This window comes from Gordionus sp. m RMFG-2023, chromosome 1 (genome assembly GCF_954871325.1).
Source record: "Gordionus sp. m RMFG-2023 chromosome 1, tfGorSpeb1-WG-v2, whole genome shotgun sequence".
NCBI lineage: Eukaryota > Metazoa > Nematomorpha > Gordioida > Chordodea > Parachordodidae > Gordionus > Gordionus sp. m RMFG-2023.
In genome coordinates, this window is record NC_088775.1 from 74,689,232 (window position 1) to 74,761,320 (window position 72,089).

General features: G+C 25.9%; 4 protein-coding genes across 4 annotated transcripts in view; 2 read left to right on the plus strand and 2 right to left on the minus strand.

Annotated features, from left to right (window-relative positions):
• The first annotated feature begins 1,185 nt into the window (after positions 1-1,185).
• LOC135922118 (uncharacterized) lies at positions 1,186-33,264 on the plus strand. Its single transcript, XM_065456532.1, has 4 exons — positions 1,186-1,327; positions 21,516-21,560; positions 21,629-21,765; positions 32,996-33,264. Exons 1-4 carry the CDS (start codon positions 1,249-1,251, stop codon positions 33,071-33,073), a joined length of 339 nt encoding a protein of 112 aa, XP_065312604.1. The 5' UTR covers positions 1,186-1,248; the 3' UTR covers positions 33,074-33,264.
• Positions 33,265-39,393: 6,129 nt separating this feature from the next.
• LOC135922063 (uncharacterized) lies at positions 39,394-48,400 on the minus strand. The gene is made up of 5 exons (XM_065456473.1): positions 47,947-48,400; positions 47,738-47,907; positions 40,274-40,375; positions 39,799-39,858; positions 39,394-39,543 (listed from the first exon to the last, which is right to left on the minus strand). Exons 1-5 carry the CDS (start codon positions 48,395-48,397, stop codon positions 39,430-39,432), a joined length of 897 nt encoding a protein of 298 aa, XP_065312545.1. The 5' UTR covers positions 48,398-48,400; the 3' UTR covers positions 39,394-39,429.
• Positions 48,401-49,797: 1,397 nt separating this feature from the next.
• Positions 49,798-71,083, plus strand: LOC135922472 (E3 ubiquitin-protein ligase ARIH2-like). Its single transcript, XM_065456837.1, has 14 exons — positions 49,798-49,906; positions 49,951-49,997; positions 50,039-50,240; positions 50,284-50,386; positions 55,389-55,743; positions 58,889-59,007; positions 62,531-62,640; positions 62,817-62,934; positions 66,775-66,825; positions 66,928-66,973; positions 68,915-69,081; positions 69,243-69,389; positions 69,644-69,796; positions 70,871-71,083. Exons 1-14 carry the CDS (start codon positions 49,863-49,865, stop codon positions 70,949-70,951), a joined length of 1,743 nt encoding a protein of 580 aa, XP_065312909.1. The 5' UTR covers positions 49,798-49,862; the 3' UTR covers positions 70,952-71,083.
• Positions 71,084-71,153: 70 nt separating this feature from the next.
• The window catches only part of LOC135922473 (ras-related protein Rab-8B-like), a 9,830-nt gene continuing 8,894 nt past the window's right edge, over positions 71,154-72,089 (minus strand). The window contains exon 6 of the mRNA XM_065456838.1: positions 71,154-71,636. Coding sequence (XP_065312910.1) covers positions 71,505-71,636 — 132 coding nt within the window. The 3' untranslated portion in view covers positions 71,154-71,504. The remainder of the gene's footprint in view (positions 71,637-72,089) is intronic.

A 72,089-nucleotide genomic window follows, 5' to 3' on the forward strand; every position in this document is an offset into this window, starting at 1 on the left:
AGACTAAACATAAAATAAGGGGTCAAATTATCAATTTTATAAAGAATAGGTTTAAAAAAAATAGCAATTAATGCACAACTTTTTTTTTAAAAGAAAGTAAAACCATTAGATTAGTGAACACTTCGGCCCGAACATGCCCGTAAAAATTTTTATACTGAGCAGTCAAAAAATATTTTACATAATTTACCCGACCAGATGGAAATTTTTTTTAGCTCTGCTGTTCATAATTAACTTTTGTGGATAAAAAATATTTAATCAAGGTATTTTAAAAAAAATCTGGGAAATATTTTGCACAACTTATTCTGCTTAACAAATATTGTCCGTACATGAATCTATGAGGACCATCTTTAAAAAGAATGACAACCTATTTAGAATTAACTTTTAACAGAGCTGGGTTGGGGTTAAGATTAAATCTAGGCTCTAGGGTTAATTTAGGACCTGAATTCAACCCTAACTGTTAAACCAGTATTATACGTTATTATTTATTGAACCTAAACAAAACCTGAACCTTTAGAATATTTGGCATTTTAACCTCAACCGAACCTCAAAAGGTTGTTAACTGGTTTAAATTTTTTGATATTCTAAATCTTTTAAAGATGAATAATAATCATGTTCTGACTGATAAGTATGAGTATTTATTTTTAAATTTATAGCTATCTAAGTCAAGGGATAGAAGTGTTCTCAGCCATAAAATTTATTACTTTTTCTTATAGATAAAATTTGTCGAAAGATAATTTTGAAAATTTAATTGTTTAAGCTCAAATTTTATTTTTTAGAGAATCGAGATAAATTTAAAAAAATGTGCATTCCATTACATAATTCTATTATGTTTGTGTGTAAAAAGGTTTGAGCCGGTTTTTAAAAGTTCAAGCTGAGCCGATATTATTATTATTTGCGAACCGAACCTAAACCATAAACTGGTATATTAATCTGAATCTGAACCGAACCGATATTTATTACAGTTTGAATTCCTGATTAATTAAGATTCTTATCGTATTTTATTATTATTATCGATATTCTTTTTTTTGAAATAAATTCTTTTTCATGATGCGTCATATTTATTTTGTATTGATGACACCCATTTCAGAAAAATAACCATACTTTTTATAAAAATCCTAAAAATTTAATATTAATAATTTAGGTGTAAGAAGCTAAAAAATCTATAAATTTGGAATTTTTATTTTTTTTATATATGGCATATATAAAAAATATATAAATCATAATATTTTTTTTTTAAAATATATTTAAATGGGAAAAATTATTCAGAAAATGCAAATGTTAATTATTCTTCACTTGTGCTTCTTTGGATATTGGAGCTTAGTTACGGGTAAATATAATACACTATTAATGCATTAAACGTTATCATAAAATATATAGTGCAGTCTGAGAATTATACTATTCTATCTTACCATTTTAAGCACATAGTATATAATTCAATCTTAAGGATAGAAAATATATGCAAATCCTCAGCTGATGATATGGCATATTTTTTATACATAATACTATATATTAGTGCTAGAACTTATCCGGAGTTATCATCATTTAGTAAAATATTATTTTAAGATTAAAACTAATAGTGCTTTGCATAAATCAAATGTTTAAGGCCTGGGAACATAGGCGTATCCAGAATTTTGCCAGCGGGAGGGGCACTATTAAGCCGGGGTTTCGCCATATATTTAAGATTTTTAGGTCCACTTAATGTTGGCTGGCTTTATTAGATTAATATAAAAATGATTTTGGGTTTTCACTTTTTTATAAGCATTTTTTGTGGTAGAGGTGGGGACTTGTAGTGGGAAATTGTTTATTAGCTTAACATGATATTTACGAATGGTTGACGTGCCTATCTTGGAGAGAAAATTATATGTATAAATAAAACCTACCTGTTTTAACTAATTCAGGACAATAAAATATTTTATTATTAGATTGTCTAATAAAAAACCAATTAAAAGAATTCCGGAAGAATTATTTTAAGAAAAATATGGTAGTAATATAATATAAATTATATTATGATCTTTTCAAATACATGGTGTTCTAAGTGGGTTAAAAGATTAATGAATATTTGATTATGATGATATTTTTCGTTGATCAAACTTAAATTTTTTGACTTTATCTCTTACAAATGATTTTTTTTAAAATGCTAGTTCGCAACTTTTGTGTAAGCTATGTAAATACCCAAGGCGCGGAGACCGAATTTTAGGCCTGCCCGGATTAGAAAAATTTTTTATCTCCAAGCCCTGCATAGATATTTTTTCTTTTGGATTTTTTCCAGGGCCTGGATCTTTATTGAATAATTTACCTTAGTCTAAAATATTTAGAATTTCCTTCTTTTAGATAATTTTGGTTGTATTTTGTAAATTGTTTCAATGGGAAATTTAAAATAGCAGTGAATAAATATTAAATGTTTTTACAACATTCTCCCGCTGATTATTAATTTAACGTAATTATTTTTTTTAATAGTCTGGCTCGGATCCATTTTTAATAAAATTTTACTGTCAGAATTTGGTCCAGGCTTGCATATCTCTGTAATATGGGGCTATTCGGCGCATTTTTTGTCAAAATATCATAGGTCCGAAAATAATTGTTGTATTTGAATTTAAGAAATACCATGAGATAACCCAAACATCTACCTAATCTTATACAATGATAAATTTTTCAAATATTTTACACCTTTTTTCAAGGCTGATTCTAGTAAGAGTGAATTTTTGCCCTAACAAGCACCAAACCCGAGGCTTGTAGAATCAATCATTTTATTAATTCTACCATAGGATAAATTATATTATTATTCCATTATTTTTACGGGCAATGTTTTATTGATATTATTATACCATTTACATAAAAATAATTCATATAAAAATGACAAAATAGTACATTATTTGAATTATAAAAAATAAAATTTTTAATAATTTTTTTATATTTTTTCCTAATTCTATTGCATTATCATATAGAATTGATTTAAAGATATAATAGTAGCCAATGAATACTTATTTTAATTACTGTATAAATAGATAATAATATATCATCTTTATAAGTATAATTTGATTGATCCGACTAGCCCTGATTCTCCTTAGCCCCTAGTTACTAATATAATTAATAACTTTTAAAAATATATTTAAACATGATATATGATTAAGAAACTTTCTGAGAAACGAGGGTTTTAAATTTTATACAATGTCAATTTTACTAGTGTTTTAATAGATTAGTATAAGTATAATCATGGTTTTATTATTTCATCATCATTATCTGATTCTGAAAATTCAAAATCAGATGAATTAATATTATCATGGCCCAAATGTGATAAATATTTACAGTAACACCCTATATTGTAGAACCAATTCAATACTTACCAAATGTAAAATGTGCCCAAAAAGTATTATATCAGTTTCAAAATCTTCAAATTTCAATTTAAAACGAAATTTGATTGTAATATTTATTTTATTTTATACAATATAACTAAGTAAAATCATTAAATATGAAGAAAAAATGCATTTGGGATATTTGACTTCAACAAAAAAGATAGTTATTTAAAAATTAAAAAAATTAGTGGCTAAAATATGCTTAACTAATGATAGACGCAGTCTTAAATGGGATCAATAAGTATTAAACCACTATAATTAATTACATATATTTTATTTTTTTAAAGGAACATATATTTGAAGATCAATATGTTCTTTCTATAATTATACATCCAATATTTATGCTTCAATGGCCATAGATAAAACTTCCACCTATAAAAAATAAACTTTTAGCTTTATTGAAAAAATGCATTGAAAACCCTAGAAATGCTAATGCAAGAACTTTTAATTTCGAGATATCCTTTTTTTGACGAGTAAGTAAAGGATAGATTGGAGGAGGATAACTTATTTCAATTTTTTGACGCAAGGACAAAACAATAAATGTTTTTAATAAATTCCCCAGTTGTTTATTAAGTATAATACTGCAATTCCCTCATCCCCCCCTGTAGAGCGCGTTTTTAGTATCGCTAGTGCCGTAATAAATCCAAGTGTTTCAGATGAAAATATAAAAACAATTGTTATTAAAATTTAATTTTTTTTTTTTTATAAATAATTCTTTTTAATATTATTTTATATATGTAAATTAGAAATAATAAGCATATATAAAAATAGACGAAAAGAAAATAATAATACATATTTCAAAAAAAAATATAATATATATTATATTATAGTTGCGATGCAAAATATATATAAAATTAACAATGACTATATTTGATAAACTAGGAGGGAAATGGGAGTGTTTCGAAGAAACATTTGTAGTTCCCCTTTAGGATTTCAAATTGGACTTTTTGTTTAAGAGATAGGGACTCGTTTTTGACCCCTGTCCTTAACGAAATTCTTCTACCCAATTGATTTAAGAACTTTAGGGATTGGGGACCGGGGTTTCCAAGGACGCTAAAAATAAGGGGAATAAATAAAAAAGAGTTAGGGAGGAATCTATATTTATTAAACTTATTGGTTTCTTGTAGTTCCAAGGAGTCGGTATTTCCGTTAGCCGGAAAGGAGGTAACACAAGAGACGTCCCAGACAAGTCTTTTGCCGCCGTGCCAAGACGTTAAAGACATGCCGTCAGGGCGCTTACCGTCAGCATTTAGGAGACCCAATGGCTCCAAGCTATTGGGGAAACCGGCCGAAATCAAGGCTTTGCCGATTAACCTATTAAGGTTGTCGTGCCTCAGGAAACGGCCACTGACTTTGAGGCACGAGAAACAATGTCTAGAGAAAGGATCAACCTGTTTGTGACAGGCGGCACAGGTGTCCACAGAAGGGATAAGGCAACCAAGCCTATGGCCAATGGCAGTTTGAAACTCATCGTCTGTGAGTAACGTTTCCTTTTTACCACTCGGAATCGCGTCTAGCCATTCATGGCCGTTAGAGTTTTTTTTTGCGTTTCTGAGCAGTTGAAGGTTAGTTAGCTCAGGATACATACAAAGTTTTTCAAACGAGCATTGGAGCATAGGGACCAGGAAGCTCTTTAGATGGCAGGAAATTGGCTGCTCGGAGCCTTGGGTGATAAGAGTAAGCCACTCTTGTTTAGCTGAAGATAGAAGGGGATCGTCCAACTCGATAAGCGAGGAAATGGAATCGGCGAAGGATATTCGAGATGAAAGAAAACACGCAATTGCCATAAGGAAGGGGGGTAACAATCCCAGTCCACCCTGGTAAGCGGGCATAGAGGCGAGGGACCAATTGAAATCGGAAAAATTTAAGCCTAAAAGGGATTCGATAAAATGTTTAAATTTTAATTCGAAGACCTTAAGGAGAGTATTGTACTGGAAAACGGGGGAAGATTTAAATAAATGTAAGAATTTAGGTAGAAAAAGACATTTTTTGGTGAGAAAGAAGAACTGATGCTTGGGGAGATGAGGAAGATTCTTGAGTGAATTGGAAAGGGAATGGATCAAATCGTCAAAAGTTTTTTGACAAAAGGAGGTTGAAAAACCAATAGGGGAACCCAAAAGACAGAGTTCCTCGTGCGGAATGATTGTAAAATCTAAGGGAGGAATAAAATCCTTATTGTTGAGGGAGGAAATTTCACACTTTTTCCTATTTAGGGAAAGACCAATTTTCGAAGCTTCCATTTCAACGTACTCTATGGCCGACATAACATTGGATAAAGAACCGCCAAAAGAGCCATCGTCGAGATACCATAAATTAAGGTCTAATTGGAAATTAGTCTTTAAATTTTTGATCAAATCATGAATCCCTATAGTAAAGAGCAGGGGGCCTAGAGGATCACCTTGCTGTATCCCCTCTTCGGAGGATATGGAAAATTCCCCGAATTTGAGTAACGAAGGGAATCCATAACAGGAATTAAGGAAATTCCCATATTTTGGGAAATGGTGTAAAAAAGATGGTAAGAATGCCCTCCTATGGATGGTGTTGAAGGCATTTCTGAAGTCTAACTTGCAGAAAACCTTATCGGCCTCAGTATTTATAAAAATACGCGCAACATGTGAGGCCACTTCACACCCACCTCTCACTCCAAATCCTAACTGTGAAGGAAATAAGAAGGAACTAGCCTTAGGCCGAATCCTATTTACGATAGCCTTGGCGACTAAGCGACGAAAGAATGACCCTATGGCTATGGGTCTAACGCCGCCATCCGGTTTGGTCAGGGAGACAAGACGGGCGCCAAAAATAATAGGACGAATGCAAAGGGGAACTTCGCGTACGAGGATATTATTGCACAGTTCGGTTAATGCTTTCAACAAAGGGTCAATGAAGCCACTATCAGGGCATTGAATTAACTCCACAAAGAAACCAGGTCTGAAGCCGTCCAACCCCCCTGTCGTCCCTTTTTTAAAGGACTTTAAGCACTTAAGTACTTCGTCACAGGTAAAGGGAATAGGGGAGGAGGCATGCGGGTGGATGTTAAAAGGGGACGCTCGTGGATGTTTTTCAAGTAGTTGTTTAAATATGGTAACGTTGATAGGTGAAATAGAGTCATCGGAAGACAATATTCGGGCCGCACCGCTAATATCTCCAAGATCTAATTTTTCAGAGATCAATTTGTGACGGAAGGAGTTGGGGTTTAAAGCGTACGAAGGAGAAAATTCATCGATAATTGTATTTCCAAAATTGGAAACTTTTTCCTTAATTAAGGCAGATAAGTTATTTATTTTATTTTTGGGTTTAACTAGGACTCGAAAACAAAAACTAACCAGGTCTAACCATAATGGTAGTGAGGAGAAATCCGAATTCAAATTATTTATAAGAGACATGAGGAACCTAGAGATAGACTCTCGGGCGGCTATAGGGATCCTAGAAAGAACAGGGGGCTTATGCGAATTAAGGAATAAATCAACAGAGCTTGAGGAACATGGTGGAATGGGGTCATACGAGTGAGGAGCGTTAATTAAAGGATCTGGGCCGTAAGAGAGGGGAAATTTTCCAGAATTGTGGCACGCGGGTGAACCATGTTTCCTAAACACGCCATTTAAATTAAGCGAAACTATTTTTAAGCATACTTGACAACAAGAGTTAACCATGAGATGGCTTTGAAAGGGAGAAAACACAAAAAAAAAAATATATATATTAACGGATATAATTTTGATTGGAAGAAAAAAAAAAAGATGAAATGGGGAAAAAAAAAATCAAAATTTGGATGAGAGGAAAACCTGATCTATCCTTTCAGAAGTATTATCGAGATTAGAGGGGTTGGTAAATTTGAAAAAAAAAATAATAATAAATAAACAATAATATTTATAAAATAAGACTAGGTACATAAAGTATAAAAAGTATTATTACAAACAAAAAAAAAAAGGGTGGGGGGGTATAAACAAGAAAAAAGGGGGAAAGAAAAAATCAAAAATTGAAAGAAAAAAGAAAGATTATGAACAATCGAAATTAGGAGGGTTGGTAAATTTAAAATAATAATAAATTAGATGCATTGGCAAATAAAAAAAAAATAATCGAAAATACTGGTAAACCAAGAAATGCAAAAAAAAAAATTAAACTTTGTCGGGGAAATCTTTAGGGTGTGGAGATGTAAAACGAATTCAAACTTAAGGAAATTTTTCTACGGCCGCAAAATAGGGAAATCTTAAGGTTGTCTTAGAACTATTCGTTACACCAAAAGAAGTTAAGCGCTTCTACTATTTGAAAAAGAAAGTTTTGATAGGACAAGCCTCCCTCAATAGTGCTTTAAGCGAATGTTGATATGTAGTTGGAAGAGCGATAATTGATTATTTAGAATATGTCGGCATAATATTATATCATCTTTGAAGAGTGTAGATTATTATATTTTAGAAATCGACATTTTAATTGGACAAGATGTCTTTTTTTTGGGAGAATTGAAAAGGGACGATATTTTCCGTGAATGGAGAGAACATTATCTACGACCTTATATAAGAAATTGTTGGAGAAAATCATCGTAGGAAAGAATAGTCAATTTCGATAACTATGACCGGGCATTAGTAGAGGCTCAGGGAATAAGAAAATCCAGAAAATATAAAAACCGGAAGATGAGATATGCTCAAAAATAAATAAAATATTGTTTTTTATTTTTTTTTTATTGCTCGAAAATTGTGCTTTCCGCGAATGTTGATAAGTAGTTGGAAGAGCAATAATTGATTATTTCGAATATGTTGGTATAATATTATGTAATCTTTGAAGAGTGTAGATTATTATATTTTAGAAATCGACATTTTAATTGGACAAGATGTCTTCTTTTTTCTTTTTTTTGGAGAATTGAAAAGGGACGAAAATAAAATTTAATAAGAAAAATTTTTTTATAATTAAAAATATTTTTTTATTCGCCATATTATATTGTATTTATAAATATCAGAATAAAACGATATTATTTTTTAACATGGCTAATATATTGTGTTAAAATATATAAGACATTTATTTATATTAAATTAAATTAAAAAAAAAATTTATCATAAAATTTTGAACGAACGCGAACGTGAACGCGTTCGATTTTTTTAGAAATGTTTACAGCACTACAATTTTATTATTTTTAAACTTTTCATATTAAAATGCCACCTAATATCTTGATGTAAAAACATTTTGATTTTACCCTATAAAACACATTTTGTCATAAAAAAATTTAAATAGCTGATGTGTATAAAATATTTTTTGCCTCAAATATATTATATAATGCTATTACATAATTAAATTTAAAAATCAGCTAAACCGACAAGCCCCTTGCGCCTATTAACCATAGTCTCCCCAACTAAGATAAATAGACAATCAATTTTACATACCGCTATTTATATTATCTTATAAATTTAGTCTTCTATATTATTTTTTAAGAAAAAGGACTTTTTTTAAAGAAAGATTATATGTTTATTTTCAACAAAGATTGGGATTGAAAGGGGGAAAAAACTAAGCTCTCAAGTTTTATTTTCCTACATCATGATTGATTTAAAATTAAGGGAATTGAACGCTTAAATGTAGCAAATTTGGATTTTTCGCAAATTTTTAAAATCTTAAATTATTTATAGAGAATATTTTATTTTAATTTATAAAGACATCTAGAATCATATTTCAGTATGTATTATGGCATATACTAATCGGCAGCTCCGTATTAAAGGTCTTTGGTCTTTTAAAGTTAAATAGCAGGCGCCATAAATTATTTAAATTTCAAAAAGCTAAAATTCCTAGATAGTTTTGAATTTGGTAAAAACCCTTACGACAGATATGCAACAGTTAACAAATCAAGCATCGCTTATCGAGTAGTCCCTCGATAAGATTATGATAATAGGGCTGATATCGGTTAGGGTTGGCATATACGTCTAAGGGTATGCTATGGAGGAATCTTTAATTTAAATTGTTAAGGCATGTTTTTTAATTTTGAAAAACTTAATTTTGCCTTGTATTTCACCATTTTTGTCTTACGTTATAAATTTTATACAATTTTTTGGTATGGTAAAATTTTGGGTAACTTAAATAAATAATTAAAATTTATATGTAAAGATCGAGTTAAATTAATTGATTTAAAATTTTCTAAAATTTGTAGAATCCTAGCAAAATCAAGTCTTTACAAATAGAACAAACTCTATAAATGTTTTAAATTTTAAGAATTGCAAAATCTTTTTTGCCATCAATTGACATATTCTTTTCTAAAAACTTTATGACCCAACAAGATGGAGCTTAATTTCACCTATTCAAACCAAAAAATGGTTATAAAAGACATTAATCAGAGTATCAAACCTTTTAATAAAGGAAATGATTTATATATCATTATACTTTCAACATCAATTGCCTCAAACTACATGCTAAATTTGTATAATAAGTTTTCTAGTCCTGTAATTTTCTTCATCTGACAAAAAAATATAAAAGGCGTAATATTTTAGATTTCCTCCCCTGGTTTTATGGCATTAATATTAAGTTTCTATATTTCAATCGTGCGTTTTAAGAGTGATGAATAATTACCATGCGTTTTTTTTTAATTGCTATGCACTTTTTATTTTCAAAATTTGAAAAATAACTCCCAGAGGTCAAAGAAAATTAACTTTATATCTGCATTTAAATTTCGTTAGATTATTGTAATAATTTTTTCTGTTTAAAATTGGATGCAATAAAAAAAATTAAAAAAATTTTGTAATATATTTTCTCACGAATTATTTTATGATATTTAAAAAAAAAAATTAATCGAATAATTCGTATCGAATGTAAATATTTGTTTTTGAATATATAGTATATTTAAAATATTTTATAATTCTCAATTTTTATGCTAAAAATATAATCAAATTTCAACATAACGTTATCAACAATGTCCTTAATCAAGCAATATGTGTAATTACCTGATTAATATCTTAGTCAGTTGATTGTATTGCAAGCATAATAACTCAAAAATCTTAGTATACCTAAATTTTCTGAAATTATAAGAAGGATTCTAACTCACTGGAAAAACATTTCCCACCAAATCGTATTTTACCTTTTTAAAAAACGCTCTCAATAAATGCGTTATTTTTGAATTTTAAATCTATAATTGAAAACGTTTTTTTTACAAATTTAAAAAATCGAATCTACAAAATGTATTCCAAGTGAGAATAACCCAGTATATTAAGCACTTATTGCCTGAACCTGATTGATAGCTTACATTGCCTGTAAAATATGAATTATTATATTTTTAGTATAGTAATGGTCACAATCGGATTTTTTTTTAGAAATTTTTGGATTTGACAATTTTTAAAATAAATAAAAAAAATATATTTCTATGTCGGTAATTAAAAAGTATAAAGCGACGGTAATTGCCTCATATGTTTTTTTTTAAATTTTCGGATATATCTAAATTTAATATAATATATTAATTTATGTGGAATATGTAATTTTTATAATTATACAAGAACGAACCTCATAAATAGGCTCAAAAAATGCGATTTATTTATGTATACATTTGTTATTGTTCAAATTGTGATTATTAACATTGAAATCTAGGAAATGATCAGCTAATTTTCTATACATTCGTAGCTTCACCATTTGAAATTAGCGGCCCTAAATTATATATTTTTTAAGATCGTATGAAGATTTAGATTTTCTAAATAAGTGAAGTGCTCGAAATGAATAATACTGTAACAATATTACAATTATTTGATTTAGTAGCATAGCTAGGAATTTTACTTAGGAGAGGTTCAATTATAAAAGTTTGGGGCTTCACTCACCTGTTTTTCTTATATTTTAAATGGTAACCTGTTGATAATTCTTCTGGAAAACCCGCAATTTATTTTTTCCTGAGGGGGGGGGGAGGTTATTTTTTAGAAAATATTGGAGGATTTTTTTCCCGGAAAATTATCTTACATTGATTCATTTTAAATGTAAAGCAATTTCATCTTGTTAATTCTAATTAAAATTAAACAAAACTTTAATTTTTATGCTGATATAAAATTTGAAATTATTATACCTTTTTTACAATTTCATAAGATAAACATATACTTATATTTCATGAATGTTGAAAAAAAAGAGGTGAAGGGATTTTCCTTTGATGACATTAAAATAATGAATTCTCTACTAAAGCAAGTATATTTTAGTAAGGATGGGTAGAGTCAAAATCAAGGATAATTTAAAATGTGCCGTACCCTCCCCTTTTGTCGCTATTGCATTAGAAACTTAATCATGTTATTTGTATTAGAACACCTATACTTTTATATTATTACCCTGAAGCCAGTATTATTTAGGCATCTCTTTATTGTTTACAATTCCATTCAAGCCCATCAACAAATCTAAATTTTTCAAGTAATCCTAGATATGCATTTTGTCTTCATATTAGAGATCTCCAAAGCCCAGCCTGGTCGGTTTCGACTTGTTAAGATTTTTTGCATAAGTCGCAGGCACATTATTTAAAGGTCATGCTCGTCTAGGATATATTTTTCAATTTCCGGCCGTGGAACGAAAATTTTACGAAAGTCAGTTAAATCTATTGTGTTTTGATATTTGTAAATTTGTAATAACTTATTTAATTTTTTGTGAATTTACTATTTTATTTATAGATTTAGTATTTTAGTTAGACAGCTCTTATAATATAAAGAAATAAACATATTGTAATTTATTTTCAAATGGTATCAAAATATCAGATTGAAATTCAAAATATATATCAAAATTTAATTCCCGATTTGACCCATTAAACGAAAAATCAGTGATTTTTGAAGTCTAACCCAATTTTTATGTATAAATTTTTGGACCCGATAAATCTTTTACCCGGCCTATTTCACTTTTTTTAATGCTAGCTTTTCGACGGGCTGAGCCGGGCTTTGCCGATGTCTACTTTATATGGCACCAAGACCTATACCTTTTCGCAAATATAATAATTTATATCAAATATTTGAAAATAATATTAATGCTATCGTATTCGCCACTTTGCTATTTTGAAAGACACATTTATTTCAATTCAAAAAATATATATTTAAAGGTGTTCCACAAATATAATGTATATATTGCAATATATTAAAGATTGACATATTGATAAAATACAAATAATATAACAGAAAATCCATTAATACGTCATATTTTTAATTTGCTTCACTCATTTTGCAGGCAGATACTAAGGGGTATGATATATAGATGATCAGAAACGAGCGCATGATTTAGGTTAGTTCATTTATTAAAAATGAGTCTTAGTACATTTTCATATAATTTAATCTTTGTTTAGCTAATTACTATATGATGACCTACGGCATATATTATCACCTATAATAATTTTGAAATGAACGATTAGATGATTCCGGCGTTTATATTTTATATATTTCAATACAATATTAAAAATTACCCTTTTCACATTTACAATCATAATGGACAATATTATAAATCGCTATTATAATAAAGATATGTATTAGTGTGATTGATATTACATTTGATTTAAAATGATCGATTGTTTAGGTATCCAAAATATTTTATATAAATGAATCAATAACATATTACCTTGTTACACAATTGAAAATACACAACACAACAATATTATAAAAGAAAGGATGCCATGAAAGATTTTCATTTCTAATTTATCCTTCGTAAAATTTCATGTTTATTGATAAAAATTATAAAAATTTTAGAAAAAAAGAAAAAATTACTTTAATTTATTCGTATTCGAAAACGTCTAACTTCGTTTTGAGGCATTAGTAATTGATTACTTAAATAAACTAAGAAGAAAAGGTGTCAATATTTTAATCCAAAAATGGGCTAAATTGGGATAAAAACAAGTTAGAGGGGGGGGGGGTTAGGTAAAAATTATTAACCTATAGTTGTTGTTTCTAATTACAAATCAAACTCAATTTTTATGGAGAGAGAGAGAGGCGCGGGGGGGGGGGGGGAGGGGGGTTGGAAAGTGATAATTTATATCAGCTTATTTACGATACTGGCAAATGTGTTACACCCCTCCTCCACGTCAATGCATTGAACCAATATGATATCACATTATATTATTATACCTGCAGTAAATTAATATACTTTCTGTTAAATTTTTAATTTGATTTCCTTAAATGATATGCTCAACAAAAGTTTCATCATAAAAACCTCTTCGCCATTTTTTTCTTGCTAAGCTTTTATGGCCAAGATAATATCGCGAACTCATTATGACAAAAAATTTTACGTTAACACTTTGGATTGAAATTCTATTGTGAATTTGATATCGCGAAACTTGTGATTATTTCTTAGCAAAATATTTATCGCTAATTTATTATTGCAAATGCTTTATCGCGAACCCATTTAGCGGTACCTAAGAAACCTGACTGTAAAGAGAGAATATATTAGTGCGAAACTTTTATCGCGAATGCCTTATATCAAATACATGTTAGCAAAGAAATTTCCCACGACTGTATTTGTCGAAATCATTATCAGGAGAGCATTAAATAATTTAATATATTGAGATGTATTTATTAATACATAAAAATATATATTTCATAATAATTCATCCTTATAAGTTCAATTATAAGTGCGAAATGTTTTTAATAGTATCTATATTTATACGAAATAAGTGCAATATAAAATATAATATTCTATACATTTTTTAAACAATTCTAAGTTCGAGAATCGTAATATAAATATATTAAGGTTAATAATTAAACATTCATTAAATTCAACCTATTTTTTTTTATCTGATTTAATTAGTCTTGTCTTAATTCCCAATCAGAAACAGTTGTGATAAAAGTTTCGCATTTCGCGGTAAAAGTATCGCCATATTGACATAAAACCGCTATGTATTATGTACAATTTTTTCTTATTTTTTTTAACTTTTACTTTTGTAAAGTGAATATAGAGATTAATATATTATATGATTTACACAAAATTTAAAAAGCAGCTTTGCATATAGGATTAAAGAAAAAGGACGTGAATTTTAAAATATAATTCGAATTCAAAATATTAATATAAGTAAAGTCTAAACATGCATTTAGATTTAACCTGCTTATAATTTTTTTTAAGGAACCAGAAATTTAAAAGGTTAACAGAAACATTAAAACCGAAAAGCATCGTAAAATTGGTAAGATTTTTAAGTCCAGATTAAATCAAAACATGCAGGAATACCTTCCTTATAATGTAATTATAATAATTATATTAATATATGAAATATTGATGATTTTAAGTTTGATTTTGATATAATTGCTTCAAATAATTATATCACTTAAAAAAATAAATACATTTTATTTGAGTGTTTCCGTATTTAATTTCATAATTTCGAAGGCTATGATAGCATTGTATCTCCTCTCATTCATTTGAAATTAAAATATAATTACCCTTTAAAAAAATCAATAACCTTTTTAAAAAAATATTCAAGACTTGCAAGATCAGACTTGTACACAATCTGTGAAAATCCAAATTATATAAATTTAAATAATGGAGCACTTAATATTCATTTGCTGCTCATATCTTTAATTTCCCTTTAAAACAATTACAAAATACAGTCAATCAATATTATTTAAAAAAAATAAAGAATTTGAATAATTTTCGGACCAGGCCATGAAATAATCAAAAATAAAGAAATCTATAGCAAATCGAGTCTAAAATTTTGACCTCTACCAGTCTCCAATTAAATATATTTTTTTGCTTAATGGGATAATTTTTTATAAATCAAAATATATTTAATATTTTTCTACATATTTCTAAGCCGATGTTCTGGGTGGAAATAAAAATAATCTTTACTGGAGAGATCTTTTTCCTAATTTATTTAGGAAATATAGGGCATAGCATGGTTCTCTAACCAGGGAGAATCTTTTAATTTTCTTTTTAGAATTAAAATTTTTTTTAAGATTAATATCCTACTATAAAATATTTACATTACATTCATTCTACCTCTATCTTTCTAATTCAAAATTTCAAACAATAAATTGATTAGAATAGAATAGAATAATAGAAATTTATATACCTCGTTATGTTATTTCATCCTCGTTATATGTCATTTTATGCCGAGCAAGTTCACAGCGAAAAAAAAAATGTATGGTTAAGAATAGTATTGTTAAAAAGATTTTTTTAAAAAAAACAATAAGTTACAAACCTAAAAAGAATTATATTTTAAGAGTAACTAGTTACAATGCAGTTACTTTATAAATGTTATAAAACTCAACATTTTCCATATAACTTCATTTTTTTATTATACTAAAATAATTTTATGATAGAGTATAATCTATAAATATAATATTTTGCAATTCACAATTCATGAAGTCTTTTATTTTTATATATTTCTTCAAAAAGAACTTATAATCTGCATTCTTTGCTATCATGGGTGGGAGGGGGTAATTTGCCCCTCTGCATCCTCCCTTCACTAGCTAAGCGCATGCCTTGAAGAAGTAGTATAAAGAATCGCATTATATAAGTACCATAATATTTAATAAAGAGTAATTTTATATTTTAAAAACATCATATAAGAGTTTTTAGTTATTCAAAAAAGGTAATAATTATTATATTAAAAGTAATTAAATTTATTTAAAATTATTTATATTGAAATATATATTGAGATTATGTATATATTTAAATATAATTGTAAAAATCAACTTATTGTTGTTACGTACTTTACAAAAACTGTAACTAGTCAAATATTTTTTCGCAAAATTGTTATATGTATTGCTTAACTTTAACAACACATCTATAATGGGAATTATTCAGAAAATAATAGTTTATGTTTTGAATAATTTTTTTTAAATTAAACTTTCTTAAGTATAATATGTAATATTCATTATATTGGTAGACAAGGGTTCGGGATTTTTTACCAGACCCGAACCGAAGCGAAAACCGATTATATTTCGGGTTATAAACTCAAAAACTATATTGGATTACCCCTAAACTTGATTTTTTTTACTTCCATTACATCACAAGATACAACTATAATTTGATCTTCAAATTTTTATCAGTAAAATTTTTAAAGACTTCCTTTAATCTTAATCACATAGTATTTTTACTAGTAAATTAAAGTATCAATTTAATAGAATGAGGTATTTTTATATCTAAAATTTGTGCTGGTAAAAATTTTAAATTTGGTATTCAAGTAAGGACAGTTGTATCTTAATGCACTAGAAGTAGAATCAAAAAATTAAATTTAGACTAATAAAAATAGTCAATGACAGCGTTTTAATTCTCATTTTTAAAAAATAAACTTACATATACCTTATTTTATACGATCGCTAGTTTTGATAATTTACTAATAATCTCAATTTACTGTACTTGGTCTAGAACTGTAGTAACTGTACCCGAGCATAATTTTTTTAAATTTCTGCCTGGAGTGCCCTGCCTCAAATCATAACGGGAGGATTTTATAAATTTCCAAATTTTAACAGCAGTTGTGAATGGAAAGAAGGTATTCTCAGCTAAAACCCACCTCCACCTCTCTCCATAACAATTTTGAATTTTTTTTTTGGGTTTACATGTTGCAACATAGTTTTTACCAGTGCTGTTCCCTTTGCAACCCTCCGGTGTTGGAAAATAGATGCCAACCCTTTCATTTTAAATATTATAATGGCTGACACCCTAAACATAACGCGATTAACAATATAATTTTAAGGGTCATATAAAAAGATAATATATATGTACTCCTTACTTTCTGTTTAACACAATCAATGTCAAAAGTCTGTGGGTTGGGCTTATAATTCCTTGGAAGAATGATTTATCGCTAACATGGGATTAATATATGAAATCAAACAGATGAAAATATCCTCACATCAGTAGAAAACACAAGAAAAAAATATTATTAATTATTTTGTTCAGGAGAGCACTTCGACATTTTTTACTAGACCCCATGGCTCTCTAAACACTATTAAATATGACTTAGAAACCTTGAGGCTACTTACGAGCCACAATGACGTCAACTACTCCCTACTTGATAATATTTTTATTTTAATCTTAATCGGATAGCATAATAAAAATCAATAAATTTCATATGAAATAGATTTATTTATGGTTATCGCCATGACATCATTACTACTGGAAAACTAAAAATCCTTCCATAATAAATTTAAATTACATCCAGTAAGTCATTCACTTTCTCCTGAACAACGATAATGTAATTATATCCCTGGATTTGATTTTTTGGTAGATATGGCGGTTTTATACCTATAAGAATTTCTATCGAATTTTGTTAAAATGAGAAAAGACCTTGAATGTATTCTTAAGTTTCATGTAAACCTTTTGGTGCAAAAAAAATCTATTTGCTTTAGTAACTTAACTATTTGCTAAAACTTTCAGTAAGTTGCATGAAAGAAGGCATATCTCTTTTAAAGCTCATATTTAGTTAATATATATAATATCATAAAATTATAAATCTTTCTTTTATTACATCATAAAATTGAAAATCTTGCGAAGACCTCTTGAAAAATTATTTAGATTTTTTTATTATTTCAATATATATATAAGTTTTATTTTATTAACAAATTAAATTATTAAGGAAATATTTATAAAATCAAAATATTTTTGATAAACCTCAATTCAATGAGGCGTTCTCTTGCCTGAATTTGCATTTATACTATACAAGAATATTTTGTCTGCTATTTTGCACATGCTAATCTTATGATTAATAAAAATTTGTAAAATTGTAAGAGATAAAGATGTCATTGAGAAAGTTGCTGATCTTCCTCATTCCTCAAAATATCTATTCAAGTCTTAGAGCATCATAAAGGCTAAATATTCGGAATTAGACTTTCAAAATATAATTTTATTTATCCTATTTTACAAAACAAGAGTATAAAATTTATTTAAAACCCGTTTATTTAGTGTGTAAATTATAGGTTGATTTTTAAAGGTAGGAAACATTTTTCCTGTTTCAAATTAAAAACTAAATTTATTATTTCAGGAAATGCAAGGCAAGTAAAAAAGAATATATGTAACATTCCTTCCATAAATATATATTATTTTATACATATATACCTTTTTGTCCTTTTAAGAGCATATATTTTATTTTGAACATTATTAAGTAAAGAAATTTAAATAATTTTGAAATAACTATTATAAAGTAAATCATTAATTCATTTCAATATTTCATATTTTAAAGATAAAAAACACTTAGATAGTACTTTACCACAAATTTATAGCTTTAAAGTTATTAAAACATTTTTCTTTTACATTTTCCGAAAATTAATTTTTATCAACGATAAATAAAAAACTCATAAAATTGGAAAAACTAACATACTTATTGGTAAAAATTAATTGTAAAAAAAAACCTATTGGTTTTTAAAAGAAATAATAAAATAGAAATAAAATAAAAGATGAGAAAAAAAGAATGGCGAAAATTCAAAAATTTATTAATCCATGTCATACATTTATAATATTTGTCAAATAAAATTCACTAAGACTTCACGTCTTAATCTTTAATAAAAGAAAATAATTTTTTATTACTGATTCATTCCTATAAGGAATCAGCAAAAAAAAATAGCAAGATATTAGTTGTATAAAGGTTTGTTGGTTTTTTTGACATAAAAAAGTCGGAGGAGGAGATTAAAACTATATAAATAGAAATGTAAAAGATTTCGAGTTATTTTCAATTCTTATGTCCATCCTAAAATGCATGGTCAAAAGAATTATTTTATTTAAATATAAAAAAAATTCAACTCATAATTTTTAAATGAATTAAACGTATATATGCATTGCAAAATAATATTAGTTCTTATGAATATTTATAAGATAAAGTAAGTATATCTATGATACTAATTCATGGTTCGATTGAAATTTTTACATTATTATATGAAAACTTTTTTTCCCATAATATTTTGTTTGTCACCGAATAATTGTCACACAAATTTTATAAATATGTTTTATATTTTATTTTTGAAAAATGGTATAATATTTATACTGTTAGTGTATAAAATAAATACCAATAAATTAAATGCTTAAGTAATTTATTAATTACGCCAAAAATGCAAAAAAATGTTGAATTAATGTAATCATATTTCTCTGATTATTTTTGATGGATGTTTAAAAATAACTCGAAAGATAAAATTTTCAAATTATAAGCAAAATTAATCATAATACAAAAGTTGGTTGATATAATAAATAAAAAAACATATTATGCATTCAATATATCTCTTATGTTTTTGTGCATGTTTTTTAACTATGTATATGTAATTATGTTGTTTTTATTCATGAAGAATTCTTTAAAAGTTCTCAAAATATATATAATTAAATAAATATATTCTGTGGTATAGTGACAGTGAGTATGACAAGCAAAGAGCCCTCTGTGCCATCTGCCCCAGCTTAGGCCCCTATTATATAGGTTATGGTAGGGAAGGAAATTATAATGGTTATAATTCTGGGACAAAATATTATAAAGATTAAGGTCTGTTTGCGGCTTTAAAATATTAAAAAGGTTCATTTAGATTATGAAAGATTCTCCAACATTTTTAGAGAATTATCATTGTATTATAAAATTGAGTAAAAGGCATATTAGTCGATTAATTGCTTAAAATATAATAAAATAGATCTTAGTAAAAAAAGTTAGAGTATAAATTTTTAATTGAACTTTTAAAGTTTCGATTCCTTTTAGGAATGTGGATTCTATCACAATTCAATAAATTAAAAATTAAATTTTTATCAAAAGTTAAAAACTATCAAAATGTATTAGTTAATATTAGGTATGCAATACCGATTAGAGATAATTCCATGACAAATCGACTGAAATAAGATGATTTTCAAACGACCATTTTTAAAATAGATGAAACTTAGCATGAGGGTTATTATATTTTATATAAAAAAAATTTAATGCTCTAACTCAAATATATCCCGAATAATAGACCTTCAAAGTTCAATGAGGGCTTTTCATTTTTTAACAAATCTCAAATTACTTGAAATATATTTGGTCTAAAGTAAGAAATTATATATCATTTTGTAGCCCTCAAAATTCTCCTTAAGAAATTGTTAAAATATTTTCAAAAATATCTCAGTGTCATTGTATTTCTTGTAAAGAAAAAAAAATATTATTTTGAAAAGTGCCCTATTTAAAATGATGAAGCATATAAAACATGTTTATTACCAATATATGTAAATATTCAAGTAAAGATATTGATGGAGAAAATAAGAATTTAATTTTATTTAGTTTTTTATAAATTTTGTAAAAGGACGTTTGAAACGAAAAAAATTAATCATCAAAAGTATTTATTACCAGCATATTTAAATATTTAAGTACAAATTTTATTTCGCTTATAATGGCGCTATTTTTAAAGATAATTATAATGTATTTTATAAATAAACATATGCATTTTATATTTATTAATAACCATTAATATTTTTATAAAATTATTATAAACAGTAGAAATTTATTTATTATAATTATCTTAATCGAAAGCGCCAACCCCCCAATTATAAAACTAAATATAATTTAAATTATTTTTTCCTTCGTTAATATTTTTCCTTAAATATTTAAATATCTTAGTAATAAACATATTTGATAAGTTTCATGATTCCAAACGCCCTTTATAATTGATTTTCTTATTCCTAAAATTATAAAAAACTTTAATAAAATTTAAATTCTTATTTTTTCCATTAATACTTTTACTTGATTATTTAAATATACTGATAATAAACACATATCATGAGCTTCATGGTTTTAAATGGGACACTTTTCAAAATAATTTTTTTTTGTATTACCGGAAATACGAAACTGAAGATATTTTTTTAAAATAATTTTTGCATTTTCTTAAGGAGAATTTTAAGGACAACATGTTATATAATTTGTTACCAAAAACATTTTGTGTATTGTGAAATTCATTAAAAGAGGAAAAGGTTTTCATTGAAGTTTGAAGGCCCATAACTCGGGATACATTTGAGCTAGGGCATTAAAATTTGAATTAGTATAAAATATAGAATCTATTTAATCTTCATAACAAGTTTCAACCTCTTTTAAAATTCTCGTCCGAATCACTGGGTGATTTGTAATGGAAATAGAATACTATAAACAAATTTTTATTTTTACTCTGGAAGGCGTATTTCTAAACTACAAAATACTTGCAAGCATTATGCTTTGCTGGAATAATAAATATACAAACTTATCTAATTTGAGTTCTTAATCATTTTAGAGCCTTGCAAACCTAGAACAATTTATTATTTCAAATTGTTGTCATGAATATAATATTATATTTTCTATATTTTTAGGTAAGAATTTATGCCAGTCAAAATTCGGTCATTCATGCTTAGGAGGTATAATTTTTAAATTTTTTTGACTTTTTCATAGGATGATATGTTTTATAATACATCGTAACTTTTAGGTTTTGGAAAAAGAATCTATGTAGATGAATCCTATTTACCGGAAAGTTCCCGACAGGTTGAAGAAGAGCCATCTTTGCAGGATTATTTAAATAATGGGGCTGATCTAGTATCTCCTCATAATCTAGATGACATATCAGTAAACAAAAATGAGGAATAATTATTATTAAATTTAAGTTCGGGTCCCTCCAAAGGCAGATAGGGCTGAACCAATTTTAAAAAAAAAAAACTAAGACTAACTTGGATCTGAATTTAAAATAATTTGCTTATTAGTTTGTTGAACTTTTAAATTTTAAACATTTTTACATGAGCATTCCTTAATATATTATTTATCTAATGATAGAATTAATATATACGCTTTTAATAATATTGTTCTTTTTTAATGGCCATAACATTCCTTTTTTCTAGATTCTGCTGTTATCTATTTAAAAATAGCCATTTCCCCTGTCTCATCCTTGGGCTGCCTTAAAATCTTTATATTCTTTCACTAAATATTTTTATTTTTTCACTAGCACCCTTTCATTCTTTTCCTGTCTATTCCCCGCTTTTTTTAAACAATTTATCAGTGCGGAAATCGAACCTGATCCCGGAGTAGTGACTCCGGTTAAATTTTTTCTAAACCCCAATCTAATCTAACCTTGTTTAGAAAATTTCTGCAAACTGGTTTTATTTTTTGAACCCGCGTTCAAAAGAGGTTAGTTCAATTTATAGAAAAAAAAATCATATATTTGGATACTTTGAAATGAAATTTAAATTTTAATTATTTGAGTGGCATTTAAGGATTTATAATATTTATCAATTTTTCGGCTTCCATCTTGTAGAAGTTAGTTAATGGATTTATATATGGGGCTAGTTCTTAAAGTTCATTTTTTCTCTACAAACATCTAAGATAAAGGAACTTCTAGAAAATATTATGTTGATATGATTACTTAAAAAATATAAATTGTTATGTATTTTATTAATATATTTAATATTCAATAAAATAAAACTAATAAAAATTTTAAACCCAAAATTTCATCAAATAATTTTTCAAAAATTACAAAGTAGATTTTCTAATCATAGTAGGGTACATTTCTGGTATCAGATTTTGAAATTAAAAAAAAAACGCCTAAAAAAAACACATTGACTGAAAAAACCATAGACGCTAACATATATATATACTATACTGTCAAAAAAGGCATCAATGTTTCAAGCTTGGAACTTGACCACTATTCATTACATATATTTACTTTGTAAAACAGACATCTATGATATTTGTGTAAATTCTCTAATTTAACTATATTGTCTGATTTTTTTTCAAAATATTAAAATTTTGTGCAAACTTAAATAGAACCCACCATTTTTTTTGTCTTGAATCTAATTTCTTTCACTCTTTCATTCATCCTTCATCCTCCCATCTCTTCTTCCCCTCCCCTCCCCTCCCCTCCCCTCTCCCTCCCTCCCTCCCTCCCTCCCTCTCTCCTTTTTTCCTTTCCTTTCCTTTCCTTTCCTTTCCTTTCCTTTCCTTTCCTTTCCTTTCCTTTCCTTTCCTTTCCTTTCCTTTCCTTTCCTTTCCTTTCCTTTCCTTTCCTTTCCTTTCCTTTCCTTTCCTTTCCTTTCCTTTCCTTTCCTTTCCTTTCCTTTCCTTTCCTTTCCTTTCCTTTCCTTTCCTTTCCTTTCCTTTCCTTTCCTTTCCTTTCCTTTCCTTTCCTTTCCTTTCCTTTCCTTTCCTTTCCTTATTGTCTTCGCTTATTTAGTTTGGCATTTCTATTAATCATTTAAATAACTTTATATCATCATACAAAATTTTTATTTCATTCATTTATTTATTTGCATTGTGATCTACGACCTGTTCAAGAAGAACTACATAAATTATGCAAGGCTCTTCGCATAATCCACCAGGTTTTTTTAACAAAACCTTGTCAATTAAAATTGTATCTGATCGAGATATCATTTTGTAATCTATTTAATTAAGACTTTTACACTTTTAATTTGAAGGGGCTATTTCGGACTTTTTTTAAACTATATGAGTGGGAACCCTCAACATTAGGCTATAATTTCATTATGCTAATTAATTTTTGTCTCAAATTTTTCTTTGAATGAATTTAACGAGAATCATCTTTTGTCCGGATTTGCCCCAAGCCCTGTGTATTCCCGGATACAACTGGGATATTTACGATTAGCTTTATTTTTATAGAAAATGATTTTAAAATCAACAAATTATATAACTAAACTTTATTAATGAATTTAATAATCCTCGAGGCCCATCATTGACCTAATGTTTGATATGGTTTTAATAGATACTTTATCCTCGCATATTTTTTGTTTAAATCTTAATTAGCATTTAACAATACATTTTATGATTATTTTTCCTTAAAATTTTATATAATTTTAAAAAAATTATAAAAAATATATGAATGATAAACATTTATAGTGTCCTGCAATTATCCCGTCCGGCATATCCCCCGATGTAGTATCTACATAAATGCGATCAGTAATAAATAAATCCTTTTTTAAAATCTTTTTTATTTTATATTTGTTCAAAGATCACAGTATCAATTTTAATGTGTAGAACTTAAATAAATTAATTTTAACAAAAAAAAATCTAACAAACCTTTTTTTACTTTTAGTAATTAAAAGAGGTTTTTTTTCCATAAAATTTTTCCAAAGTGTCCGAAGCTGAATCTTTTTTCAAGAATTGGTTTTTTTATATAAACATATTTTCTTTATAAATTTTTAGTCATCAAATATCGGAATTTTAAAAAATATTAATTTAAAAAATTTTTTAACTTTATCTTAAAAGATTTTTCATGCATGAAAATTACAAACTATTTTGTCATCTTTAGGTTCAAGAATTTCTCTTCTTCAAAAAAAATCTTCAAAATTTTGAATTTTTTTTTCAAACTCTACAAAAAATAGAGTTTTACTTATTTATGAATAAAACAAAAATATTCGTTATCTTTATTTCAATTTTTTCGCAATGATATAAAATTGTTTAAAAGCAAATAAGTAAGAATTTAATTTTCTTAATACAGAGCCCCATACCATACCTATATTTATTAGTTATAATTATTTGTTCTTGCAAAATATTGCATTTATCATTTTTAAAAAAATTTAAATTTTAAAATAGCAATTTTTGAAAAACGTAGTTTCCAAAAGTGAATAAACATGTCATAGTTGTATCTAGGATTTTGTTTTTTTTGGGGGGGGGGGGCACTATTAGATGGTTTCCCCCAATAAATTTTACTATATTAAATTTTTATAAAATTTTTGGTTTTTACTTTTTTTTTTTATTAAAATGCTATTTTCTAAAAAATTTCGATTATAGCCGTTTAAAAAATTATTAACTTTTAATAATTTTTCTCAAATTCTATATAGTGATATATCGTAAATTTTTAGGGAAAGGCGGAGAGAGGTTTAAGGAATAAATTTTTATTACCTTAAAATAATATTTACGAGAACAAGCAATTTGTGGGAAGGGTGAATTTTCTCTCCCCCTCCCCTCCCCTCCCCTCCCCTCTTGGATATGCGCCTGAAACATTTAGAGGTTAATCATGGGTATATTAACTCACATTTACATTATTTTATTTTATAATATAGTGTTTGCTCTAATATAAATTATAACTTTAAATATTTATATACAAATTTCTGAGTTTTTAATAGTATGTTAAATTATAATTAATAGGTAATTAAAAAATATTACAAAATTTTGATTATTCAAACGAATTTTTTTAAAGAAGCAGAAACCTGCAAGCACTTACCAAAGCCAGGACTTGTAAAAATATTATTTTAAAAAAAGGAAAAATAAAATATAACACAGGGTCTCAAATATATTAATTTTTTTATTAATTAACTAACAATTGAATCACAACTGAAACATTTATTCTCTTCTCATATTTTAAATTTTAGACCTCACTCTGAAACCATTTATAAAAAATAAAACCAAAATCATCTCTAATAAACAAATTTTAAAGGTATAGGCAAAAAAATGAATAAAAATAGGGAATAGTCTTGGGAATTTCTTTTTTTAAAATGGGACTTGAAAATGGTACAGCTGTTACCCAATAAAAAAAATCTTTAAAAAAGATTAGCATTTTGTTGTATATATTTTATATAGTATGATTTATTTAATTAACAACAAAAAAAGTTAGTATACCAATTTAAAAAGATATATATTAGCTTTGTTATATAAATGTTTATTTTACAACTCTGCTGCTATATACGATATACATAATTATTTTTCTTGTTATATTATATTTGTTCACATAATTATATATTATAATTATTCTCATTTTACTTATAATTTAACCAAAATAAAATACTACTAATATTCTTAATTCTGAGTTAAAATCCCTACATATTTAAAAAAAATTTGATTTTCCGAAATAACATAAATATTACCAAATTATTAGTTATAAATATTATTTTTAAATATTAATTAAAAATAATTTCGCTTAATTTATCATAAAAAAATTTAAAAAATTAATGTTTGAAAACTGAAATGGTATAATTTCCTTCATATTGACATTATAAAATAATGATTTTATTTTTATAGATTAATATAGAAATAAATCCATTTTTGAATAATTTTTTTTTAAAAATAACAGTCCTTCCTTGAGATTAGTTCATTCAATTTATTTTAATTCAGCAAAACTTTTATTGCAAATGTCATTTATCACGAAAGTATTTTAGAGCGAACAGCGAAGGTTATATCGCCAAACCAATTACGCTAATTTTTTCCACCAAATATGTATAGCGGAGAATATAACGAACCCATTCTGGTGAATTTATTTCCCCGAACCCTTAACCGCGAATACTTTATTGCGAATACATTTTAAAGAAACTTTTATCGCGAGCCTTTTATGGCGATTTTTTTACCGCGAATGTATTTGCGTGTTGTCACTATCGCCAGCACATTACCCCGAAACTATAAATATATTGCGAATGTATTTATTAAAGAGAAACACAACATATTATAATAATTTACTTACCTAAGTTCTTTAAATCATAAATGCAAAGAATTATAAGGATATTTTGTGACTTTTAATCTAAGTAAACATGCAATATATCTGATGTTATAAAAGAAATTAGCAATTTCTTTCAGTTCTCACTCATGGTTTTAAGTACAGAGGGCGAATTTGGGATCAGTTTTAATACCAATACCCCACATACATTTTAAAATTCGCTTTAATGCACTCAAAAGCAAATTTTAACAAATATTTTGAATATTTTTCAGTACTTAATTAAGATTAAAAATGATGAAAACTCTTTACTGCTTTTCTCAAATTATTTTAAAAATTCATACACTTTTTTCGAGTTATTCTTTTAAAAGATTTTTCGTGTAAATAATAAAAGGAATTCTCATTTTTTTTAAAAATCTTATATTTCTCTAAAAAAAATTGTTATTTTATCTGAATCCCTAAGTGTTTCTGAAGAAAGAGATAAATAAGAAATTAGTAAATAAATCATTTGATTTTCCAATTTATATTTTCCCTCAAATATCAACATCAATCCGTTAACCCAAGCAGAACAAAAAAGGATCAATAAATACATAAATATCAACATCTTCCTTTATTTCTATACTTACACAAACCGCTATTATCTGCCATTAACCTATAAGTTTTTGGGAAAAACTTGGCAGTAAAATTTGACATTTTACAAGCCAGAGATTTTTTATGTACGTCAAAAATTCAAATAGTATGATGATGGTTCTTTTTGGAACAAAATTATGAAATTGTATTATTAATGTTTTCATTAGTGATCTGCATCGGACCTAATTTTTCAAGCCCGGCCCGGCCCAAATTTTTTTTAAAAAAGTTTTGCCCGGCCCGAACCCGAAATTATTTTTGAAAAAATTTACCGGCCCGGCCCAGCCTTATAAATATAGAAATTAATTTTTATAAATAATTCAAAATAAACGATATATGTTATATGGCGTCTAGTTTCTATAAATAAAATCAAATATTTTTATTTTACATAAAAAATTCAACATAAAATTGATAAATTTAGATATATTTATTTAAGGCCCGACCCGGCCCGGGTTGAATTTTTTAAAAAATATTAGGCCCAACCCAGCCCGAGCCCGATTTTTTTAAAAAAATAGGCCCGAACCCCTTTCGAGCCGGGCCGGGTACGGGCCGCTACTTTTGCAGATCTGTAGTTTTCATATTTATAATGTTTTAAATATTATAATAGAAATTTTTAATAAATAAAAATTTTAATAAAAAAAAATTAATATTTGGTTTAGTATTTTGTTTTGAATGATTTCATTTATAATGCCAGTTCAATTTTAATAACTTTTTTAGAAAAAAAACTAGACACTTTTGCTCATTTGTAAGCACTTTTACTCATTTTTCTTCTAATAAAATAATACATATCAGGATTTTCTTGGAAATGAATATACAAATAAGATGACCAGATATAAATATATTAAAAAGAACATCTGTTAACAAGAACAAAAATTAAATTAAAATATTAAATAGAAAATGTCAAATGTAAATTTTTTTTAAAAAGAGAAATCGGGTCGGGCACCGGGCTGGGCATGGAAAGTCTTGCATAAATTTTATTAAGGCCGGGTAATTAGATAAAACAAAAATTCGAGCTTGGCCTGACTCGACAATTTATATATATATCAGGCAGAGTATCTCAAATCTCTGAGTTTTCTTAAATTTATAAATGGCCAGTACGGGAATTAAAATTTTGATTTTAAACTGAAACTAATATTTTAATTTACTATTTGAAAATAAATTATATTATGTTAATTTTTTTTGTATTTTAAGAGCTTTCTAACTAAAATAATCAATAAATCATATAGTATAAAATTAAACAAGTTATTTAATGAATAACCATAGAGGAGAGATATAAACGCCTTAATTGGCATTGGGGAAAAGTTAGATACAGATATTAAAAATGTGCAGGGAAAATTCGTACAAAAAAAATTCGGGTTGTAGCGCACCTTTAATAAAATTTTAACGGGCCGTGCCGGAACTAATTTTTTGTAAATTTTATTTTTTAATGGCCTAGGGTGGGCCACTGGTGCAAAAATTTTTGCCGGGCGAGGTTTTGCGGACCTCTAATTTCTATATCCGAAAACCGGGCAAAACTGGTTTAATGTTTATTTTTTATACATGTTTAAACATTTTTAAACTGAGGAAATTTATACCGTAGTAGACCTGTAAATTTTTTTAACATAAGAGTTCCTAAGTCCTCGGTAGCTCACGAGGAAAGCATAGGCAGGGTAGCTTAATTTTACTAATTTTAAAAGAAAATTAAAAATTTTAAAATTGAATCGATTAATCAAACTATTTTTTTAATTATTAGTTAATTTATATGGTCTAAAAATAAATGTTTCAAAATGAAAATACTCACGATCGCAATAAAATAAATTATAGACCTTTTTGACACGAATTAAATATTTTCTTCCTCTAAGAAGATTGGCATAATTTTTTAAATAAATGATCCATCATATGTGTAAATTTACTAAGAAATAATTCATTTTTTAAAAAATTATCTCCATTCAAAATGAATAGTATTTTAAAATTCAGCGGCGTCGCCTGGGTTGGGGCAAAAGGCATGCTCGGAGAGTCTAAATTAAATGTTTATCAAGCTAAATATTTGTAAAAATCAACAGCCAGGTCTTTGCCTGGCAGGGAGCGAACCAACTGGCAGGGTTTTCCCGTGGACCGCGGTTTCGGATCGATCTTTTTTCATTAATATTTAAATTTGCTTTACTATTCAATTCATATAATTTTTTACCAAATATTTATGTATATTTTTTTTATAATACTTTTCTAGAGTATAGTGGAGATTTAGTTTTTGTGATTGTTTATCATTTCTAGTTTATTTTTATCTTCCAGACTGAAAAGTTTATCAATAAATTTACTTTTGGACTCGGAAATATTTTCGGCCTGTGCAAATCTTTATTTTATTTATTAAAATTTAAAAACTTATTTTTTATCATCTAGTAACACCCATGGGCGTATCCAGAATTTTCGTAGGGCGGGGGGAGGGCACACCCTTAGGTGGAATTTTCCGCCATAAATTTTAGTTGTGGTCTTTAGTAGTGGTGTTAAACAGTTCGATTTGAGCCGATTTTTAAAAATTTACGGCTAAAATAATGAGTTAGCAGTTTTTAAAAAATCGCGAAAATCGAGCTGTTTAACAACACTAGTTTTTAAGTTCACTTATTGTAGACCTTTTGCTATATTATATTTTTCTACAAATAATCTTGGTTTTCCTCTTTTTTTATAATAATGCTTTTTTCTAAAATTTTCAATTATAGTCGTTATTAAAAATGATTATTTTTTTGAAATTATTGTTTATATTTAGATAAATTAAGGGGAGGAAGGGGGGTGGGGTGTTATTAGTTTAAAATAATATTTATAAAAATAGGCAAATTTCCTAATTGGAAATTTCCCATTTCCCACTTTCTATCTCTTGGTTACACTTCTGGCAATGCCACTGATAAAAATATGTCTACTTTATTCCCTGTTATGTTATATATTAATCATTATAGTAATATTTTTTAATTTGCATATTAGTGTATTTTTCTTTAATAATAATAAAAATGGGATTTATTTTTAACACTTTTTAAAATCAATAATTTTTTTAAATAAATTTGCAAAAATAAATTTATTCAAATATATTTGCAAAAATAAATTTATTCTAAATCTCTTAGCATTTAATTCTTCCCATTTTAAAGTTCACTCCAATTCTTATAAAACAAATTTTTTTTTGGTGATACTTAGAAAATAATATTTATGTTTTAAATATATATAAATGGTTGTATAATATCAGTGTAACCCAGGGGTTTTCTAGCAGCATAAAAAATTTTATCCCCCCCCCCCCTTCCAACCCTTTCCTACCAAATCCAAATTGCCAAAAAAAGAAATCCAAAACTACTCTACCCTCTTCCTATTTCATTCGAATTACAATGGTGTGGTCATATACATGCTCTCTCCAATTTCAATCACAATCTTACGTCACCCCCCCCCCCCCCCCACCACGGCCTCTCTAAGGGGAAGTCTCTTATTATATTTTTAAAATTTTTATTAAGTTTAAATGAGGCATGGTTGGTTATCAGCACACCTAAATATAATTTGAGAATGTCAAGTAAATTTTTTGGAACTCATTTTAGCAAGCCTAAGGGGGAATTTAAGTAAACACGATGCGGCGCGATTTAGACGATGAATCGAATTTATAAAATCTTTTAATGACCCCATTTTTTCCTTATAAATATTATAATATAATATCTTTAATTTCAAGATTATTTTCATATATTCTAGCTAAAAGCTAGCGACGCAGCTGACTAAAATTAAAAGTTTATCAATCGTTTCTACTCTAAATTTTTTTTTTTACCTATCGACCATAATTTTGTAAATAATTAAGAAAAAAATATTTTTTTAATAAATTGCAAACATTTTGGTCAGTTAATAATTTGGTAAAATATATTTAATTACATTTTTAATTGAGTAAAAATTTTAAATTTTCTAAAAGTGCTTAAATCTTGATTTAATATTTGCGTATCATTTAGAAGATTTGTAGAACAGGAATGCATAGATATCTTTCTGACCATTACTAACACATGGTTTTGGTGGCTGTTAAAACCGATATAAAAATATAATTAATATATACATTTTTTTTAAATTTATAACTACATGAAATTCCTAAAAGTAAAACTAAATTGAAAGTAAAAAAAGATAGAAAAAAAAATTAACAGTACCCTCTTTTTTTCTTACTAGTTTAGAAATTCATATACATTTTTATAAATTCATAGGTTAATTCTGGTTAAAAACTTTTTTAAAAAATTTAAGAAGGTTAATTATCTTTTTTGAGTGTCGACTACTTGTATCAAAGTTAAAAGTATCAACTGATACAGTGACTATCAGTTCGCCATCTATGATATAATATGAAAATCGTATTTTATTTTAAAGATGAATGCCACCAGTCTCTTGTTTTAAAGTAAAATTTAATAAAATGTACTATGCTCCTACCTTGTTAAAAAAAACCTTGTGAATATTAATTGGTATATAATATTATATTAAAATTAATTCAAGATATATTACATAAAATTTGGAAAAAATAATATATAAGCTAATTAAATCAAGTTATAAATATAATCTATGTTAATCTTAATTGACTATCGCTAATAATAATAAAATTTATTTCATTAAAATTAATGTAATATTTTTTTTATTTTATTTTTATAAAAGAAAAATCTTGAATTTAAAAAAAAATTGAAATAATGACTGCAATTATTTTTTATGGATTGGATAGTAGTGAATTTTGGCATTTGATTGGAGTTTGTTTTATAATTTTTTAAACACTAAATTATTAAGTGTTGATATAATTATAAAAAAATCTCATTAACAAGGATTTAACGTATATCTTTTAAAATCCTTCTAGATTATATTTTATTTGAACTCCCTTATCTTAAAACCCTATATGAACATCTTTTCTTGCAGGTCCAACTCGGGAAATATTTTGTCTAACCTATCTGAAGAAAAAAATAAAAATGTTTATGCTCTGATCCGAAATTTTTATTTTTAAGAATACGATTTACTTATTTTTTATACAAATGAGGAAAATTAAAGAGCATTGGAAGAGTAGAAAATTTGATTTTTTTTTACTGGAAAAGAAAATTAAATGTTTTAGGAAAAGAAAATAATTTATATTTTTGTAGAAGTCCTGAAACCCACCCAATGGCATTAATACTAACATAGAATGATGATTCATTTATTATAAGTGTACATACAGTGAGGTCAGCTAAAGTCAATGCAATTAGCTTTATCAGATATCATTGAATTCCAAATAAATGTCTTTCAATGGCAGACTATAATATATTTACACTTTTTAATGCATTTTAATGAATAAATCGTTAATCTGTGTTTGTATTAATGTCAACGATCCCACCAGAATAAAAATTTCTTAATAAATGCCAGATCCAAGTAAGATTGGGCAGGTCTATTTAGGGTTTATATCAAATAATAGAAAACTCATTAATTTAACTTCTCCCCTCCAATTTAACCATCAATAAAATTATAAACGAATTTCTAAAATCCATTTCTAAATGAAATATTTTATTGAGTTCGGTTTTAGCTTGGAATGGTAAACTATTGATATGAAGAAATTATATATCCATCCTACATTCTTTTCTATTTTGTATCACTTGATTAACTAGAGAATTGAAGAGGAGGGGATTTGTTAGATAATTGGAATAAGGGGTCCTTGGACGTCCCCTGCATTTAAAACCATGTTGGGTATCGTAGAAGATCAGGTCATCATGAAATTAGCTCGAGTTTGGTGCCCGAAGATAGGAATTGTTGGACATTGTGTAGAATTCTGAATATAATTGAATTAAAACTTATATAAATATTTAATATTTTTAAAAGAACAATGATGGATATAACAGGTTATTGGTTTATTATCTGAAGAACATAGACAAGCTTGATAAGCATAGAAGGAATTGATGTTTGAAAAAGACCAGAGAGGCTTCGAATTATTTTATTCTTAATTCAAATTGTTTTTAAATTATGCATAAACTTTTAAAAATATATATATCTTATTTCCTATAAAAATCTCTATATAATAATATTTACATTCGTTATTTATCTTACAACGTTATCTACTATATGTTTAATAAATCGTGTAAAAAAATCGTATCTGTTTATAATCAAAAAAATTGTAAAGATTACAAATTTCGGTTTGTGCAATTTGAATATATATTCTATAATAAATGTTGTATATCTAAAGATTCCTGTTATCTTTAAGTTGAAAAAATAAAATTGATAATTATTTTAAAAAATATTACAAAAATACTAATCTATATTTGATGAAATGGAGCACTGAAAGAAATTCCGTAGTTATCTTAAGTCTTACTATTGCCTTATTTTTAAGATAGAATACGTTTCAAGGATGCTATAAGTTGTACGAAAAAACCTTTCATAAGCATTTTTGTCTAGTTTTTTAGTAATAAAATTGGACAAATTTTTATAGAATATTGTATTTAAACGATCAACTTTCCGTAAGCCTAATGTCATCTAGGCCATTTTATAAGAAAGTCGATTATGATTTTTGTTGAGTATAAAAGGTGAATTATCTAGATGCGATTCTCATTAATGATAATTTGTTTTATAGTTTTATATTAATAGTAAAATAATGAAACAGCACGCTATGAATTTTCAATTGGGATAGCCAACTGCTTGTTTGGGATGGCTAATATTTATTTGAATTAAAACAAAAAGTTAAATAGGTAGAAATAATTTTATTATTTTTATTGAAAATTTGTTAATGCAACTAATTATGAACATTCCATTCAAATATTATAATTTAATATGACAATTTTTCTTTTTAAATTTTAACTTAAGTTTGGGTTATATTTTTTCTTAAACCTATTGGCACTAAATATTTTATTTTTGTTCATCTTTCATTGATTCTATAGTGCGCGATAAAACACCCTTGAATGTAGAGAATGAAGCCCCACAAGAAGCTGTTTATTATCCCAAATAAGCGCTTCTGAATAGCATTTGCTATTTGATTATTTAGGCATTTAATTTCATACTAATACTTTCAACATGTGATTTGACCGATTTCCCACTCTAACCGACCACTTTTTAAAAATTTGAAGGGCCCACATTTATGGCGTTATCCATTGAAAAATCTTTGTTTTTGTTTTATATCGTTCACTACGTGTATAAAAAATATTAATATTGAGATTTAACCAATTACCGATTCATAACTTTGAATCGATTTATATAATATTTTTTTAAGAAGTAAATTCTAAAGATACAATTTTAAGGAGTGGTTGTTCAGACAGTAAGTCCTGATGCATAGACATTATTACCCTTGCCATAATGCCAAAAATGATGGCCATTAGAATTTTCAATGAATAGCGAGCAATGTGGGCCCTTCAGATTTTTAGTAAGCTGTAGTTTAAGAGTCACGGTCAAACCACAATTTTTAAATATATTTTGAGATGATTTACACGTAATGATTGGCATTGAAAATAGGAACGAAATATTTTTGATAATAGCGCCAGCAATGTATGCCTTACAAGGTTGCGGTTATTTTTAGATTCTAAGCTAAGTCAGAGGTTAAATGAGAGAACCCTACTTTTTTCAATTTTTATGCTTCCCGCATGTATCTGCACTAACTTATAAATAAAGATGCTAAAAATTATTCGGGTTCCCTAATATATTTTAATATTTATGCTTTTAACGCCCCCTTATTTACATATATTTATTAAATTTCAAAGTAGAAAATTAAACTTTGTAACATAATATGTATGGTATAACATACTTTCCTTTAATATAAAATAAAAATAGATTTGTATATTAGTAATTAATCTAGTTTTTATTAATAAAAATTGATTAAGAAGTGTAAAAACATGTTTCTGAAGATTATTTAAAAAAAAAATTATATAATATAATTTTAATTAATTCCTTTTTAGGCAATATTTATAAGATACGTAAAAACGCCTAAAAAAATGTGCAATTGAATTAAAAAAATTATAAGAATATTTTTATACCAATTATCAACCTGCAATTTGTGATTGAAGCGATGTTACAAGGCATCCTTATACTAATTTTATTTTAAGTAGAGTCTGAACCCCACCATTTCTACCAGACGACATTTGTGAGATCATACGCTTGTCTTATTATAGTATGATTCAATTTTTAATCATCAAGTCGTTTTAAAAAATAATTTATAATACTTTCAAAACAATTTTTCCACATACCGAATAAATAAACTAGAATTTTTACATCGTGGTGCATCCTTTGTCTCGTTAGCCTTAAGAAAATCCCGCTTTGTTATAATTTGCTTGAGGTAGATTCTAACATCATTTTAGCCATAATAGATGTTATTTCATTTTGAATTTGAGGTGATGTGTATTGTAGAGATCTGCAAAAGTAGGCCCGGCCCGAACCCGGCCCGGCCCGAACGGGCTTCGGGCCGGGTTTGGGCCTACTTTAAAAAAAAATTAGGGTTCGGGTTGGGTCGGGCCTAATATTTTTTAAAAAAATTCGGGCCGGGTCGGGCCGGGCCTTAAAATATTTTTAATATTGGCACTAATATTTTTTGTAAAATAAAAATATTTAATTTTATTTGAAGAAGCTAGACGCCATATGATGGCATGTATCTTTTATTCTTGGTATAAATATATAATTAAACTTTTTTTTAAGAAACAAGGCGGCAACATTTTTTATTTGTAAAATATAAATATTTAATTTTATTTATTTAGAAAGTAGACGCCATATGTCATATATATTTTATTATGGGTAAAATAATTTAAATGTTTTTTTATAAAACTTAAATTTTAAATATAATTTAAAAATGAATTTAATTTTTTTAAAAAAACAAATACAAAATGGAACATATATTTGTTTGCCCCATTTAGGTAAAAGCAATATATGGGAATATTTTGAAGACATATTTGATGATAAAAACAAAAAACTTGATTACGTCCAATGTAAAAAATGTAATAGTATATTACAATATAAAAGCACATCTGGAAATTCTCATTTAAGACGTCACAAGTGCGTTAAGAATGACGATTCCTCTATTCCTAAAATAACTAGATATATTCAAAAGAAAATAGATCTAAATTCTTCCTTAACTATTAAAAAGAAACTATGTGATACCTTGATCTATTATTGCGCCAAGGACATGCGTGCCTTTGATTCGATAACTGGAGATGGCTTTATAAAAATGGCTCAAAATTTTATTCAAATTGGCTCCATTTACGGTAATATTGACTGTAGCGAAATTATTCCCCATCCAACTACTTTATCGAGAAATGCTATAGTTATGACGGATCAAATTAGAACAAATTTGGTTAATAAAATAAATGTTCAATTATTTGATAAAAAATGCTCTGCTACAACAGACATGTGGACAGATTCTTTTAAAAAGTTTTCCTATTTAACTGTTTCAATTCATTATATCGAAGGTGAAACCTTATATAAACATGTTTTATTTACGAATAAGTTTAAAGAAGAGAAAAAACCGCCGCGAACATACATAAGGAAATGCTACAAAATTTTGCTGCAATTGGAATAATTCCCGATCAAGTGAAAAATATAATATTTATATCTGATCAAGGAGCTAATATAATTAAAGCCCTAGAAAAATACACCAGATTAAATTGCAGCGCACATCTATTAAATACTGTTCTTCGAAATACCTTTAAGGAACAATCTTTGAAAATTATCGCTCCTAATATATATCAAACCCTTATTTCTGCTAAAAAATTAACCATGTATTTTAAACAAACCGGCATGAATCAATATTTAGACAAAACATTACAAGATATCGAAACTAGATGGAATTCAAAATTAAATATGTTGAAATCTATTTATAACCAATATGATGACATCGTCAATTTTTTATCATCCAAGGGAGATATTAATAAAATGGAAAACTTGGAGAAATCTATTTTGAAAAATTTGATTGATATTTTATATCCTTTTGATAAAGCTACTAAAGAACTAGAAGGAGATATTAATCCTACTTTACATAAAGTACTGCTATGCTTTAATAATATTCTTCACGAGGATTTAAATGATTCATTTTATCAAAACAATGAAATAAAAGAAATAAAAACCAATTTAAAAAATTTTTTATTATCTAAATTTAAAATCAATATTTTGCATAAAATAGCGACATTTTTATGCCCCAAATATAGTAAATTAAGAATGTTATCATCAATGGAAATATTAGAAGTAGAGAATTCAGTCAAAAATATAATTAATTCTGAAGAATATTGTCCTTCAATTGATATTATAGATTTGGATATTCAAGGCGTTTCTCAAATTGTGGAATCGCCTAAAAGATCTAAAGGTACATTTAAAATTGTTCTATTTATATTATTTTTATATATCAGGCAATGAATATGAAAGATGGGAGGACAATGAGGAAGAATATGAAAAAAAAGAAACAGATGAGCTTGAAATTTATAAGAATTTAAACATAAAAGAGAATAATGAAAATATAGATCCAGAAAAAGATATATTAAAATGGTGGAATAAAAATGAAATTAGATTACCAAAGATGACAAAATTGGCTAGAAAAATTCTAGCAATTCCTGCAACGTCCACAACTTCTTAGAGAACTTTTTCAAAGACTGGAAGGTTATTAGACGAAAGAAGAAATAGACTGTCACCAGAAAATGTTGATGCTTTGATATTTTTAAATGATAATTATAAATATGAATCTAATATATAGTTGTGTAATTTAACATTATAATTATTTTTGGTTTATAGGTATTTTTGATAGTATTTTAAATAAATAATTAAATACTAAATAAATTTTCTGTTTACTAAGATATTTTTTGCAAAAACAAAATCTTAAATATAAAAAATAAACTAAAAGCTAAAAAAAATATAATTATTACTTTAGGATGAATTAAAAAAAATTCGGGTTCGGGCCGGGCCGGCAAAAATTTCGGGTTCGGGCCGGGCCGGCAAAAGTTTCTAAAAAAAATTCGTGTTCGGGCCGGGCCGGGAAAAATTTTTTAAAAAAAATTTCGGGCCGGGTCGGGCCTAAAAAATTAGGCCCGTGCAGATCACTAGTGTATTGGGCATTTTTTTGGTATTTGTTTTTATAATTTTATTTTTCAACTTCAAGTATATGAAAATGTTATAATAAAAAATCCTGAGTGTAGTGGCAAGGCCTCTCTTAATGCCTCTCCGACGGCTCTGTAGAGAAGCTATTTTGTATTTGATATATCCGCCTAGCTCTTATTCCCTACATTTATTAATTGAATATCATTATTTTCCAATAATAAGATATTTTATAATTGCACTATCAAATATTTTGATATAATATTTAATTTTCGAAAATGGAATCTAATAAAGAAGCCGACACCTAGATAATGTAAGAAATTAAAATACAATATTACAGCATATTACTAAAAGGAAATCTTAAAAATATTTTTCTAACATATTTTAAGCAGGGTTTAACATTTCTCAAATTTAAAAATAAGATCCTTGCTCTTTTGAAGATCAAGAAATATTAAGATTTTTTTGTAAAAAAAAATTTAGAGCATGCTTCAAAGAAGATTTTTGAGAAAAATAAAAAATATTTTTAATTTTCCCTTTGAGGTATTTTTTTTAAAAAAGAATAAAAAAAAATTTCCCTGATGCTTTTTTAAGGCTGTGTCCAAAGTATCAAAAAAATTTAATCGCGCAATTTGCGCAAATCTAGCGAAAAAAAAATATAAGCCATTTTTAATGGAAAATTAAAATTTTGGCCTAAATCATTTTTTGGTTTTGAAAAAATCATTTAGGTCAACATTTTAATTTTCCATTAAAAATGGCTTATATTTTTTTTTTCGCTAGATTTGCGCAAATTGCGCGATTAAATTTTTTTGATACTTTGGACACAGCCTAAATAAAATAGCATAAAAATTAGCAGCTCAAAGAAGATTTTTTTACAAAAATATTTTTCATTTTGCTCAAAATTTTTTTACGACAATTTTTTTTGATCTTAAAAGATTTTTTATCCAAAATTTTGGGCGAAAAAATCTTCAAATGCTCATTTGGACATCAACCCATTTAGATGGCTTTGAACCACGTTAAGGAGACGGTGATAATATTCTAAACCTAGGTCACAGGGAATCAACATGTTTTAAAAGTGCCATTAGCGTGATTTAAATAATTGGTGTAGAAATGTCGGCAACTGGCCGCCGGCCAACACACAGATCTGGACTACCTTTTTTTATTACACATAAAATCAATTCATTACTATTTAGCCAAATAATATAATAATGATACAATTATATATATATAAATTAAAATATAAATGAAAAATAAATAAATTCATTATATCATCTTTCTAGCTTAATATCTTCATCTTTCATGATTGTTCTATTGTGAAAATTGCAGTCAGCGTAATGCCTATAATCCATTTTATACTGTAACGCACCTGTTCTATCTGAAACCTTTTTTTAAAATAATTATAGAATTGGCATATTAAATTTTGATCAAAAACAATTTCTAGAAATTTTTTTTAATAAATATAAAGATTAAATCTTTCTCATATGATTTTTATGAATGTTATTTTTTGGTTAATGTTTTAAAGTGATTTGGCTTCAATGGGAAAGCACATATTAATTTAATTAAAGAAAGTAAGAAAACTTTTAAAAAGATAAACAAAGAATGAAAAAAGAAAGAAATAAATTTTTAAATTTTTATACTTGATATACAGGTATCTGCGACGTCCATACAGTTTTTCCAGAAAAACCTCTTTCCCAAGTCTTATCATATATTTTTTTTATCGATATAAAAATTAACCATGAAGAGGTCATAATTAAATTATATATTAAATCATTTATTATATATGAAATGCAACATGTAAAAATTCAGGATCCTAATAATCTCCTTGCTTTGCTTTATAAATTTATATATAAAAAAATCAAAAATTTTTCAAACAAAATATCTTTTTTAAATGAAGAAAGATTTTTGATCAAATTTTACCTAAATATTTTTTTGAAAAAATCTTTTTATGTAAATATTGTGTAATTTACATCATAAAAAATTATTGAAAATGAAATCCAAATATTTTTGGAGATTTATTTTCAAACTCTACTCCTGATCATAAAAATCAAATAAAAATGGATTATATCACAAAAATAAAAATTGTAATCGATGAATATTTTTGAGGAAATTTACTCGTTCATTGAAACAAAGGTGATAGGCTGTGAGAATGCAGAGAACATAGTATAATATGATTCTGGGAATTATATTTCTTCCCCAATAAGCTGTCTTTTCGCCCTGTTAAAATAAAATACATAAAAATGATTATCATTTTCATAAAAAAATCTAATGTATAAATTTGATTTAATTTCATAGATTTATCTCAATTAATTTTAAACCATGATAATTTGATTTATTTTTAAATCAATTTTTTTTAAAGTAATATTTTATTCAAATATTAAGAAAAATAACTATTCAAGACATTTTTAAATAAAAAAATTAAATGTAAAAAGCAATCAAGTTAAGTTTTAGATCCTAATAAAGATGGTTGCAGACCCGTAGCCAGGAATTACTGATGGGTGAGTGGGGGGCAACTGTTTATTTAGGAAGGCCAATATTTTGCTATTTTTAATTGAAAATTTGTAAAAATAAACAAAAAAATACTATAATACAATACGAATATTTTGATTTTCAAATTGTAACATAAATCAATTAAAAGATAAATCTTGGGTTATTCGTTTCATATGCCATAATAATTAAATTTTGTTTTTGTCTATCATTCAGCCTCAAAAAGTAAAATATTAAATAACTTTCGTTACCCTCAATTATTACGAGTGAAAATATGTTCATTACACTCCACTAAGCATATTGGTATTTTAAAAAAAATATTTTCTCTTCAGGGTAAAATATTCGTCCTCTTTAATTTTTTTAATATTTGATATGTATTGACCTATAATTATATTTAACAGTAAAGCTGCCAGCCCAATCCTGAGGCAACATCACCAATAAACATAGGCCCACTGGTGGCCCGAAAAAAAAATACTGATGATTTATTTCCTTCCTATTCTTTCTTTTATGCCTAACAGAATATCATAATCAGAGTTTGGAACCTGTACAAAAAAGAGTTTTAACCTCAGTTGTAAAATTTATAAAAAAAGGGAGTTGTTTCCAGTTTCTAAATATTAGACGTTTCCGAGGTTCTCGTTATACTCTCACTCTGCTAAAACAATTTTTAAAAAATTGAAAACAATTAAACACTAAATAAACTTTCTAAAATTAATCATGCGACATTTTAAACAATATATATATGCAAATTAGTTGAAGTTTTTTTTAGAACTGGCTTCTGAAAATTTCTAAATAATATAAAGCGCCAAGGTAATTATAAAAACATTTGCCATTCTGTTATATTTTTGGTTTAGAAAAAGTTGAGATTATGTTCAACCATTTTCAAATAATTTTTTAATTTTTATTAATTCATAAAAATCTTGAGTAAAATTTATTTGCATGGCGTTTGATATTCACAATATTTATAAATGTGAATATTTCCTTTAGAATTCTAGCACATTCTCTTGAATTCAATGATATAGAAATTTATAACCTCAATATTTTTTATCAACAATAACTCGTTATATTTGTTTTCTTTATTGATTTTGTTATTTGGCATGAATAGTTTTAAAAAGATAATAAAATCTTATAATATAAAGAAAGAATGAACCCAACAAAATCACTTTACAGAGGTCTTATGCAACTAGACAAAAAATGAAAAATCTGCCCACTATTCAAACTAGACCATTGCCCTTAATCAAGGAATTTTCTAATGATATTAATAGGAATTTGATTAGTCTATAAATTTTTGTCAAATTAGGGAATTTCCCAAATTATCATGAATCCAGATAAACAAGTTCGATTGTATAAATCTCCATTGATTGAGCTAATTTTTTAAAAATGATTTTATCAATGTTTGGTATGTTGTTAAAAAACCTTAATTTAGGTGATTTGTAAAAAAATGATTAAACTAGGATTATAGTTAAATCTAGCCTTCACGATTGTGTCAAAACAAGGCAGAAAGATTTAGTTATCTTTTGACAAAATTTCAAGGTGTAGGCAGTATTTGGTTGGTTAAAATTTTAATTTTGTTGTATATTTTAAATCAGCTAAATCAAAACTAGTATTTATTGTCAATATCATTTATGCATGTGCTATGGATATAAGAGTGAAAATATATAATAATTTTAAGTAAACCTACAAAAATATGAATCGAATCGATAATTGCATTATTCGTATTCATTTAAATCTAATAATTCATTATTCGTATTCGTACAAATATTAAAATGATTATTCGATTTGATTCGTCGAATATTCCATTTAATTCGAAAATTTTATTTAACCATAAATTAAAAAAGATAGAATATTAAATTTATTTTGTAAAATTTAACTATGGATAAAAGACAAACAAATTTTATTAGTAAGATAATATAGAAGCATATATATATAATGTAGTAAAATCAATATAATATTCATATCATGTATATAAGACAAATATACCAACAACAAATTTTTTTAACAAAAAGTTTTTGCAAAAAGTAAAATGTATGATTTCTCCATCATCAAACGAAGGAGAAATATCTGGTTCGCCCGTCATTCTTGACGGGATGGCTACTAGTTTATTATAATTGTATATGTGTTATAAATTGCATATAAAAATAAATACTTTCTTCGTCCATCATAAAACAATTTTCGGAAGTTAATTTTATATTATGAAGTTATTCGAATAAAAACAGCCGTTAACAACAATTTTAGAAATATAAAATGTTTCTTCATTATTCCACTAGGAAATTTTATTAAATAGGAATAATTGCAAATAATTCCTACTAATAATATATGGTTATTTTTCAATATTATTATTTTAATTGAATAATCTCGAATAATAGATAAAAAAATTATTCGACGAATAATATATTTTCCTTATTCGAATTCGATTCAAATTTTCGAATCGAATAATTGTGTTATCGAATAACAAATAATTCGTTTTAGGTATAATTTTAAGTATATTAAGAAAATATTCTTAGATTTGTAAGGAATTTTTGATAAAAAATTAAGAGCCTTTATTTATTTGAGTTAAAAAATTATCCAAAAGTAGTATTTTTAGATTTAATTGACTTTAAAAACATGACAAATTACTATTTATTAAGAAAATTTACTTACAGGCCTCAAGATCTCAAAAAATTTGGCAGAAGTGTAAAGTCTTGGGAAGATAAATTTTTAGCTAAAATCTTGATTTAGGCAGTTTTTAAAACAGCGAAATCAAGGTTTTAAACAACACTAAAAAATGGTTATAGGATAAAGAAAATTATTCATATACTGCTCCTAAAATATAATATTTATGGGCATAGGTGCAAGTCAAAGTATGTCAAAATAAATTTAAAGATTAGTTTTAACTTTGAACTCAAAAATCCCATAATTTATTAAATTCATCATCAATATTTGGCATAATTTCTTTAAGTTCTTATGTAATACCTTATGTAATTTTTGTCAAATAAATAAATATAATTTTTCTACAAGAGATTACATAAAATACTAGTATAATTAAATGATTTTCATATATATTTTAATGCAAAGAAAAATTGGCTTCTATTATTGAGTATAGAAAAGTGACTTTTTCTAAAAACCGTCTTTTTCAGGCCATTTTGCCATTTTACTAAAAGAACTTACATTTGCATTTTTTGGCTTTGGGGGTTTGCTCCCTTCCCCTTGCTATAAACCTGATTGAATTCAGTTCTAATAATAGTGCATGCACAAAAAATTTATATTACAATTTTTCCAAATATAATGCAACCTTATTTTTATTTAAAATTATATTAAAAAACGAAAATTAGTTATCACTCTTTAATTAAACAGTTGATAAGGTTGTAAATATTAAAAATAGCTCCTTCTCAGAAATATTTTTTTTAATTTTACCGGGTCATTCCATGACAAATCAACCACAATTCGGCCGACCCTTTTCGAATTTTTTAATATTTGGCTAGCAAAGAAAGGTTAGTGTAGTTAAGAAATAGCCAAAATTTTAGCCTCGTAACATTTATATTTTTGGAGATATTTGCCATTATCTGCCTTCATTAAATTAAGCATATCTTAAAAACTACATAATTGTAAATAACAAATTTAATATCAAAATTACGTACAAAGATTCTACTTTCAGATAAAAAAATATTTTTTATTTTTTTTTCCAATTTCCTGTCATTTTATTTAATATGCAAGGACTAATAACGATTTTTTGGAAATAATACGACCTTCAATTTTTTTAAAAAATTTAGTAGATATTACTAAACTCTTCCTTTACATTTATAAAAAAAAATTGGTCTGGGACGCGGCCATCTTCATTCTCAAATACGATAAAAATGTTTATGTAAAAAATTATATATTAATCCGTTTTTAATGGTTTTTCTTGAACTATGATATAATTTAAAGGATTATTCATCTTGTAAGTGAAAATAACAACAAATGGTGCTTTCATTCAATTATATAAATTGTCTAACGATAAAAGAAATTCAATTTATTACTTTATAATTTATTATAAAATTTTTTGCCCATATAACATATATTTAATGAATATTAATAAAATATATTCAGCAAAGTTTAAAGTTCTTGAATATATAAATCAGAATCTTGTGCATTTCATATATGGACCTCTAAATATTAAAAATATTGATATAATATAAATTTAATATATATCTCACTTTTAAAAGATTCTAATTTTTCAGTAGCGCATTTACTTTCTTGTGACGACAATGTATAACTACGGCCAGTAGCAGTTAACGATGAAACTTATGTTAAGATATGACATTTTGGAAAGTAAAGAGTGTCGTCTAGTGATCTGCATCGGGCCTGATTTTTCAAGCCTGGCCCGGCCCGAAATTTTTTTAAAAAAGTTTTGCCGGCTCGGCCCAAATGCGAATCCCAACCCGAATTTATTTAAATATAGAAATTAATTTTTATAATTACTCAAAATAATATGTTATATGGCGTTTAGTTTCAATAATTAAAATCAAAAATTTTTATTTTACATAAAAAATTCAATATAAAATTGATAAATTTAGATATATTTAAAAAAATTTCCAAGGTCCGACCCGACCAGGCCCGAATATTTTTAAAAATATTAGGCCCGGTCGGAACCCGATTATTTTAAATAAAAGCCCGAGCCCAGCTGAAAGCTCGTTGGGGCCAGGCCGGGTATGGGCCGGGCCTAACTTTGCAGATCTCTAGAGTCGTCTATACTTGGAAATATAAAGGAATTAGAAGGTCCGGATGGGTATAAAAACTTTATATATATTTCTTACTGCTTTTGATTTTTCCCTAAAACAACCACCAAATCATAAACAAGTTTTTGAAAATCTTTCCCTGAGTAATAGTTCTTAGGAATCATAATTTTTTTGGGTCATATATTCAAAATATATGCCATAAATATTTAGCGAACTCGTACAATTCATATGATGTGATTATTTGCTTTAAGTAAGGACTTTGTAAACTAGCTCTAGAGGCTAATCTTTTAACAGTGCCACCAATCCTATTACAAACACTTCTCCTGTGTGCTGTAGCAGAAAAATATCATTCCACTAGTACCCCTAAATCCATCTCATCATTGTAAATATATAAATTTTTTACGATTTTTATTCTGCGCAGCGGATCCATCGGAAAAATAAATTTTTTTATTTGACATACAAATTTTATTAATTTAAAAATTTACTAATGTTTTTTGGAAATAATGGACTGCTATTGTATTGTGTTGCAATGATTCGAATATCATTACATAATTTAGACAATAAATATTGACAAAATTATCTTTTATAATATATAACAAAAGGGTGGATGAACAGTGGATTGAGCCCTATTCCAATGATAACTTTGTACTTCATCCTGAAGTATAAAGCTATAGTTTTCTGAAAAATCACATAAAATTAAATATTGGCCTTCGTATAAGTTCAATTTTAGATTGTTTTAATACAATGATTGTTGCTTTGAAATAAAAGAATGGGGTAATAAATATTCGATTTTTTTTAAAAAGGCATTGATAAATTCATCTACTGGCTTGGTTATTGTTTCGAGTGGTTTTATTTACGGATAGCCATTATTGTATGTTATAAATTTGATGTCCATAGAACAAGATATTTCTATTAGATCACGTAAATGTGTTAAACCCTGGTCAATTATCACATTTGCCCATATAAATTTATTTTATTGATTGAAACACTCATTTATTGTTATTCTTATTTACAAGTAAGGGTATGCCAATTTTAGAAAATCCGATCCAATATTTATATTGTTTTGGATTATTTTATGATGATAATACTTTTATTTTGTATATAATAATTTCATAATAATAATAAATTCATATATGTAATATTTTAAAAATATCAATTATTTTAAAAAATTGAGTAGCGAAAATTTTGATATTATTTTTGGCATCATATATGAAATGGACAAAATTTCTTATATTCAAGAACTCGAAACTTGGTTGTACATATTTTATCAATATTCATTAAATATATGTTATATGGGCAGAAAATTTTATAATAAATTATAAACTAATAAATTGAATTTCTTTTATAATTGAATGAAAGCGCCATTTGTTGTTAATTTCACTTACAAGATGAATAATCCTTTAAATTATATCAAATTCAAGCAAAATTATTAAAAACGGATTAATATATAATTTTATACAAAGACGCCCCCTCTCGGGAAAATATTTATACACTTTTCTAAATATTTTTATTGAATTTGAGTATGAAGATGGCCGCGTCTCAGACCAATTTTTTTTTATAAATATAAAGGAAGAGTTTAGTAATGTCTACTAAATTTTTTAAAAAAGTTGAAGGTCGTATTATTTCCAAAAAATCGTTTTTAGTCCTTGCATATTAAATAAAATGACCGGAAATTGGATAAAAAGTAAAAAATATTTTTCTTATCTGAAAGTAGAATCTTTGTACGTAATTTTGATATTAAATTTGTTATTTACAATGATGTACTTTTTAAGATATGCTTAATTGAATGAAGGCAGATAATGGTAAAAATATGTCATTTTTGCCACTTTGAACCCTAATATCTCCAAAAATATAAATATTACGAGGCTAAAATTTTGGCTATTTCTTAACTACATTAGCCTTTCTTTGATTACCAAATTTTAAAAAAATCGAAGGGGGTCAGTTGAAAACTTATTTTTTCTTATGCATACTTTTAATAGGTACAAGTTATATATAATATATATTATTCTAAAATAATGATCATGATTTGCATGATCTTTAGCTTTAGGCCATGTTCTAGGTCAGCTTATTATTAAATAGCTAGCCATTTAGTATTGATTAAAATAGACAAAAATGCAAAAAAATAATTTTTCTTTTAAAAAAAAAATATGAAAAATAACAATGCATGCTATCAAGTACTAAAATAAACCAAAATAGGGTGTTATAGTTCAAAATTTTTTTATTCTATAATAAAAAGCAAATAACACCCTAATAAGTATATATTAGAATCTGGTTGAGCCAGCACTCTAAAACTTGAATTTTATTAATTTAAATAAAAAAAGTTTGCCCAAAACACCTTAAATAGAATAGATTATTTATGCCACTATAAGTTTAAAATTTAAATAAGTTACAGAATTATTACTATTATAGGCACTAAAAGAGAAAAGAGCGTGTCCATAGGCCAATGAAAAGCTCTTCGAAAGAAATTATTGTAAAAAGTATACAATTCTGGAATATCCACAGGTTCTGTCGCTTTTATTTCTTGGTCCTTTAACCATTGATTTCTCCATTTTCTTTCAGCATCAGTCATACCTATTATCAATTAATTATAATTAAAGCAACATATTTTACCTGCTAATCTTTCCCTTTCAAATCTCATTTTTCCCTGTAAACTCATAGGTAAGTCTGTACGGTAACTCGGTAATTTTTTGTATAATGGATCTAAATAATCCTTCATCTCCATATTATCATTTGAATCAATTTTTATATTTTTATTAATCTTCCATTGCTCAATACTTTTATCCTCGTCACCTATTTTCGGATATTTATTAGGATCATAACTATCATCATGTGATACAATATTTTTCATAATTTTATCAGTCTCCGTTAAAACTTTAGATGGAATATCATCAGAAGTTTTCAAATAATAACTATTAATGTGGAAAAAAGAAAGTTGCTGATAATTAAACCCAAATGAAGAATTATGATTAGTATTCAAATAAATTTTACTTAAATTATTATATAATATATAAGTATTATGATTCTTATACAGAATGTATTTCAATGAATTAAAATACTGCATTTTAATTTACTAGCCGAACATTTTAAAGTGTTGAGATTTAAAATAAAACGATGATGTCTATATGACTTGTTAATATCATTGTTAAAAACTTTAAAATAAAAAGCGTGCTTTAATAATAATTATTATACAATACTCCAGTGCTAAAATATTTTTTAAATACAATAAATATAATTAAAATTTCATACTAATCTCTCTTAGTTAAAAAAATGAATATTATGTGTTTATAACGTTAGAGAAATTAATATTAATGCTAAGAAATTACTAAATTTTATGTCAACTAAAATTACTATTATTTTTAGTACAATAAAAAAATTTAATATTATATACGTTAAAGTATAAATGAGGGAATTAATTCAATATTGCTTATTTTTTTAAACAAATAAAAGAAAAAAATTATACCCATATGATGATAAAAATGAAGGCATTGGGGAATCAAATAAAGAACATCATAATTTTTTAATAAATAAAGAGATATTCATTTAAATGTATTGATTATTTTTACCTTTAAAATATAAACGTTATAGAAGCAAATAAAAAAATGTAATACGTTTAAAATATAAACGTTGTAGAAGGATATAAAAAAATGTATATTTTTTAAAATAAATAAAAGTTTAAAAATTTTTATATTTTATTTGTGTCTTTTATAAAAAATTTATTCTCTTTTTAAAAGATTTAATTAATTTAATATGCCTAATGATTGCAATATATTATTAAAAATATCATTTAGCTCAAGAAATTTTGATTTATCGAAATTGATTATTGAAAAACAAGGCTAAACTCTTGAAAAAAGAAATCAAAACTTGCATTTAATTTTCTATCAATAATATGAAAAAAACATGAGTGAATCACTAGATAAATTTTCTAATTCTCTATATAGTTGGTCATGTTATTTTCAAAGAAAAAATAAGTTTGGAATAATAAAAAATTTTCGGATATAAATAATGTTTTAAAGATAGTTTAACGGCATGATCAATGTAATTTTACTCAAAATTGTATGCTTTGACTAATAAAAATAAAAATGTTTTTGAATTGCTTCCCTAAACTTGGCACTTCGTCACTGCAATGCTTTTATTTATATCTAGTATAGAATCTTCTATACTCAAATTCTATAAAATTATGAACATATACTTAGAAACGGCTCGTTTTGAGCCGATTTTTAAAAACGGCGAACTCAATATTTTAGCCTGAAAAATATTGCCTAAGCCTCGAGATTTTGATAATATATGTATAGACCTTTGTTCCTTCTATGAGCAAAATCTTGAGGCTTGCGTAATAATTTTCTGGATGAAATATTGAGTTAGCCGTTTTTAAAAATCGGCTCAAAACGAGTCGTTTAACAACACTACATATACTACGTCAGCATAAAATCTGACAGTTGAACGTTATCCTTTTTTAAATCATAGGACAAACGTTCATTTCTTTTGCTGATCAAAAAATATGAGTTGATTTTGGAATTCAAATTTTAATGGATTGTTCAGACAGTTCTGAACCTGATGATGATATTCATGGGTAATTTAAGCTGCTATATTCATTTTTTATTATATATATATTAGGTTTGAAGAATTTATTGATTTCAATGATATCTATAATAACAAAGAAAGTATTTTCAATTTATAAAATATTATCTATATTATATTATAGATATTTCTTTTGGGACTGATATTGATATATTACCTTATAAACACTTAAGTGATCAACATATATGGGAATTAATTGAATATGATATGATAAAATATACTAAAATACTTAACTCTCTTTTACTCTGTGAAAATTTGATTAATCAATGGCAATGCTTACATATATTACAAAGTTATAAATGGAACATATCCAGAATTAAGCAAGAGTAATCAAAATCATTATTATTGTTCTTACATATTTATCCTTAGAATCATTCAATCAACCACCAAAATTACCAATTTTTATATTCTTTGTCAAATATTAAAATTATTATCTTCTACCACTGACAATACAAATTATATAAAGAATCAAGTAATTATTTTAAAACATTTTATTATTATAACATTTTCAAATATTATCATATTTAGTGTAGATAATCACATTGAAGAGATAAACTTATATCTATATTAATATTAAAATAGTCTATAATTAGGGGGGATTCTCTTTTTTACATATCAGTTTTTTTTTAAATTAAAAAATTTATTTTCTAAATTATATTAAAGAGCTAAATGTGAATCTTTGATCATTTTTATATAATATGTACTGCTTAATAGTGGATTCATAGGGATTTTTAGTTTACTGGAATTCTTATTTTAGTTAAGCTCTATTTTACAATTTTTTAAATCTTAATCATAGATGAGTAAAAATTCTATCTAATTTTGGATCTATTAATAATTATGATTAAATAACACATCTAACATTTTTGAAATATTCAGATATCCAAACAGACATAATTTTCTGAATAGGCTTATTCTGACTTCTCTTGCTATAGACAAAAATAAACTGCAAAAAACATGCCTGACAAGATAGTCATCAACATCAATCTGTTACAGCATTTTTGAATCTAGAAGTGCCTATTTTGAATCCCCTTGGGGAATATAAGAATGGCCTCAACCAGATATTTTATCTGAAATAGATATGTTATTAGATTCCAACAGCCAATTTATTTTGTTAAAATGTATTAATAAATTATTTAATTACTCAATTTTTTGCAATATCTTTCAAAAAAATAATATGGATTTGGCTGAAGTTATGAGAATTGTGAATATTATTTTATTACACCTTGGAAAACTAGGAGATAACATTGACCATTTCAAGAGATTTATGTGATTACTGAGGTAAAAGGGAAATTAAATATGAACTCAATTGATTACTCCATTTTTGACTCAAATCAATGAACAATTTGTGATTCATCAAATGGCTTTATCCAATTTACAAATACTATTACCTTTAAATCCTTCTTAGGATTATTAAATCTTGATATTGAAAAAATTAAACATTTAGATGAATTTGCTTAGAGATATAAGTATCTAAAAGCCATTTAATTTCAGAATTTAAATCTTGGTATAAAAGATTAATATTAACATTTAGTCCTCCAGGAAATTCAATAAAAGCATTGCATACTTTAAAATATATTTTGGAATTTTTTTCAAATATGTATATTAAAATTACTATATATTTTGGATATAATAGCAATTAGTATGAGCACAAAGAGGATCTTTCATTGTGAAGATTAAAAACATATAAAATTAACTGAATGAACTAGCTTTTAACTTAATATCGAGATTTAATCACCATTTAGAACAAATTATTGAAAAATTGGCACAATTACAAAGAAATTTAAATTTCTTATATTTTTCTATGATACCAGTTATAGCTAATATTTTTTAACAATTATTTGTTCTTAAATATTTTGTATTTACCATTTGGTATAAATTTTATATTGATTAGTTATATTAAATCTTTAATTTTCCAAAAAAAAATTATCCTTTTATATAGAATATTTCTTGCTACATGCCTGTATCCTTTCTTTAATTTTTATGGTGTCCTTTTTTATTTCTAAGATGGGACATATTCCAAAGAGGCTATACCATGTATGGTTGTCTTAAATCTTTCATCCCAATAATTTTTTTACAGAAAGTATATTTTTTAAAATAAATTAATGATATACTTTTCTACTTTAAAATGAATTTTATTGTATTGGGGTATGGAATCCATGGGGAATCTGAATATCTCAATTTTAATTTATTTATTGAAGGAAAAAGAATTATTAAATCTTAATATTCTAATTTGACAAAGTATTTCAGCATCTATAAAATTCCTACCCTTTAAATTTTGAATATGCCATAAAGGTTTATACATTTTTTTAATTTCTTTTTTCAAAATGAATTGTGAATTGATTTTCCAGTGTGGTTAAATTGTTTGGTTAGGTTGATTTAGATGATTTTTGGTCAAAAAATGAACTAGAACCAACTCAGCCAAATGGGTTGATCTGGTTGACCAAATCCGAAACTAACTTATTAATATAATATTTATAATATTTTGTTCAATCATATTTTTATGCATAGAGGACGAGTATTTCAATATTATAGAAATAATTAACTTTAAGATTACTTTTAAAATTGTTCTCTTATTAAACTGAAAATATTTGATAATTTTTACTTTACATTAGAAACTCAAGTTTTGATCGATAAACCAATTTAAAAACTAGAGGACGAGTGGTTCAATTCAATATTAATTAAATATTTAGCATCAAATTCAAAATAATTATCTTCATCGGGAATACTTATAGGAATTTATCGTTTTTTTAGATATTTATAATTCATATATCATTAAAAAAAAATGCGGGTAATATATGTTTATTTAATTAATAATTTTATGGGCCTCACTTAAAGTCGTAAAGATTGGCTTAGACTCAAGCCGACTAGATGATATAGCTTTGGCTCGAGTCGGCTTAGGAGTTTGATTCGTTCATATTTGGCTCTAGTTAGTTGGCCAATAGTTGGCTCGATTATGTGTGAATATTGAACTACTCGTCCTCTAGTTTTTAAATTGGGTTAACGATCACAACCTCGAGTTGTTAGTATAAATTAAAAATTATACAATATTTTCAGATTATAAGAAGAGAGCAATTTTTTAAAAAGGAATCTAATATTATTAAAGATAATTACTTTTATGCTAATAAATATTCGTCTTTGATGCATATAAATATGATTGAACAAAATATATCGACCATTTGGTTGGGTTGGTTCATTTTTCCATTAAAAACCAGGGGCGCGTGTAAAACCAGCTATTTAATACACTAAGATTTTCTATTAACCTATTCAGTTTTTTTCACTTGAAATTTACTTTAAAAACTAAGGGTAAGGATTCTCTCAAGTAGAAAATATTTCTAATTACTGATGTAAACTAACTCATTCAAAAAATGAACGTTCGTGAACAAAATTGGTTTTTTGAAAAAAAATGATGAACGACGTTCTTTTTTTGACGAACGCGTTCCTTTTTTACGTTCGTTCAATTTTAGAAAATCTTATTTATTCATTTGAAAATAAAAAATATTAATCCGAATTTTTTAAGAAAAATGGTTATTTTTAGGGCTGTGCCGATATTAAATATCGAATTGGATCAGCACTGATATTTAACTTTTGAAAATATCAGATCAGGCCGATACCTGTAAAAATCGGATCCGATCTTTTTACGTTTCTTTTTTTTGTTATTTTATTTATATTTATTTTACTTTAATAATATTTTCTAAATAATTTAATTAAAATTTTTTATTCTAATGATCTATGGGGGAGCTTGAGGAAATTTGACGCTATATATTCCAGCATTATTTTAAAGGAATATCTGGAAGAAAGATCTCAGAGGCATCTGAACTAAAAACACTGGATCTTTGATGTCCAAAAATTAATACAGAAGAGTGAATCCTAAAAAAATTATCTTTGATCTGGGCCACTAATTTATAATATACAAATTGAGTTCTCTGATTGGATCACACGCTTCTGTGTTTGTTTTCTATAATACAATAGGATATTCTTTCAATTTTAAATCTTCATTATTGTTGACAGCTCTTCAAAAAAAAAGATGAACTTAAGGTGTAATCATATTTATTTCAGAGCAGTGAAAAATTACATTTTTTTGCATCTTATTCATTTAGCATATTTCTTGAGACGTTATTTTTTGGAACAATATATTTTAACCTATTTGATCAAAATCATCTCCATATTTTTTAATTTTCTTTTCAAATAAATTTATTTAACTTGTAAAATGAAAGAATTTTATACTACATTTTTCCAATTTTCTTCCATGAGATCCATTCTATGCTTCTCTATATATTGATTCTGGATATCAAATATTATTATCAAATGACGAAAATAATAAAACATTTTATGCAAACTTGGCATTGAGGCACTTGGTCAGGGTACAATGATATATAATTTACTTCTATTAGTACAAGTCGTAATAATTATCCCACCCCGAAGACGATTTTGAATCTTTATTGCAAATGAAAGAAAATAACAAAAGTCAAAATTAATCACACATTACAAAACAAAAGAGATTAATAGGTATCATTATAAATTCGTTTAACGGTATTGAACATAAAAAATAAACACCGATATTTTTACGTATTGGGAAAAGGAATTAAAGGAACCCGAAGAAACCTATTTATTAGCCACGCCATGTCTGTACCAAGTTATGCAGGGTTCGTTCGAAAGAGCATTTTCAGGATTAAAATATATTTTATCGCCACAAGAGAACAAAATTGCGAAATATATATTAAATGATATTTTAATTATACGGTGTAATCATAAATTTATATGACAGCTGCAGACAGTCTTGTAAACTCAATTAAAAAGATATGCGGGAACATTGAAAGAGAACTCAGTAAGTAAAGGCTAAGGGTATGGATCCTCTCTAGAAAAGAGAAAATAATTCTAATAATACATAAATTTTAACTAATGGCCGCTTATCATGAACATTTAGCATCGAATTATCTTAATACCAAATTGTATAAATTATTCAAATACAAAAAAGAAATATTTATTTTAAAAAATGTTTTTTTTCATCAAGGAAGTAGAGCTCAAATTGGAAATTCCATCATTGCCTCTCCCCCACTAAATACGTCATTGAATTATTCTGTAAACTAATACAAAATAATTCATAATGTTTTTGAATTAATTTAGGCTATATCCGAAATATAAAAAATATAATTTTGAAGAAAAAAATTAACATAAGCTATTACAATGTATAAAAATAAAATAGCGTTCTAAATTATTTTTAGTCATACAAAAATTTATTTTTTAAAATTAAATAATAGAAATAAATAAATTTGAATAAAAAATTTTCAAAATTTATTTATTTGTGTAATTTTTATGACAAAATAATGGAAGATTTCGGGCATGTTCCATAATTTTTTTAATTTGCGAAAATTTATAAATTTTGAGGTGTTTTCAATATATTTAGGACACAGCCTTAATTGCACTTTTATATGTTTTAGGAAAAAATGCTAATTTTATTTTTAAAAAATATATAGATCTGTGAGGTGTGCCTGACAAATCTAAATGTAGCAGCTTTGTCATGTGGACATTCTTTCTGCTTGCAATGTTGGGAAACGTATATTGGACTTAAACTAACTAAGGTTTCGGAAGCGACTTTCCACGATCCCGATCTCACAATTAGTACTGATCGAAAAAGAAACGACTATTATATCCATAAAGAAAATAATTACAATCTAGCGCCTTCCATAAATACCAGACCTCTGAGATCAACCTACAAGAACCCTTCATTTAGCACCTCGAACTATTTATTAAACTCCTATGAAAGTGAAATAAACGTTATTTACAACTTTCCGAACAATAAAACGCCTTTGGGTTTAAAGAGAACTGGTGGTAAAATATTCTTTATAATAGTAGATCGGCGATTAATATGCTATAGGTTTTTAGTCAAGAATCTCCTTCCCTCACTATCCCTTTACATTAAAAAAAATAGCTTGTAAAAAAAATAATTTCAATTTTATTGTTAAATCAGATTATTTTAAATGAATTGGAAATCGAATCCTATAATAATCAAGCCTATAAATTTATACTATACCTCAATAATTATAATGTATCTTTTTCTTTATTATTACCTATTTAAAAAAATTTTATTAAGAAATAAACTTTAATTTATTAAAATTGATATGATTTTTTTATCGAATCCTATAATAATCAAGCCTATAAATTTATATTATACCTCAATAATTATAATGTATCTTTTTCTTTCTCATTACCTATTTAAAAAATTTTTATTAAGAAATAAACTTTAATTTATTAAAATTGATATGATTTTTTTTTATTTGGGGGGGGGGGGTGTTCTCCAAAAATATTATTTTGTTTTTGTTCCGAGTGCTATCGACATGCATCTATTGACAATTTTATTTAAAATATCTCCTCGATTATGCATTTTAAAAAATTCTTATGTTTTATCTTACAAATACATATTTATTATCGGAATCTCGCTGGACAATAAGACCCGGACAAAGGTATCTTCGGACATAAAGACACCTAGTTAATAAAAAAAAAATTAAATTTTTAGAAGGGGGATTTTATTAAAAATAAATATATTTATTAGGACTGTGCCGATTTTCACGGATACTATATTACTAAAAACAGATCCATTACCGATCCGATAATTATATTGATTTTTATTTACAAAAATATCAGTGTTTTTATTTTAAAAATCCCAACTAACTTTCACAAATGATTAAGTGGTTTATTCTCCAAAAGTTAATAATCTCATTTAAAATATTTGCAGTATTTATGAGTGTAAGTAGTGTTTGTTATTAAACAGCTTTAGACTATTTATTAGCTAAGTCTCTAAATTTCGCCTATAAAAATCCAAACCTTTCTGCCCTCTATGGAAAAGGTAAATAAACTTGAATAATTTACTTTTGGCCTAAATCTTGATTGGCTAAATTGAACCGTTTAACAACACTGGCTGAATTTTATTCGTCAGATATTTTATAATCCTTATCTTGTTGCAGATAATATAACAAAAATAATGCATAATTTTTAACTCTTTTTTCATTACGACAAATAAATTGTATTTTAGTTACTTTCATTAATTTATTATTATGTGAAATTATTTATAAAATTAAAAAAAATATATATACAATTTATAAATTAACCAAGAGTAATAAAAAAAATATCGGATCCGATCGGTTTTTTAAAAAGTATCAGCTCGATTCTATATTTTTGGAAACGCTAAATATCGATGCTACCCGATATTTAATATTGGCATATCCCTATTATTTATTATACACTGAGACCTCAGGGTAAAAATTATTATTATGTAATCTACTAAACAATATTTTATTAAACTAAATATGTATTTGTTAACCCTACCTCTGTATTCGTGCTGAATTTGCCAAACAATGATTAAATTCGTTTTTCCCAGCTGAATTTTTGCTATCTCTCACTCTTAGTCAACTGGTGGTTCTGATTTAATTCAGAAAAGAGGTCCCAAGGAATGAATCCCATCAAAAATCAAATGCATAAACATAAAAATCAGATGGACATCTATTAATTACATTACTGGGATGCTTTAAAAATATTCATAAAATATTTATTTTAAAAGTCTAATAAATAAATTTTATTAAACATTACTCCGTTTCCACGTTGGCTTGATGCCATCTCTAACCCTGAACTAACGGCCGATGATGGCTTGCTTCAAAAAAAGGTTCCTTTCAAAAATGGGTCGCGAATAGTTAAGATGCATTAATTTAGTTTCCTGCTCATTATACTACCAGGATGCTTTAAAATATTTATAAAATTAATTGTTTTAAAAATTTAACGACCTACGTCCATGCGGCTAGCTACCATTTCCCTAATCCTTGTTATTTTTTTTGTATATATTAGAGGTACCATTTACACCGCCTGCCGGATTAAAAAAAATTTTTTTTAGGCCCGGCTCGGAATTTTTTTAAATTATATTCGATATGATATATACAAAAAATTCATTTAATCGGTATTTTATCATATTTTTCGGCGATATTATCATTTAATAAGCAAGCATTTTAGCTAATGTTGTTAAACGGATCGTTTTGAGCCGATTTTTAAAAACGGCTAACTCAATATTTTCGCTAGAAAAATATTGACTAAGCATCGAAATTTCGATACTATATGCCTAGACCTTTGCTCCTTCCATCAACAAAATTTTCAGGCTTACGTAATATTTTTCTGGATAAGATACTGTGTTAGCCGTTTTTAAAAATCGGCTCAAAACGAGTCGTAACAACACTACTACATATTTTATTTATTTTTATTCTAAACAGATATTTAGTATTTGATACTATAAAAAAATTTGTGTAAATAATATTTTGAAAATATACTATATTAATTGTATTTATAAAAAAAATAAAACTTATATTTTAATTAATAAAAAATATAACATATATTATATAATAATGTATTTATTACCTATTATCCTTTGCGTATTTATTCCATGTCAGGAAAACTATTTAAATTATGTAATAGTTACTAGATACTATGAGTGTTAGTTAGTGTTAACTTTCACCCAACATTATATTAATCATAACTATATATAATCATTATAACCATATCTAATTGAAGAATATAATAATTCATGTTGTATAATTTTTTTAAAAAAATACGGCCCGGCCTGGGTATTTTAAAAATTTTTTTACAACGACAAACAATTTTCATTAAAACGAGTTTTCTTTTGTAGTGTCAAACTCTAATTAACATTAATTACCTCATTATTTTACTTATGTGCACCGCTTTTTTTATAAAAATGTATGCAACAATGCATAATGACTACGCATTATTAGCAAAATATTTTTTAAGTGAAAATTGATATCTATTTGTGGAAGAAGTTTTTAAAAATTTTACCTTATTCTTAGCATTTAAAAAAATTATTTAAAATTGGGTATTCTTTATGTGTCTTTTTGAACAGAGGTATTTTTATTGTCTATTTGTCCGGGTCTTTATGTGCAAGACACATTTTGACATTATTTATTATTACTATTGTCAATAGGTATAACTTGCATGCACACTGATTGTGAAATGGAAGTCACGTTCGACTTTATAGAATCCTACCTCTCCCGAACGATTAAAGACTCTTACAAATCGAGACTTCTCAACGAAATTGTTAAAGTGAATTTTTTTTAAAATGTTTATTGTCTTATCTTTAGAATAATAATTGCTAACTAAAACTTATAACCTTCATTAGTTCCCTTTATAATGAATTATCTGCTAAATCTCTTCAATCTTTAATTTAAAAAAAAAATTTCGGGCCTGGCCAAAAAATTTATTTGAAAAGGTCTCTGAAACATTAACCACCTTTACTATATATTCAACCTAAAATTATTAGTTAGCATGAGTTGAATATAATGGTTGATCAAAAAAGTTTTATAATTGATGATAAATAGAAATTTGATTTTATCAATATGCATAAAAGTATTTTGTATCATTTAATGAAGATCAAATACCAGACCAATAAATAACCGATATAATGCTACGGACATATTTAAGCACTTGTTAAGTTTTGGTTAACTTAAATATTATTTCAAACACGACTAATTTTTAATAACGTTCCAATCAATGTAATTATAGTTTTTGCCTTGTTTCTTGGTTTATTCCTTTTTATTTTACTTTTTCCTTTTTTATGCTCTTTATATCCTATAAATTTTGTTAAGAGGAAAAAAAACGAAATAATCGGATACTTAAAAAAAGAGCTATAAAAATAAATTTGGAAGAAAAATAATAATGATTTATTTCGTTTTATCTTAAAAATAAATATAAATTGATTAATAATATAATTAATTTAAAAACATGAAATAAATAATTTTTGTAATTACTTTCTTTATTTCTTTTACAAATAATAATATATTAAAAGAATGATTACGCAAAATAATCAAAAATAAATGAATTTACAATTGAACACAAAAAAACGACCCATTTAACAAATATAATATCTTATACTTATTTTAAATAGTAAAGTGACCGATCATAAACGGGTCAAGATAATAAGGAGCTAGTTATTATTAAGATAATTTTTAAGCTTCTTTCGATTTAAAAGAAATAAATTAAAGATGCTGGAGATTAGCGAAACCCAGCTTGATGAAAAATATTTCGAACAGGGCCAAAGTTTTTAAAAGTTGATATTTAAACAAATTTATGTCGCTTGTTCATCTTTTTAATTTTTTTTATATATAATATTCCACACTGAAAACCGTTTGCAATGACGAGCCAATCCAAGGTCTTTTTTAAATCAATTCGATTTTTCTGACCGATGACTATAAAAATATATTCAACATATATGCTTAGTTTTAAATAAACGCATAGTTATGGAAAATTTTGATTGTATAATTGACTATATTTCTTTGAAAAATTTTTACCTTACATTATGAGCTTTATAAAGTTGTTTAATATGTGGTTTTCATCATTCCGAAAACTCTATTTCTAACTGAAATGGAAAAAAACTTTTTTTTTATTGTCTTATCACTCGAAATATTGTTATAACCATTTTAGGGTTGGAATGTTTAAATCAATAATTTAGAAAAAATAAGTCATGATTTGCGTCAATTTTACTTCTTTGTAGGAATGTACCGATATTTTTATCGGATCGGATCTAACCGATATGTCACTTATTTTAAAATATCTGTTATCTGCCAATATTATAAAATTTTCCGATCCGATAAAAAATGGTTTTTTTAACAAAAAGAAAATGTTATAAAATTTTTGAAAATCATTTATTTTTATAAATAAAATCGAAATTCATTTTTATATTTATTTTTTTAATAATAATAATTAATTAATAAACAATCTGCCATATTGTTATTTTTTTGCGCATTCTGTTTATAAAAGTACTCGATATCTCTTCAGAATCTTTTTTAGTAAAGCTGGTGATATTAACAGTTCCCATCGCCGCAGACTGACCTCTGATATCTTCGATATATTAATTTCAAATTTCAATATAGATGTTACACTAATAAAAAGTATATTGAATTAAAACCATTGTATCTTTACAGAATACAAAATTAGATATATCAATTTAATATCTGGAATATCGGATTGGATCGGCCTCCAAAAAGTGGTATCGGTACATCTCTACTTCTTTTTTTGTATTTTAAATATTATTAGTTTTTGTTTCAAATATAAACATTTTATTATACCTCATTCTACTATATTTTACATATGTGTTTTTATTATTACTAATTTTATAACTAGAGGTGTACCGATACCACTTTTTGGAGGCCGATCTGATCCGATGTACCCGATATTAAATTGATATCGGCCAATTACCGCAATATCATATCGAATTTTGTATTCTGTAAAGATACCAATTTTTTAGTATACTTTTTTAGTATAACATTTATAATTTAACTATAACATATGTCATTTAAATATATTATAATGATCAGTTATAGTTTATATTCAATTCAATTGCAATTCTAAAAGTATATAAAATATTTTATTGAAAAATCACTTATTTATATAATAAGTATTAACATTAATCTATTTACAGTAATAAACAAATATATTATAAAATTTGAAATAAATATTTAAATTAATATTTAAAATTAATATATCGAAGATTTCTTTTTAGAAATACCAAAATTTCCAATTTATCAGAGGTCAGTCTGCGGCGATGGGAACTAGTGTTGTTAAACGGCTCGTTTTGAGCCGATTTTTAAAAACGGCTAATTTAATCTAGAAAAATATTACGGAAGCCTAAAGATTTTTTTATAGAAGGAACAAAGGTTTAGACATCTATTAGCAAAATCTCGAGGCTTAGGCAATATTTTTCAAGCTAAAATATTGAGTTAGCCGTTTTTAAAAAAATCTGCTCAAATGAGCCGATTAACAACACTAATGGGGACTATATCACTAGCTTTATTAAAAACAGATTCTGAAGAGATTATTGCACACTTTTATAAACAGAATGTAAAAAAAAATAAAAATATGGAAGAATGTTTATTAACTAATTATTACTATATAAAAAATTAAACATAAATAGGATTTCGATTTTATTTATAAAAATAAATGGTTTTTGGATGTAACTTTTTTTAAAAATTTTATAATATTTTATTTTTGTTATAAACGTCATTTTGTATCGGATCAGATCGGGAAATTTTATAATATTTGCTGATGATATTTGAAAATAGGTGAAAGATCGGCCCGATCCGATATAAAATATCGGTACATCCCTATTTATTACTATAAAGGATTTTATATGCGTTAATTTTTAAATGATTTTTCTTAATAAATCCTAAATATAAAATTATATTTTCTGTTATTTTATTTATTGTAAATTTTTGATACTTAGAAAAATTCAGGTACAGTTTATAAATACTAATTCTTGTTTATTTAAATTTTTTTTATTATATATTCAATTATAATTTAAATTACATATTTAGAATGTATTATTATCATAAATGGTCGTATATATTAATAATTATTATGATAAAATCCTTTTAGTTATTCAATATTACCAATTAAACCTTTATTAATACATTTCTTATGAAGATAGATGTAATATAATAAAATAAATGTATTTATTATTTAATATACTTGGGGTTTATTTATGTTGAGATTTTTTTTCAAATTTATTTTATTATAAAATTTGATTTAAGCCTAAACTTTTATTCTTTTTAAATTATTATAATTGTTTTAGGCTCATCCTAAACTAACCAAATGTCCTAATCTATCTTGCGAAGCTTACATGCAATCCAACGAATCCCTTCCGAAGAAAATTATCTGTGACAATTGTCAATCTCAATTTTGGTTTTTAATTTAAAAAATAACATATTCTTGAATCTCTCAAACATTTTTTTAAAAAATGTCTTATATATGTTCAAATAAATTCAATTTCTTTAAAAAAAATAAATTTATCAATTTCTTTAAAAAAAATAAATTTATCAATTTCTTTAAAAAAAATAAATTTATCATTTTCTTTTAAGCTTTTTATGTCGCGAGCCTTACCACGCCCCTTGCGATTGTCTCACCATAGCCTTATGGACCAAGAAATGCAGCGATGATTCCGAAACATTAAACTATCTAAGAGCCAACACCAAAGACGTTATATTAGACATTACTATTATATTTTGCACTAAAATTCTTATTTAAGCTAATTTTAAAAATATTTTACAATTATTTAGGAAGAGTTCCTTAATCGCTAAAAGTAGTATAGAATAAGTTTCCATTATAATTGCTCTTTTAATTTTAATATTTGTTAATTATAAAGTACCTATTCAAATTAATACTTTATATAAATGATCTGCACCTAATTTTTTAAGCCTGGCCCGAATTTTTTTTTAAAAAATTTGTCCGACCCGATCTTTAACAATATTTATTTTTATTTACTTCAAAAAGCTCATGCCAAAGTTAAAATAAAAATTATTTGTAGATCCGGTCCTAATTTATTTAAATACAGAAAAATTTCATATTAAAATTGTAAAAATATTCAATTAAAAAATATTGGCTCTTTTTCTTACAAAAATTTTAAAATTTATTTTACAAAATTAAATGATATTATGCTTAAAAATTTAAGCCCGGCATGGTCCGATTTTTTTTTAAATATTAGGCTCAACCCGCTTTGCAGATCTCAACTTTATATATTTAAAATTTTTTATTCGTTCATAATATGATATAAACACAGCCGATTCTTGTATATTAGATGTGATACTTTTTTATTTTGAATTTATCTTTTAAAATTATCTTGAATCTTAATCTATTTAAATTTTAAAGAGATACCCAGACTTTTTTATTTTTATATTTGTCACTTTAATACAAATAAATGTAATTAGCAAACAAATTATATTATTCATTAAAATATTAAATAAAATTCCCCAAGTTTTTTTTTGCATATTTGACACTTTTTTTAAACTTATTACTTTACTAATTATAAATTAATACGATCGAATCATGAGAAATTAGATTATAAGGATAAGATTATCTATTCAAATTAAATATACTCGGAAAAAATTTTGAATAATATTAGTAATGATAAAATTATGGCAAAGTGTTAACTAAGATGTCTGTTAAAAAATAAATTAATGGATCTAGTCAGCTTTCTCAAATTTTGTTAAACATCTAAAATATTTATATGATGCTCTCAATGCTACTTATAAAAATGAATACAGTTAAAGAGGTTACATATAAAATTGCAATACGCATAAAACCATAACAAATAATCTAGAGGAGGAGGCGGGCTTTCTGAATAGCTTTCTTCTCAAAAATCTTATCGAGGGTTTTAGACATGTTTTTAGGCCTTTGGTCTTTTTACATTTAAATAATAATTTTAGCTTTACATTTTAAGTTACGTTTATTTATGTTTCAATTATTGTTTATAAATAACTCATTATTTCATTTTTTGAGGAAGTGTGTGGAGGTAGTCAGAGAATATTTTTTTAGTTTAAATCAGGATTAATTGAACCGTTTATTCTATATATATATTATTAAATATTTTAACGTTTATTCCGAGTTTTATTCAATTTTAAGTGAATGTCTCTTGGATAATTTTGGGAATTTTTTTATATTTTAATATTTAACCCTTTAGGTTCCCTCATAAAATTAATATGTTGCAACACGATATTTAGTAATTTTTTTATTGATTCTAGTATAATATAATATAAAACACACGAAAAAAGTTTTTTAATTCAAAATGGCGGCTCTCCCTGGTGGTTTTAAATTCATATCATTGACACCTTATGGAAACTTTCGAAACAGTTTCTATTTTTATTTAGACATAGTGGTACGTTGCATGATTTGCACGACCACCTTGTTCTTCTGGGATTTAACTTTGTACTACAGAAGGTACACCTTCGTGAGGTTCCTGCCTGAGGTTGATGAGCTGAGTTTTTTAGTCTAATTTCTGGAAGGATATAAGGTTTATTATTTTTTCTTTGCATTGATATATAATTATTATCATTATGAATATTATCATCCCTATTAACATTTTTACAGTATGCCAATTCGCTAGCAATTATTTGTCTTCGGAATTCTTTCGATGAGAGTTTATTATCTGTAAGAATATTGTATATTATGAATGAATTGATAATCGCCGCATCTATCAGCCAAAAGAATATTGGTAGCCACCATTTTCGCCACTTTCGCGAAATTTCATATAAAGACTTTAAATGGTCGAAATGGTCAACAGACCCCATATATTTATTATACATCTTTATCATTATTGGACATTTTACGTCAAATACTTCCCCTTTTTTATTTTTTCTCTTCACAGTATCCACTGATCTCGGATCAATATAATTGGACATTATAAATACGTCACGATTATCTCGCCATTTAATTATACTTATATTATTTTTGTCACTTCTCCAGTCAAACTCACCTCTTTTTAATTTTGTTTCCATATTCTTTATGGGCAAGTATCTCCTATTTTTGTTTAGTGTTCCGGCAGCATATATACCTTTCTTTTTTAAATCGATCAATTTCAATTTGATAAGGTGTATCCGATTCATAATCATCACTATCAATTTGGTAACGTGTATCCGATTCATAATCATCTTCGGAATCAGTGGATGAGTTGTCTAACGAAGAACCTTCAGATGGAATGTCCAGATAATCATCCATATATATAACAAGCTAAAATTATTGCGAAATGAGTTGGCAAAATTTATCAATTATTTAAAAAAATAAATATTAAAAATATTGTTGTTAAGTGGCAGTGGTTAGTTTAATATACCACATTAAAAAGATCAAAATAATATATAAATATTATTTATTTGAGCAAAAATAAATATTAGAAAGATAGATAAAATAGTGAGGAATATATATATTTAAAAATTTGATAAATATACTTACTTATAATTAAAATTGGAATTTTAAGAAAAATCACCGTAAAAAACGTATTTTGAAATAAAGGTGCGAAAAAAAAAATTAAAAAGTAACTCCTCCACAAACATATGAAAAAGAATATCTTTTAATATATATTCGTGGTGGTTTCATTTTATATGATCAACATCAACTCCTTTAGAAGATATAAAGGTTAAAAGGTGGTTTTATATTTGCACTACCGCGACCGAAAGGGTTAACTTTCATGATAAAATAATTTGCAAATGGACACATACTACTTTTATTTTTACTGATAAAACAATTTTAAAAAAACTATGAAGCTTTTCGGATTTTGAAAATTTATATCAAATCCTTTAACATTTAAGCAGCTCAACCAAACCGTGGCCTTTTAATTTTTTGCTGAACCGTAACCGAACTTTTATAAACAATGATTCGGGCCCAGGATTTAAATTATATATACAAAATTCTGTAAATTTACTAAGAATATGACCACCCCCAACTACGCTTATTACAACACATTATTACCTTAAGTCAATCAATTGATCGAGCTTATTAATCAAAGATATTTGATTTTAGCACTCAAATAATAAATGCTATGGAAATAAAAGCCTTCTTTGGGTTTAAATATGTTATTAGAATAAAATTTTGTTCTTGTGACCCCAATAATCAACGTGGTTAGGTAGGACAACTAGTATAAAGATAATCATGAAATATCATTCTATTTTTCCTTTGCCGCGGTGGCAATGACGCCCCGCCCTTATCAATGTTTGAGAGAGGGTGAACACAAATATATTTCAGCCTAATAATCTTTTTATAATATTAAACTAAAATCAAATTGAGAAGAGTTGAAATTTCTTCTATTTTCATCTAAATTTGAGTAAATATATAAGTAAAGTATTAATGAAAAGTGGTATATAAAATAAAATTAAACATTTTAAGATATTTTAAAATTCTTATACGGGACCAAAAAATATTTTTTTTTAGTTTTTGGTAATATTCCTAATTTATCACAATAATTTTTAATTTAGTAAATTTTCCCTCTTTTTTTATTTGACATTATATCATCATTGTCAATAAAACACTTAATTTTTTAAAAAAAATCAGTGCCCAAAATGTTTTGTCAGCATCGAAAAAAATGGTGGTTGCAATCATATGGTATATTATTAAATCGATTTACTTATTTTTATTTAAAAATTATATTTATTTTTCAACTTTTCCATTATTACATTATTTTCATAATATTTATAATAATATTAGGCGTGCCGTGAATGCAAACATGAATTTTGTTGGATGTGTCTCAAAGGTTAAAATATATGCTCCTTTTCTTTTAAGCTCAAATTGTCAATTATAGAAAATCTGTCGGATTAATATTATCACTTGTAATCCTTTATTTTAAATTAGTCGCTAAAAATTTTGTTCAACAAAATTTATTTATGCTCAATATCTATATTTAATTATTTAAACTAATAGAACAATCGCTCCTTAGAAATCATTCTGACCACTATATATCGTCGGCCTAGAATTGGAGTGCTCCACTTGCGCAAATGTTTAAATAATAAATTAATATTAAAGTTTAAAATCAAATATAGGAAAAACTTATTGATCAATTTAATTAAAAATTTCAGAAATAATTTATCATATTGTTAATTAATTATTTCTTAAAAAATTTTTGCTCAAAATATTTAAATATAAAATTTATTTGATAAAATCAAAATGCAAGTGAAAATATAACAATTTACGATATTTTTTTTAACGTTCAAAATGCAATGCTCCATATACATTTTTTTTATTAGAATTTAATAAATATATTCAAATAATAACTTCAAATCATCGAAATTAACACTATATCTTAATTATTTCTAATTTATTCATGTAATAATGATCTTTAACAGGAATTCATAATTCATCACATTTTTTAAAATATAAATCATAAGGTATTTTATAATTGAGATTTTTCCCTCAAAGTGTTTATGTGATCAATGATGAAATCTCCATCAGAAATAACATTTTTAGTATTTTAACCTTTTCTAGAGATAAATTAGTTCCAGTATTTTGGTATAAATTTTTAAAGAAATAACTAATATGTTTATTAATTATGTCAAGTGTTTGTAAGAAAAATTATCTGCAAACTCTAACTTAACATTTTCCACTTTAAAAAATATAAGTATGATTAGTTTTTATAATTTAAAAAATCTTTTACCCTTCTCTTACATGGAGTCCTAATAGTAAATTTGCTATAGAAATATCCTATAGCTTCATCAGCTAAGCTCCAAAAAGCCTCATGAATAATTTTACTCTGATCTGCATTAACTAACTTTTTTTAACATTGAAATATAAATTTATTAGAATGATTATTATGAACCATCCTTGTTTTCAAATCACCTTTAATATTTTTATAAAGGCATTCCCATACTCTTTTTCTTTCATTTCACGTGCTTCTAGAAGTTGAAGGGCGTGGTAAAATAAAAAAAATAATTTTTACTATATTTAATGAGCAAGTAATGCTTAATAATTTATTTAAATTATGAGCAAGTGATTGTGTTAAATTTTAAAAACAATTATTTAATCAAATTTAATTTTATATAATTTTTATTTAAATTATGAGCAAGTTAATTATTAAAAAATTGTGAAATTTCATTATGATTAATTAATACAATTTGTGTAACTTTATTTAAAGATTACACATGAAAACTATATTAAGAATACTTTAAAATAATAAAAAATGACATTAAAATAATTTGGAATAGATATGGAATGAAAATATTTTACGATTCAATATGGAAAGCAAAAAAATTAAAAAAAGTGAAATACAACACGTGATTAAATAAGATAATAGGATAGGCCATGCATATGAAGTAAAATTCACATCTTTTATGCAAATAGCGCAAACTTGACAGCTATAACTGGCAGAAAATTAATATTTTTTTAATCTAGTATTTATTTTATATATTATTGGGAATTAATAAGTTATTATCCATTTCTAACTCAAAAATTTTGAAAATGTCGAGTGGATCACTCCAATTTTAGGCTGACGATATACTACATAAAGCCGATATGAGGCTTAATTTTTAAGCAAAAATTCTTAACGTAATTTTTTTAGATCAAAAATTAGGTGAATAAGGAATTAATACCAAATATTCTATATCCAAAAAAGCCTATTTTTACTAATTTACATATCAAACAAATCCTAATTTATAAAATTGGGGGAAAATGTCCAATATTATAATCTCATTTCTAAAAAAAGACTGGTCGACCCATAATAAGGAATATTCTCAGTGTTCTAACTTTGAAAATGAAGACCATGTGTTTCAAACTGATAGTAACACACAAGACTCGATATATCAAACTTTTCATAGCAATAAACAGATATCCAAGGCAACCCTTGAAAGATATTTGTTCTATTATTCTAGGGTAAGAGATTATTTTTATACTAAATTTTATGGAAGGGGGGGGGGTGTATTGAATATTCGAAATTTGTCAAAAACATAAATGAATGCACTAGCATGATTGTTTATAATTTATATTAATATATTTTTTTCGTAAAATTTCTTTTTATAAATTTATTTTAAAAGTGGGAAAATCATAAAAAATCTCTGGAATGGGAAGAACTCAATATAAAATCATGCATCGAACAAAGGAGCTACGATAAAATGCTACAATGCCAAGGCACTTGGATAGATTGGCAATATCTATCTAAAGCTGCCGATCTGTTGATTAAAGTATTACCTCTCAAACGTTTTTAAATTTAAATATTATATGTATGTCTTATTAAGTTTTCATCCCAAACTCTTAAAGTCCTTTTGTATAAATATCTTGTCAAAATGGACGGTCAAAATATAATATAAATAATTTTAAAAATTAATTATAAAATAATTTAAAAAATTAATTATTATAAAATAATTTTTTTTACCTATCATAACTTCTGATAAATTTTTTATTTATTATCTTTATACCTATACTTTTTAAAAAATAGTGCAGGCACACACTTCAATATTCTTATCCTTACTTACATTTCGCGCCACCTAACCCGCAAAGATACATATTTCAAAAACAATTATCCCAATTAGAAATAGAGCTCGAAAATTTATCATGGAAATTGGAGAGAGTTGAGATCAACCATAAAGCTGTGAGCAACTAACATTTTTTATAACCGGCCAAAATGGCACCCCGATATGTTTTTATTGGGAACTAGTTAACTTGGTGTTTTAGAAGGTCTAAATTATATTTCGCGTTGTCTTGAACTGATCGACTTCTTAAACTAATATTGTTCCTTTAATATGGATGGTTTCAATGAACATTCTAGTGAATTTAATCGCCCGAAAATAAGAAAAGTTTAAAAAATAAGGTGGGAAATATTTCATTTAATATTTGTAATAAACAGATAAACATCGGTATCAATTATTGCTGAATATTTTAATTTTGCATAATTAAAATAGAAAATATAATATATTTTGAGTTTAAGATAATATTTCCTACCGCTATTAACAAAAATTCGAGCCTTGGGCTAAGCTTAGACTTATGAAAACTTACCAATGAGCTTTGGGTAGGTTCGAACCTAAAGAATCTATTTTTCGAGTCTGGCTTATGTGCTTTGCCCCACCCTCTTATTTCAAAGGGACACTCACATTCATACTAGCCTTGTCTTTATAAGGTAAACAAAATATTGTGATCAGAGACCTGCAAAAGTCGATTTTAAGTACGAATTTTTATTTTCGATAATTTTTTGGACCAGCCCGGAATTATTAAAATTTTGTTATAATCTGTTTTAAAGGAAAATTGAAAAATGAACAGTAAATTAATATTAAACTAGTGTTGTTAAATCGCTCGATTTTATCGATTTTTGAAAAGTGTTAATCCAAGATTTTAACCTAAAAAGTATGACGCAAACTTCGAGATTTCGTTCATAATTGACAGAAAGATTTAGACACTATTGATAAAATGTCGAGGTTTAGGTAATATGATTTTGGCCATTATCTTGATTTTGCTCTTTAAAAATGGGCTTAATCGAGTCATTTAACAAAACTACATTAAACGCTCCGCTCCGTTATATTATTTTCCAACTAATTTTATTTTTTTTAAATTGGCCTAGTCCAAATTTTTAAGCTGAGCCCAGATTTTTGAAATCACTACAAGTCTCTGATTGTGATATCGATTATATTACATTTTTAAATTAATAATTCAAAAAAAAAATTGCGAAAAGGAACTGGAGAATCAGATGAATTTGGTTGACAAACGAAGAAATATATTATTAAAATCATTTTACGAAAGGGATAATTTTTAAAAAATATTTATTATATTTAAAGGATAAAAAACAAAAAAATAAATATTATTTAAAGACTCAAATCTTATTATTTCGTTTAAATTGTAGAGAGTTAATAAAACCAGTAATAAACATTTATTGTTTTTTTGAAAATTATATTTAAAAATTTATAAATTATATATATATTATAATGATATTTTGTTGATTATGAAAAAGATATTTTTTGCAACCATAAAAAATATATAGATATAAAAATAAATTATGAGATTATTATATGTTATGGTTAGGGGGATAATATTGTGACCTAAAGAAAAGATAGCTAATAATTTTGTATTGTGAATAATTATATTTTAGAAAATAATGTTTATATAAAATGATCACAATCTAAAAAAAAAATTGACACAATTATTGCAGTATTAATAGAAATTTTAAGAAACATTTAAACTTATTCATTATATATATAAATATTCACATTTCTTTAACGGCTTATGTAAATATTTAAAGATTTGCATAAATTATTAATCATATCATATATAATTAAATTAGTGAGTTGTTTTGGTGTGTGATTAAGTTTTCAAAGAATCGTACACGATTTAAGTATATTTGATAGGAAGGAGTTGCTATTCGAAGATGCGTTAAATTTTGAGTCCTTCAAGCTTTTAATGCTAGAATTGGATGAAGGAGTTTGTAAAGATTTTGTCAATTTCTATGATAAAGGAAAAAAAAATAATAAAAATAGGTGATTTCTTTATTCGTTTTCTATGACTATCGGCTCCAATCTCATTCAAAATTTTTGTCTAGCAATTTTTAATATTTCGGAAAATGCAAATTCCTTATCGGGATTCGTATTATTTAACAAAGTATAGTGATATTTATCATTTTTTTATAGTAGGTCTGTCAAATCATTTTATTAATTTAAAAATAACATGTAAAAATTTCTTTATACGTTTTATCCAAACTTAATGATGTCCTTTTTATCCTTATAATATAATATATATTTCTTTTATTTAATATAAATATCTAGGCTTGTTAATCGATCCTTTTAAAAAGATCGAATCACGATCTTTTGAAAAAAAGAGGATCGAAATCCAGGATCGACCTTTTTTTAAAAATAGGATCACGATCCTTTTCTTATTTAAAATTCTGATCAATGCAAAAT

What these genes read in the sequence shown, in the direction of transcription:
- LOC135922063 (XM_065456473.1), bottom strand. Translation starts at nt 48,397, where the DNA reads ATGCAGTATTTTAATTCATTGAAATACATTCTGTATAAGAATCATAAT. An exon ending in TGAAAGGGAAAGATTAGCAG is followed by an intron (nt 47,908 to 47,946) that starts GTAAAATATGTT and finishes AATTGATAATAG; the next exon opens with GTATGACTGATGCTGAAAGA. An exon ending in CTCTTTTAGTGCCTATAATA is followed by an intron (nt 40,376 to 47,737) that starts GTAATAATTCTG and finishes TTATTTTAACAG; the next exon opens with GGCGAAAAGACAGCTTATTG.
- LOC135922118 (XM_065456532.1), top strand. Translation starts at nt 1,249, where the DNA reads ATGGGAAAAATTATTCAGAAAATGCAAATGTTAATTATTCTTCACTTG. An exon ending in CGGTCATTCATGCTTAGGAG is followed by an intron (nt 21,561 to 21,628) that starts GTATAATTTTTA and finishes CGTAACTTTTAG; the next exon opens with GTTTTGGAAAAAGAATCTAT. An exon ending in ATAATCTAGATGACATATCA is followed by an intron (nt 21,766 to 32,995) that starts GTAAACAAAAAT and finishes TATTTTTAAAAG; the next exon opens with AACAATGATGGATATAACAG.
- LOC135922472 (XM_065456837.1), top strand. Translation starts at nt 49,863, where the DNA reads ATGGATTGTTCAGACAGTTCTGAACCTGATGATGATATTCATGG. An exon ending in TATCTATAATAACAAAGAAA is followed by an intron (nt 49,998 to 50,038) that starts GTATTTTCAATT and finishes ATTATATTATAG; the next exon opens with ATATTTCTTTTGGGACTGAT. An exon ending in ATATCCAGAATTAAGCAAGA is followed by an intron (nt 50,241 to 50,283) that starts GTAATCAAAATC and finishes ATTTATCCTTAG; the next exon opens with AATCATTCAATCAACCACCA.